Source organism: Peromyscus maniculatus, chromosome 12 (genome assembly GCF_049852395.1).
Source record: "Peromyscus maniculatus bairdii isolate BWxNUB_F1_BW_parent chromosome 12, HU_Pman_BW_mat_3.1, whole genome shotgun sequence".
Classification (NCBI taxonomy): Eukaryota; Metazoa; Chordata; class Mammalia; order Rodentia; family Cricetidae; genus Peromyscus; species Peromyscus maniculatus.
In genome coordinates, this window is record NC_134863.1 from 53,199,802 (window position 1) to 53,271,890 (window position 72,089).

General features: G+C 37.2%; 1 pseudogene; it reads left to right on the forward strand.

The window, feature by feature from the left end:
• Positions 1–2,045: 2,045 nt before the first annotated feature.
• Positions 2,046–52,397, forward strand: LOC102924134 (collagenase 3-like; annotated as a pseudogene).
• Positions 52,398–72,089: the final 19,692 nt, after the last annotated feature.

Below are 72,089 nucleotides of genomic sequence, written 5' to 3' on the forward strand. Positions count from 1 at the left end.
TGTCTGCCTGCAGGTATATATGTACACCAATTGCGTGCTCACAGTGCACAAGGAGATCAGAAGAGGGCACCAGTTCCCTTGGAACTGGAGTATGGATGCTTGTGAACCACCATGTGGGTGCTGGGAATTGAAGCCGAGTCATCTATAAGAATAATAGGACTCAACAACTGAGCCATCACACATCACATACTTTTCACTTAAAAAGTCTTAGTGATGCTTGCAATCTTCAAAGGAAACCATTCTAAATTATTAAAATGATTTCTCATATGTAGTTTCCTCCAAGGGACTCTTTGTGTACATATTATGGCTTCTAGTTTAGTATGTTTATGGGAGAATATGGGGAGTTAATAGGGAAACGTTTTAGAAGTAGATGAGTTTGGGGGAGAGCAATGGTGACATCCCTTGTAGGGTGTTACTCTTGGCTAAACAGAGCTAGGAGGCTGATTTTGCTCTAGTGAGTCTGCCAGTTGGGCCTTGAACAAAAGTCTGACTACATAGTGAGGAAAGACTTGCCCCTGAGTCACATGTCTCGAAGGGTTGCTGGGCTGGTACTAGAGTAGAACAGGCTTTCATAGGAAAAGAGTGAAGAGTCATTGAGCTGTCACAGCAATCAATTTCAAAAGAGTAGATTTGAAGAATTATATTATATATAATATAAATATACAATAACATTACATATGTATTTATTTATCATATCTTTATTACACACACACACACATATATATATACATATATATATATATATATATATATACATATATATATATATACACAAAACAAAGATATAGTAGACTTTCTTTGAGACAAGTCATCTTTTGAAGCTCATGCTGGCTCAGAACTCTAATTTTTCCTGCCTGACCAGATATATAGATGTCTAAAAAGAGATTATGTGGTAAAGTCGCCTTAGATTATCCAGACATGTAAATAGGGTCTTGCTTGGTAGTGGTGCACTTAGTTTTCTTCCTGACCAGGAGAACATGAGCTTGTGCTGTCATTGAATACTGGTGGGTAGCCCATGAGCCCAGGTATCAGAGGCCTCCTTCAGTACTGTACTCTCTGGAAATCTCATCTGTCTTCTCCACTATCTCTTAGAGCAGTGGTGTAAAAACTACTGTCCTTGGGCCAGGTATGTGACTAGCACCTGAAGACATATAGGCAATAACTAGACAATATGAATCAGAAAGGTGTGGGACATAGCATTGTTTTTCACCAAACTCTCTAAAGTGTTCTAATGCAGTCATGTTCCATAACCCTAGGCTACAATAATTTATTCCAGTGAACTATTCTCAGCTCACTAATTGCTAATATTTCATTGGGTACCTACTGGGTCTTCTCTGAATTTCTTACCTAATCTTTAATGCCAGGCATTCTTTAGTCTTGCCTGTTCATATTTCTCCCCTGAAAATCCTGACAAAATGACAGGAAACATTTTGACACTCTCTGTTGTTCTGGTAGAAAAACAAAATAATTGTGTTAGTGCAGGTTGTAAAAAAAAATAGGGTTATTTTCATCTCTTAAGTAACTGATTGAATTGAGGTTACAGAAAGCTTGCAACAAGGTCTATGGAACACTAGTTGGATTGAATCAATTCAGGAAATAGTTGAGTCTTTCATGTGTAAGCATTCCTAGACAGACATGACTTGCACCTGTTCAGCTATTTCAAAGAATAAAAATGCTTATGTACTTGAGCCAGAAAATGCTACTCGTAGCCAACTTTACTGTGAGATATCATATAATCTGAGACTCACAGACAGGGCGGTAGCCATTTCTTATCCCAAAGTGTCACGAAACAACTGGCTTTCTTTCTTTCTTTCTTTTCTTCTTTTTGAATTCTCCAAACAGCTGTATTTACAGAAAGTAGCATCCTGATTAGTTTCAATCTTGATTTCTAACTGTGCAGTTTGGTGGTCTAATGATTTTAGTTTGTGGTACTCATAAAATCTGTATGCTAAAGTAGCTTGGACGTTTTTCCCTTTCTTCTTTTTCATGTCCCCATTATTTATAATGAGTCTTCCCAGAAAGTTTTCAGTGTGTTCCTCAACGGCATGGACATGGCCAAAGCAGGCGAGATAATCAACTCCAGGCTGGAGCCGCTCAGCAGCGCCAACAAGCTACTCATGACTCCTGCAGATGTTTCTGCTTTTGCGGGGGAGGCAACAGAAATTTTATAAGCTTTTTCCTCCCTTTCAGGGAAAATTGCCAGAACAGTCAAGAAATGGGAAATATATAGGCATGCTCACATTTCCAAGTTGGGAGGGATATTATAGCCTATAAAAGGAATCCTGAAGGAAAGAATTTCTGAAGACACCATTTCATAATAACTATGTAAAATGTCCACCAGGAGGAAAGGGAACCAAGAAGAGTGTGCTTGCATCAGATTTCTCTGTGTATGGGAAACTGTGGGAGTGCTATAGTAGTTAGAAATGATATCCATTCATGGCCGAAATGCACCTGGGAGTCAGAAAGGATTCCCTCGTTCCACACATACACAAAACAGAGTGAAATTAAAACGAGAGGAAAAAGACACAGATGCAGAACTCTGAATCTCTGCCTCTTTTACTTTTGTCTCTCTTAAATTATTGTGAATTGTGAGTCTAATGAAAGACAGGACACATGCAGCGCTGTGGGTCTTTATTGTAGCTTATCTATTGACTATGTACCACACAGTATCACTTTACTCCAGAAATGAGAAAAGTAGCAAAAATTTCTTTTTGAGTAGGAAGATTTGAGATTTTCAGCTACCCTGGAATAATTTCCTTGATTTTTGTGCTCTTTGGGATCTTAGGAGATGTGCTATGTGCCATGTGCCATGGTGTCGAATATCAGACAACTATTCACATGATATTCATGTGAGGGAATCCGTGCAGCAGTACATAAACATAGTTAGATAAAGTTAGAGATGCATGGAGGGAATGAGTTCCAAATTTTTTTTGTCTGGTTTGTGCAACAGGATGTAACGAGGACTGGTTTGGAGAGCAGGGCTTTTGGGATTTCTGCTGTCTTTTCTGTGTAGAAAAGCTATCTGTATATAACGAGAACACTGAGCAAAGCCATTCCAATAACTCTTGCTACTGTGAACTCAAAATCACCAACAAACAATTAACACAGGGAATATGACTGATGAGAAAAGGTAGTCAAGCTTATCCGGTTCATCTTTCATATTTTCCCAGCTTATGCTTCAAAAGCTTGACAGAATAAAAGTGATTTGAGATGATTCTGTTAAAGAATAGTACTATTAAGGAAATACATCAGCAGTCTATTATACTTCTGACAGGAAGGTGTCCACTTTAAAATCCATTAGCTATTTTATTGTGGGAAATGGAAATGCTAATTGAAATCTTAGCAAAATGTTAGGAAGCCCTTTGTGAGCTAGGAGAAGAGACCACCTCAACCCATAAGATGCTCTATCATAATAACAGTCTATACTTTTTAATGCAGTCCAAATTACTTAGCTTATTACTGCATCTTAATTAACACTTGATGGGTGAATAGTATTTGGGTGACATTAAGGAGTAGTCTAACAAACTGAGAAAAATGTGTAGAAAAAAACCTAGAGTTCAAAAAAATGACATATTTTAAAACTAAAGTTAATACACATAAATATCACATATATTAAAAGGGAGATGTGGAAGATGAAATGAACATTTTCCAGACATGAAATTTAAAATCTGACTTCCATTCCATAACAAATGCTTTGGTAGGAAAGAAGTCAGTTTCAATGTGGTGAGATTGTTCTTAACACATGGTATGTGGGGAAGTGGTAGCATTAGAGAGAAGCTCATAGAAACAGAAGCTACTCAAGAGTTTTAGTTGACATACTTGGTCTTGGTCTTTGAGTGTGTGGAGAATGATTGGGAATGGACCTCCTGGTTTGAACAATTGGTTGGGAAAGAGCCACCCTCTCAAGGATTTGCAGGTTTGAAAAGAAATTGTGATGTACTTTTCGTAGTTTAACCATAGGCCAATTATTTCCATGTATCCCAATCATATGTATGTTCTTCAACCCAGAACATACTTTTATTTCTCTTCACAGGCTTGCCTGTAGTTCAGGCAATTAATGGTCAGCTGAGAGAGAAATAACAGGGTCTTTCTCCTTAGTACCAGTGTGACCATGGCTGTCAGAATCTTTTTGACATACCAGTTATAGCTGCTGTTCAATGGAGGCCTTGGCTTTTGTTCCAACAAGTACTGAAGAAGCTGTTCAGCCTACCTCTGCTATGCATTGTCACCAAAGGCCAAATTATCATAGATTGTAATGATGCTATTGAACTGTTAACTGCATGGCCCTTTTGTTAGCATTTCAATAGCAGCTCACGATTGCAGACTGAAATATCATCTCATTCCTCCCTTGCCAACATTACCTCTTCTTGTGTGACTTTGACTTTCCTTCTCTTCACACTAAAACACAAAACATAACACACTCATGTTTGTGTGGAAGATTACATATCCAAAGAGGTCACTGTTCTTCTGTTATACAGAAAGCTAAAACAGGGACTTTATGATGAGCTAATGTGGGCACTCTGCTCAAATATCAATCCCTTATACTGTGTTTTTACCCCCAGCACCCATGGGTAACTGACAAAGATATTTTGAAGTCAATCTACATAGTGCAAACCAATAAATACAGTGCTGTCCACTTATCAACTGAATGAGAAAATGAAGATTAAAAAAAGAAAGAAAGTGCAGTCCATATCATTCTGACTATAAACCCGAGGATCAATAATGTTTCCTTCCTTATTGGAGTCTAAACAAACACCTGTTTGTCCCATAGAAATATCTCTGCAATGAAGGTGATGATAACACAGAAAAGAAAGCCATCTATGATAGGAGGTTTGTAGTTTCTCACTAACCAAAACTAGTTAGATAACACTTTTCTAGTTGTCTATGTTACTGGATGTGATATTTATTAAACCTTTATAAATGTATACACAGCACATTTCCTTAAATGATCTTAATAGATGGTGTTTGATCTTCTGTATTAGTCATACTATTATTCAGCAATATGAGTGACTTCTTCTTTTAAGGTGTTTGCATGAAAATTACAGGATAGGGCCTGTTTTATTATGATTTTGCCATTTTCTCAGAAGAAAACTACTTGTTCAATTACAAAACACTTTACTTTCACCTCCTGCCCTGCCAAAGCGATTCTACCCAGAAGAGGTCATGGGTCTTAAACCTAAGAGGAAAAGCAAAACTAGAGAAGTGAGAACAGGGAGAACTCAGCATCATTGGATTCCAACACTGGATGGGAGTGCACTTCTCCAACCCAACCATCTGGCCGTCAATGCATACCTGGATTTCTTTACATTTCATCCTTTGCCTGACCTTTTCCCTTCTTTAGGTTGCTATCCAAGTTTAAACAAATGCTGTCAGGGAGCAGATGGACTCCACTCCAAGATGGGGAAGAGCCAGTAAGACATAATGCAAGGTGTTCCCTTTTGACCTGGAGGTGACTGTAAACCTGATCAAAAGGGATCTTTCCCTCTAGGGAGGAGAGGCAATGCAGCCTGCTGCTGGCTCAAAACTCCTTGCTAAAGGCAGCCAGTTCAGCTGTGGTTTCTAAGGAAAGTCCACCGGAGGATGTCCTGAAGCCATCAAATTCAGATCCCATGGAATGCCTCCCGGGATTCAAGCACTGGCCAGAGAACAGAAATGAAGTAGCTGTTTCCAGCAATTTACAGTTCTCTTAAATATGAGGAAGAAAATGCATGGAGACATTTTAGCTCAGCAGGCTCTTCAGCTGAAGACTTTAGAGAAGTTTCCATTGCTGCCAAATGCATCATATGACTCCACATGTAAATGGATGCTCTACCATCTGAAACATTTCAGGACTACTCAACCCAGTCTGAAAGGATAAATCCATCCTGTGTTAAACAGCAACATGTAATATTTATTGAAAATCTTAAACTGTCTTCCCAAATTAATAGCTGATTCAAAAAGGAGCCAAATGTGGAAGCAGCAGTCAGGATATATATGCATATATATTCTATCCATAAATCTCTCAAATAGAAGGGATTAAACAGCCTTCACCTCTATTAGAAAAGTTTGAGGGGCCTATAAAAACGGAAATGTATTAACTGTGTCTATGAAAATTTATATATACACATAGCCATGGGTTAAATCAAGCTCTGGACCTAATGTAGAATATAAAATACTCAATACGTACTTTTTCTTTTCTGAGCGACTTTAGTAAAGGGATCCATTCAGCATTTGGTAAATATGCTACTTTGGCTCAGATATATGAGTAGCAGAAAAGGGGGATCAACAGTGACTTTGAAAAAATGAAGACATAGCATTAGCTCATGGCAGTGGGTCCAATATGAAATTTTTTTTTACTACAGAGAATCTTAGTAATAATCTGTGGTAATAAGCCCTTGCAGAAGGGAGGGAAAATTATTCTACCTAATAATTCATATACATAAAATTGGTATAATTTTTAAATATTTTGAAATATGAAGACACTTAGAGAATATCTAGATCATGTTACTATTTGGAAATGGTTTCTGTTATGTGCAGGACCAGCCCCCACCTTTTTCAGGGTTCCTGTATGAGGAGAAGAGAGGAATAAAACACGTTAGGTAGAATGATAGGCCTAGCCGATGAGAGGAAGAAAGACAGAAACACAGGATAGCTTTGGGAGAACCTGGGTCAATACCCAATGGCCCAGAACTTTATTCAAAAGGGGTTTTCATAACAATGCCAAGGGGCGAGGCAAAAGACCTCCCCTTGCTAGATACAACCAAGTATAGACCCTCACAAACACCTGGCACCCAGGCCTATGGTCCAATCATATCCTCTTATGCAGTTCTGCTGGATAAAGCAAGCTCAGATCTCACTAGGAAACCTCTGTGGGCTCCCACACTTTTATAAAACTTAACTAGTTAGATCCATGGTGTTTTCTAAGATGTCTTCAAACCTACCATATAATTTTTAAATCTGTGTTATGGAAACTGTTGTGCAATTGTGCTGCTCTTACTAAAAATAGATAATTAAATAGGATTGCTCATTCAATTCAATTATCTTTTTTTTAGTAAGAGCAGCACAGTGCCACAGAAGTTCCTAAACACACACACACACACACACACACATACACTGCAATTGTGTTTAGGTTTAGAATTGATTTTCTAGTTAATATAAGGTTTGATCATTCCTAATATTCTTATTCAGCTGCTTCACACCTTTAAATTACTAGCTTAGTCTTTGAGGGAATGTCAACTTGCAGCATGGCTTTGCTATCTGACTTCAAATGTTGGCGTCTTTCCCTTGATATTGTACCCTCTTTGAAAGTGACATAGTACTTCCTTGATTTCCATTAGCACCAATTATCACAGTTTCTTAGGAACTGGATACTTCTTTCCCAGTTTTCGTGTGATCCACAACTGTATACTGTGCATTTGTTCTGTTTTAAACAAGATAGTACTGAATGGTCATAAGCCAACGAGATAAATCCAGTTACCACTTTCATGAACTTTAGTAGTGAAGTGAGAGAAGCTTTGTTCTTTACTGAATGAATTATAGCTGTATGAAGTCTTTTGTTATTATACCTTAGATCAGAAAAGGCATTATTATTATCATTCAATGAGTAACGATAAAAATGTATATGATGAATATTATCCCCAATATGGAGATTTTACAGCCTTCATGCACAGAAGGAGATTAAATTCAGAGACAGTCTTTAAATAAGCTAAATGAGGTCATGAGGGTAGATCCTTATCCAAAATGAATATTTTCATAAGAAGAGGAAATTAGATACAGAAGAAGGACCGTATAAAGACATTAGAAAAAAGCACCCATCTTTCAGCCAAGCATAGAGGCCTCCAGAAAAAGTGACATTTTTGAGTCCTTGGTCTTAAGAATTGTGGATTCTAGAACTGTGAAGAAATAAATTGGGTTGCATAAGCAACTAAACTCATTTTGTGGAGCTATGTTGATGATAGATTAAGCTACATCATGTCCCTGGCCCCTTAGTCTCAGGAAGCTATGTAGTAGTTGGATATAAAGCCTTATTAAAAAGAAATACAAATCTGACTTAAGCAATGGACTATAGGTTCATAGGTAAGTAGTCTGATTGCATAATTTGTGGAAGGCCTTTATTTTGTACTTATTAACTAATTTAGCAGTCCTGTATTATCCAAAATAAATAAGCAGGGCAGGAACTGATTCTCCAATAGATATAAATAAGTAGTATGTAAGGATGCAGACAGTGACATTTGAACCTTCACTTTATTTCTAATATCTTACCTTAAGGACATTGTCAGATATTCATACAAAGATTTAGCCCAATGTTTTAATTATCTACAAAAGAGAATACAATAAATCTCTAGACTCCTGTCCTTATATAACATATTATGCAACTGTAACTGTTGTATTGACAGATATTTAAAATAAAATCTTAGTGAAAATATGACATATGATATATTTCAATTGTTTTTAAAATAATGTAATATAAATATGCATAAAAGATACATACAAATTTATGTACAAAAATATGCAGTGGTTATTATCTCTAGGTTATCATGTTAAAATACTTTTATTTAGTCATTCATTTATAAGACCCAAGCATTATCCAATAAATGTGTTATTTCAAAATAAAAGTCATTTTAAAACATTGTTTTATTAAGTGGAATTATAAATGCCAAAATTCCATTCTGTGGTTATATGCTTTTACTAGATCAGCTACAAGAAAATTTTCTAATTAATACTAGTTCTCAAAATATGTGACCTGGCTTTCAATATTTAAAATGGTAACTTTGAAACTCTGATTGAAAGTCTATATATGCTTAGTCTATAGATACACAAATACTACCAGAAAACCCAAGGTGAGCTCCTAATGTGTAAAAAGCAGTGATTCCATTCTCAGTAGTTGGTTGATACTCAGAAGATTAAAATTTCACCCTAGTGCTTGCAGACAAATGCTACCTCTGTGTTGGCTTATTATTGTGTTATTTTTCAAATTCAAAATACTGTGTTGTTTTTCTTTATAAACACTTTATATGCAGTAGGCATCTGTTTAAAAATTCATTACACTTCCATATTTATTTATGTGTGTGTCTGCATTCATGCTATAGTATGCATGTGGAGACCAGAAAAAAAGTTGTGGGAATTAGTTATTTCCTTCCACCATGTGGGACCTGGAGTTCACATTCGACCTGCTAGACTTGGCAACACACATCTTTCTCCACTGAGCCACCTCACTGGCCCATATAGCAAGATATTAAATCAATTTCTTAAGCATCTTTTGGTGGTTAGATATCAATGACTTAGATATACATTTACCCAGCATCCCCACTGGCTAAAACATGAATCAAAGATGAATAAAACATAATCACTGCCCATTCCAATATGTACCTGTGTGGTGAAAAAAATAAATACATATCCAATGTTAAAATTTTATTTTCCTAAATTATATTGTAGTCAGCTAAACCATGTGTACTATCTACTTCATTCAGATATTTATGACATGCCAATTTATATCTGGCATGTCTTTCTCCAAATTGTTCATTCCATCATAACAAAAAGTCTTGTCTCCCTACTAAATTAAAAATTGATATTGAACCAAAATATACTTATGGTGATTTTTATTTGTGCTGAAATGTGATTATATTTGTATGTTAATAAATTAAAGTGCCTGGGGGTCAGAGCTAATAGCAAATCATAGCAGAAGTCTGGCAGTGGTAGCACATGCCCTTAAGCCAATCACATGGCAGGCAGAGTCTGTGTGTTCAAGGACATCACCAGCTTGGAGACACACATGTTTAATCTCAATACCAACCGTAGAGACCTAGACGTCTGTATAGACAGGCAGTGATAAGGAGGTCATGTGGTTGGGTTTACAACCAATGAGAAGGCAGAACAGAAAGTCAATAAAAAGTCAGACACACAGAAAGTAGGTCTCTTTCTTAGGGGAAGGATGACAGCGGCAGGGGGTGGTAAGAAGACAGTTTTAGTCTCAGCTTTTAGCTACTGCTCTCTGACCTCTGGGGCTTTTAACTCTGCATTTGGCTCTGTGTTTCTTATTTAATAAAACCATTCAGAATTACATCTTCATATTCTGCTATATTTGGAGGTTTTTCAACAATGCTAAATCCTAAAATGAGTTTTTAAATGATCAGATAAATCAAAGAATCTACAAATAATAGAGTAAGAAAAATCATAGTAAAAAATAATCAGTTTTTAAAAGCCAGGAGAAGACTTATTTAAAAGTTATTTTTTCAGCCTGGCAGTGATGGTGAATGCTTTTAATCCCACTACTTGGGAGGCAGAGGCAGATGAATCTCTACGAGTTCAAGACTGAGTTCCAGGATGGACAGGGTTGTTACACAGAGAAACCCTGTCCTGAAAACCAAACCAAGCCAAGCAAACAAAAAAAATGTTTTTACATTTAGTGTGTGAGGTTTGGTTTGGGACATGTGTCGTGGCATGCATATGGAGTTCAGAGGACAACTTGAGAGCCCAGTGACAAGAATTCAATCTCCAGGACACTCAGGGAAAGACTTGTGAGCTTTTGAAGGATGGATAAAGTTTCAGCTGAATAAGGAAATGATGATGTATATGGGTCAAATATCATAGGCAATGAAATAAAGGCAAGGGAATTTAGGGCAAATTATAGGCAAATTCAATGTCTTATTTTGGTAAAAGGAAGAATGAAAATGATGAAACCTTGGTAAGAAAGTGGGGAATGTAAGCAGGAGATAGGAACCTGGGCTGAAACAGCTCCCTGGAGGACACTTTGTAGAGAAGGGAGAGTCATGGAAATACTACTAATTTGGCATCATTTTAGAGCAGGCTGAGTTTGTGACATGGATACGTGAACAGTTCAGCACACACGTGATTTGATATGCAATTGAGAAAAACCATTTGTACAGATATTTTTACAACAGAATCATGTTTAATTTTAATATGTTAAGTATACTAAAGCAACTGATACAAATTTATCGGGAATCGTTTTGTCAATAAAAAAAAACCCTTTAAGGAACTTTATTTTATACAGTGTGGATTTTTCATTTTATATTTTTAACAAGTTTAATGTAATATTCAATTAATTTTGCAGATATTTAACACTAGTTTGTCCATCTTCTTTAAAGACGAGAAAATTGTGAAAATGTGAACCTTGATGTTCAGACAAGCTTTTCTCTTTTAAGTTTTAAACTTTTGAATAGTATGCAATTATTTTGTAGAATTAAATATAAGCATATATCCTAGATAGGGTTACTATTGCTGTGATGAAATACCATTGACAAAAAGCAACTTGGGAAGGAAAGGGTTTATTACATTCATATTTCCTTATGAGAGCTCAACATCAAAAGCAGTGAGGGCAGGAACTCAACCAGGACAGGGACCTGGAGGTAGGAGCTGATGCAGAGGACATGGAAGGGAGCTGCTTATTGGCTTATTGGCTTTCCCCTGGATTACTCAGCCTGTTTTATTATAGAACTCATGACCACCAACAGAGTGATGGCACCACCAACAATGACCCTGCCCCATCAAACACTAATTAAAATGTCCTTCAGGCATGCCTACAGTCTGATCTTAAAGAGGTGTCTTCTCAGATGAGTATCTCTCCTCTCTGATGAGTCTAGCTTGTTTCAAGTTGACATAGACTACTCAGCATGGCATATATTCTAATATAGAGTTATATAATAATTAACTTCCACAATATCCGGGGAATAATGATATCAAATAATAAACAACCTAAACATATTGCATTTTTACATATAAGAATATCTGTTCAATCTGTATATATGAGACTAAGCAGATGCAAATGAAATACAAATAGCTAAAACATTGTGTGTCTCATTCTCTTTTACTAGGAAAACAATAAACTTGACAGGACTTAGAAGAAGAGTAAAATAAAGTAGGTTTCACTTTCCTGATGAGAAGGTGATTATACATAAGAATCCTGTTGTCTAGCAAATGCTATTTCTAGATAATTCAGTGGTCATGTGGTAGCCATAGGGGAAAATGATTTCATAAGTAAATGATCAAAATTTAACTCTTACTTTCATTTAGTCTATGTAGAGAGCATTATCTAGCAAAAATGGAATTTTTGATACACAGGAAATGTCTAGCAAGTGTCGCTATCACTTTGTCATTTCCCTTGACCAACAACATTTGCTTCGGAACAGTATTTCACGCATGGCTCTAGAAATACTTTTCACTGTAACTTTTGGTTAAAATTATAAAATTGGATACTAAAGCACAAAATATGGCTTAATCAGTAGATGGTTTACTTTTTGAATTTTTTAACCATTTCAAAGAGAAATATTTAACAGGTCAACCTATTTTATTATTTTTATTTAGTTTTTAATTCATTGGTTTGGGCCTAATTGAAGTCTCTTTTTACTAAACTTATTTTGCTATGATAGTGTAAGTTGATTGCAGGAAAATTATGAAACTGAGAAAAACATGAAAATACACACAATAATATCTTCAAGCCTGGCAGTGGGGATGCATGCCCTTAATCCTAGCACTTAGGAGGCAGAGGCAGGTGAATCTTTATGAGTTTGAAGCCAGCCTGGTCTATAGAGTGAGTTCCAGGACAGCCAGGTCAGCACAGAGAAACCCTGTCTCGAAACACACACACACACACACACACACACACACACACAAAAAAAAAAAAAAAAAAAAAAAAAAGAAGGAAGGAAGAAAGAAAAGATAAAAAAGAAAAACAACAGTAATCCCTTCCCCCCACAAAAAAAACAAACAAAATACCACAATACTTTCAAAATATTAACCATCACTCAAAATTTAGGACGCAGTTTTCTTTTGTTTTGTTTGTTTTTGAGACAGGGTTTCCCTGTGTAGCTTTGGAGCGATCTGCTTGTTTCTGCTTCCCAAGTGCTGGGATTAAAGGTGTGCCCCACCACTGCTCAGCTAAGACACAGTTTTTATTGTGCAAAATGTTTTAAAATGACTTAATATACCCTAATCAGATTTTTAATTTTTCTTTTTTCCATATGTCCTACAAAATTTATTATAGCCGCGCAGTGTTGGCTCATGCCTTAAATCTCAGCACTCGGGAGGCAGAGGCAGGAGGATCTCTGTGAGTTCGAGGCCAGCCTGGTCTATAGCGCAAGCTCCAGAACAGGTTCCAAAGCTACACAGAGAAACTATGTTTCAAAAAAAAAGTAAAAAAAGAGAATTTATTATAAATATTAATATGTTATATATAAAGATAACTATAAAAATTGCTATTATCTAACATTTTTGTACAATGCTCTTAGTTATTAAGCAAAGTACAACTATTTAATGATGAGATAATGCCAGAATTATATACTTTGCTCTCCCTAAATTTCTAAAATTCTTATAAGTTTTCTTTGCTAAAAGTAATTTTTCTATAAATAAATTAGTACTTCCTTGCCAGTTATATTTTATAGGTTGTTGGAAATACAATTGCTGAGCCAAAGATTATAAACATATCTAGACACACTGGTAAATCTTGTCAAAGAAAATTCCAAAGAGTTGTATCAATTTACACCAGTGGAGCAGAAAGTGAAAATAAGCTCCAAGTGATGTTGCTTCAGCATGGTGTTCATTTCAGATGCAAAAATAATAATTGCCTTCACAACAGTTCCAAATGAAACTGAAAACCTGTCATACATTTATAAGCCATTTGCTTTTATTCCTCTATGAACTTTCCTCTTGATATCTTTTGCACACTTTTCTGTAAGGGCATACGTTTTCATCTTAAAGAGTCAAATGTTCTCATAAAGGATTAATAGTGTCATGTGTCTGCCTTATATGTTGAATTCCTTTTAGGTTCACCTAGGAATTTTAATGGAGCTTGAGATTATTTTGATGCTCTAAAGTTTCAATTGTATATAGTCAGTTTTTTACTTTTTCACTTCCAATTAATATCATTTGTTTATGTGCTTAAAAGAACTTTCAGATAAATATTAATTTTTGACAACAAAACTTCCATTAAACATTTATCGCATTAATTCTAGGTTCCCATTTAGTAACAAACCAAAAGAAGTAATAATAGAACAATAATTGAAATAGAGACTCCGGGAAAACCAAAAGTGCTTCCTCTTTCATGGACTCTTAAGCATTTGCTGTTCTTGTTATGAACTCATATCATATTATACCTTTAGGATGCCTTTTCCTAAAAACTGTAAGTTAGGTTCAACGACCAGAAAGTTCTAATGATTACAGGACTACTCCAGGATTCTGTATTGCACACACTGATCATATAGTGTATATGGCAACATTGAACTCAAATATTCTGCTCTTGCAAGTGTTTTGTCAGACCAGCATCTTATATATTAAGGCTGAACTGTAATCTCCTGAGCTCAGTCAGACCCATAGCCAAAAAATTTCCACTGCATTTTTACAGTCTGTGTTATCTCGGTTGCATCTTCATTGGTATTTTATTCTTCTATGAGGATGGGAGTCCTGAAACATACATGATACATGTCAATTTTAGTGGAAATACATTTTCAAACTCAGTGGCTTTTTCAAGGATCAAATTGATTATCATGTTTCTAGTAGACTCTAGAATAACAAATGTTAAAGAGAATGACCATTCAGAAAGCCATAGCCTTGATCTAGGAAGGGGATTGTTGTAGTTTAAGAGAGATCACAATACTAAACAGTAATGTAATTGGAATGTGGTTGTATTTTGGCTGTAAACCTAAAAATATCCTAAATATGATAAAAATTTCCTACCATCTCCAAGATATTTAGAGTGGAACTCTCTAAGGATAAATGTCATTATTCTTATGGGATATATTGGAATGGTCAATTTATTCCATTGGAGTGATCAATTATTGAACAAGAAATTCACTTTTGGACAGGATAAGCACAAAAAATCTCATCCTCTCTAGATACCTATGGTGACACCTAATCACCAATGTGATGATATCAGGAGGTGGATGTAGCTTTTCATCAGCACAGAAGCTGTGCTTTAATCTACTGCTGTTTCAGCCACCAATTGTGGCTCTGCAGCTATTGGCCTACTTCTCTGGCAGCAGCCCGGCCACTCTGGCCATGGCCAGGTGGGAATTCCATTCTTGCAAGCACTGGCTGCATAGCTGCTGCCAAATATAGCTTTTAATTAAATCTGTGTCATTCTATTTATCAATAAGACTCAGGAGTCAGAGGCTGGGGTGAAACCCTGCTAGCTAGAGAGGTTGAGTAGCACCTAGCTGACTTTCTCTTCGCTGGTGCCTCTGAAAGAGCACGTTCTTATGCTCTTTCATGGTGCCAAAAGAAAAAAAAAACCCATGCCACACAAGTCCCTCCCTACTACTTCCTGTATTCTCTCTCTTGTCTTACAGACACCCTCTGACTCTTTATGATTACTTTCTATCAACTGGTTGCTAACTGAGTCTCCTGACACTGAGGTTGATTTTATTTAATTAACAAACACAAACTCAGGGTTCACAGTGTGATCGAATACCCCGCAGCAGGTGGCATTTGTGAGGAGAGATTAACACATGAGGGTAGAGCCTTTATACATGGGAAAATATCTTGAGGAAAGGGACCTTAGGGGGCTGTCATGACCTACCCATCATTAGAAGAGACAGCTATAAGGAACATCTATGCCCAGAGAGCAGGCCATCCCCAGACACTGGTGCTAGCATCTTGGTTTCATTCTCTTTCAAATGCACAGCTGTGAGAAATTATCTTATTGCTCAGTCCCAGAGTTTACGGTATTGTGTTTCAACACAATAACAAAACATTTTAAATGAACTAAGAACAATAATATATTGATGTTCTGTTTTGGAAGTAAACTATTCCCTCAGGCTCATGTCTTTGATTCCTTTGCCATCAGCATCATTTGGGGAGGTCATGGGACCTTCAGTATTATGGTTACCCATGACAGAGGTTATCCAGAAGTGATAGCCAGTGGCAGAACTTGAAGGTGATATACACTTCTTGTCACCCCAGGCTCTCTGCTTCCCAATCCACTAAGATATGAGGCATGTCCCCTTCCCTGCCAGTGGACTGATAATTCTCTATAACTATGAGCCAGAAATAACAGTTTCATTCCTTATGTTGTTTTGTTTGGGTATTTTGTTCTAAAACAAGTAAACAGACTAACACAGAAAGTGGAGTCATGGCGACAAACCTGATAATGTCTTTTTTAAGTCTTGAGAGTTTGGAGATGTATACTAGAGAAGCGTTTCAATGTTGTAAGCAAAGCTTAATGGACCAGTGGGAGTTCTACAGGCTGAATGCTCATAATAAAGACTGTATTCATAAAGTTTTAGAATAATTCAGTAACCCTTTTGTGAATTCAATAGAGGCCATTCATATTACGTTGTGACAAAGAATTAGACTATGTTGTACCTGTGTCTGAATATTGGAGAAGGACTGATCTTAAAAGTCATGGGTGCCCATTACACTGTGAAAATGCTTGGGTAAAGTAGGAAGATACTTTATGCAATTAGGCGTAATATTGCCAGTTGGGCATAATAAAGGGAAAAGAGTCATGGCAGTTAAGAAACCAAGGCAAGTCTACAAAATGACAAATCACTTGTTTAAACTAAATAAAACGAAGTGAGAAAACCCTTATAGGTTCACAGCCACCATCAAGAGCTCTCTATGTCACCATGTGGGCTCAAAGTTAGTCCCTCTTCTACTACCCTGCCAACAGCAGCACAAATGGCCCCCTTTAGGCCCAGCTTCCCTTGGTGCCTGCAGCTTTCCTGGGTAACAACAACATGGGTTCTCCCCTGCAACCTAGACTTCACCTGCACAACTTCATTCATAATTCTGTTAGGAATTCTGTATAGGAACTCCAACCATAGTACACTCTGTCTAGTGCTATTATTTTTTCCTCAAACCTTGGTATAAGCCCACAACTCTTTTACCTGTAAACCCAAATCGCAGCACATCATGGATGATGCCAGGTTCTGCTTCCATTTAAGGCTTGACTGCCATAGCTGCAGGAGCCTCTGACTTTCAAAGTGACGGGCATTGTTAAAGAGAACCATGCAAGTATTCTGAATTGGATCTTTAAAAATTGTTGTAATGACGGCATACATCAAATGAAGCTTTAGTGCAATCAAAACATAGGTGGTGCCGGGCGGTGGTGGCGCACGCCTTTAATCCCAGCACTCGGGAGGCAGAGGCAGGCGGATCTCTGTGAGTTCGAGGCCAGCCTGGGCTACCAAGTGAGCTCCAGGAAAGGCGCAAAGCTACACAAGAGAAACCCTGTCTCGGAAAACCAAAAAAAAAAAAAAAAAAAAAAACCTAGGTGGTATTATTATCTGGCTTAAATAAACCCCTGTACAAAAGGATTGTCTTACATCTTTTCTCTTGGTCTCAAACAAAAACTAATTCTTCCTCAATTTCCATTTTCAGTTGTTGTCATTACATCTGATTTCCCTTAGATGTTATTAATACTATGAAAGATAGACACCAGAACCAGAAACAAAACACAAAGTTGTCACATGCTTTATCTGAGTAGATTTTCCAATTTAGCTCCCTCTGCATCTAGAGCCTGTTACATATTGTTACAACAGAACTGATGTATGTGCTGTATTTTTGTGCTAGATTCCATCCTTCTTGCTTTCCTAATATACCAGTCTTTCAATATATGATGTTCTGTGTTAGTGTTTTCACATTCAGTGATAAATTTCAGCAACAAACATAGTCATACCATGCATATTCAAGGATATTCTCATGAATATACAATTAAGCAGACATCAACTGAAACAGTTGTATAACTTTCTCTCTCAAAATTCATCTCTCCCATTCTTTCCTAAATTCATTCCAGTCAAACTCTGGAAGGAGATGTTTACCACAAAAGAGTATGTGGAGAATTCCTGAAGGGAGAGAAATGCCCTGTGTCTTATTCTTTGCTCCATGTACCTGCACAATTTGTCAAAACATTTTGCATTGAGCCCTTAAGAGCCATGGCTTTTATTATTTGAAAAGGATAACAAAGAAAACAAGAAAAAACACAAAGAGAAGGCCATGGCCTTCCATGTGCTCTTTGCCTAAAAGAGGGCACATATGGATAGAATCACTATAAAGAGGAGAAAAGCCAGAGAGAAGTGTGAGAAAGTGCAAACCTGAATAAAATTGACACGTGGCAGGGATAAAGCAACTAAGAGCAGAAACCTGTAATCTGTAGATATTCTAATTTCCAAACTATGTAATTTTGTCCTTTAGGGATTAATTATCTAAATTGGAGGATAAAGAGAGTAAAACATAACCACATTTATTCAGAGTAAAGAATTTGTGGGCATTTAGGCAGGGGATGGACCCAATGAAATCCCTGAAATGATACGGCAGTAATCAAGCAAAGGGTATTGTGTACTCATCCATGGAAAGCAGATGTACCAAGAGCACACAGCCAGAATTTTCAAAAGAGGAAACATTAGGATCAGAGGAATAGAGTGTTAGGGCCAAGCTGTCTTCTATGGACAAACAGGAAGGAATGGGCATTAGCAAAGACATCTCAGATTCAGGCCATTTGCCAGCTCAGTTACCTTGAATATCTGCCACAGCAAAGATATTTATGAACTCAAATTATGAGAGTGACCAAGAGTGGTTACACTAAAACACTAGACTATTATGTCGTGCACACATTTGGGGATTTCTGAAGGCATATTTTTTTATTATCAAAAGCTTAAGTTTACTTTTGTTTCATTTTTTTGAGATTGTAATATAATTATGTATTATGTCCCTTTCCTTTCCTCCCTCCAAATCCTCACATATAAACTCCATTGATCTTTTTTCAAATTCATGGCCTCTTTTTGTTAATTGTTCTTGCACGTATATATGTATATATTCCTAAACATAACCTGTTCCATCTGTATAATGTTACTTGTATGTATGTTTTCAGGGCTGGTCATTTGGTATTGGATAACTAATTGGTGTTCTCTTCCTTGGGGACAGTCTCCTCTCTGGTTATCCTGTTCCTCAGTTGCCTGGAGTTTGCTGTGTAGAGTTGAGGTCTCTTGGGCTTTTCTTTACCAACTTGGGCATGTCACAAGTCTTATCTTTATTTAGTCCAAAATTGGGCAATCATGATGGTGATATTGTTTGTGTACCAAAATAATTCACTGCAACTATTTTGTCAAACCTATTTTTTTCTTTTTTGGTGTATGTATACGTCTGTGGAAGTGGTTTTCACACGTGTTCACAGGTGTGTATGGCTGTGCGTATGCTCACGGAGGTAAGAGGAGCACATGGGTATCCTGCTCTGGCATTCTCCACACTAATCTTTTAGACCAGGGTCTCTCGTTGAACAGAAAACAAAGCTGCTGACCAGTAATCCACAACATCCTTCCATCTCTATCCTGCACAGAACAGTGAGCATCCAATCTCCAGCTTTCCACCTCAGTGCTGAGATCTGAACTCAAATCCTCATGTTCCCACAGCAATTGTTCTGACCTATTCTAAGTCTTCTACCCAGATTTCAAAGATCCTTTTCTCGGCTGCTTATGCCCGTCTTTTGAAATGTATTATGACACAAAGCCAATCACTTTACTCAGCCAATTGAAAACATACTTAGATTTTCATGAGAATACCTTAATTTTAAGAGATTTGCATGAAAACAAGGGAAGCCAATGGCTTTTTGTCTAAAACAGCACTTCTCTGCAGAAGTTCCTGAACAAAAGCCTCATGGCAGATGCTCACATAATCAAAATTGTGCTTATTAGAAAAAAACATTAACACACTGTATTAACTTGACGTCTTCTTTGATTAACAAGCACTCTCATAATCTAAAAATTACTCTGATGTTATTAGCACATTATATATGACATTTTTTCCCTCTGTAAATGTAAGAGGCAGGAAGTGGGAGAAAATATTAAGCTCTTGATGGAAAAGTAAGCAACCTATAGACTACGTATTTCAGCTTTATCACAATAATTTGTCTTATTATGATTTACATTATGTTAGTCCAAATGTGAATTTAGCTATTAAATTGTTAGTTTAATTATGAAAGACATGGTTTCTATTTTGATTGTGTGAAAAAGGCACACATTTGTCTTGCTTAAAATACTTTTCACAGCTGTATTTAAGATGATTTGCTTTAATTGTGTTCTTAAGAATTCTGTATACAATAACATGGTATTTTAAAAGAAGATACAGCAGATCCCTTGGCATAGATATTAATTTTTAGAGCTACTTTAACATACTACTGAAAGCTGGGTGGTTTAAAATGAAAATCTATTCACACAGTTGCAGAGGTAAGAAGTTCAAAATCTGAGTGTGCCCCAGGCCATGCTTTTCTATTGGTGCCCAGAAGGATCCTTCCTTACCCTGTCTTGGCTGTGAATGACAGATGTCACTCTCTGCTGTCTCTTAGTTTTCAGCTACATCAATCTGTTCCCTGGTCTGCCACCAGATACTATTACCCCTCTTGTCTTCATCTTCCCTCTTCTTCTCTTATGAGGTCTCCAGTCCTGTTGGGTTAGTGCCTTTTCAAACATTGTGTGGCTTCATCATAATTAGGGTATATCTGCAAAGAACCTGTTTCCAACGGAAGACACAATTACTCTTCTTCTTCTTTTCTTTCAAAGACATAGAAAGGACATAGAAGCCTGCAGTTTGATTCAAATTCTAGGTAGACTTTGAAAGTTCTCTGGGAAAGTCAGGAGGAATAATACCTGGCCTGCCACTTGGGATTCAGCTGTAACATCTACTGTACAGATGCTAAGATGGACAGGGTAATTTTTAATCTTTGTTTGACAGCAGTGATAAAACCATAGGTAGTTGAACAAATATTACAAGAAGTCTATATGCGTTTCACCTGGTTACATTATGCCTAATTATAATGTTCTATCAAAATTAGGAAGTTGATACTGCCACAGTGGGTTAAGTCCTATGTTGTTTAATCTCATATGAAGATCCCTACGACCATTAATGCAAACAAGATACAGAAATGTCATCACCTCAAAGATCGCCCTCTTCCTCTATAGTCTCACTGACGACATAGCTCATAGATGATAGGATTCTAAGACTTACAGAAAACCAGGATTTGGGGAACATCTCTGTGAACCATTGTCTTTTGAAAATTACAGGACTGCTGCACTCATGAACTCAAGACAGCTGTGTTTGACTATATGATACATACACAAGGTAAGTCCTACAAAATCCTAGACTGCATGGGGAAGCAGTTCACAAAAGCAGCTGAAGGGCTACTTGACAGTTGGTAAGTGTTGTGGGAAGAAGGGTCAGTTTTCACCAGGGCAGTGTTTCCTGGTTGTTTTCCATTCTATAATACATGGGGACATTCATATAAGCCGCATTAATTGGATTAAGTGGGTTTAATAAAGAGGGCGTGATGTTGGAAAGGAATGTATTGGTGGGGTTCTGGGAAGAGTTGCGGAAAGAATGATTTATAGATATGATCAAAATACATTTTACAAATGTATGGAACTCTCAAGGAGTAAGTTAAAATGTATTTTTAGATGAATTAAATAAACAAAAATGGTTTCTTTGAAGCACATAAAGGAAAGATGAAAAAATATTTTAAGGGCTGATGAGAGATAATACACAGCTAGTGAAATTAGCTGCTATTTCTGAAGATCAGAAATCAAACCCTGCTAGGCCCAAATCCAGGCTATTTAGTCATAGAAACTTACTTAAACCAACCCCTGTTTTGTTGAATTTTAACCAACCCACTTTTCAGAATTATTGTGACAATGAAAATGGAAGTGTCCTCAAATTTAAATCACAACCCATGAACTTATCCTTTCTAGCAGTTGGTTGCAAGGTAGCTTTCCTGTGGTCACCACTCACCTGAGATCATCCAGGTCAAACACGGAGCTTGAGCAAATCCTTCTCATAGTGCCCATTCCCAACACTTTCTGATTCTCATCCTCACTGCCATCTCCAAATGTGTATGCGCCGGTGGGATAAGAAGTGAATCTCGTGATAGTAACTTGAGAAAATGGGAAGAGTAACGGTGCTTCAAGACATCACCAGTTTGCTGTTTTATCTTGCTATGAGTCAGTATCTCTTTAAGATAATCAAATAAACAAGGCAACGTTTTATCATTTGGAAGGAAGTACATGGAGAGAGATTGAGCATGAAGGACTAAAATCACCATGTTTCAGCCTAATAATTGATGTATTTAAATTTTGTTTCTCTTAATTTTGAGATTATAATGTAATTAAATAATTTCCCCCAGTAATACATTATATAATTTCTATGTAGAACTCAATAAGTAGTTTCTTCTCTTTCCTCATTTGAAAATGCAGGAATTAAAATTTATTTTGTAGAGTATCAACTTAAAATAAATTAGGCTGATACAGCCAGTCATGCATTGTGGCAGATAGAACATTTAATTTTTGAACCAAAATTCATAGTTTCCTGTACAAACTATTTCTTTGTCTTTTATCCACTTTATGTGGATATCAGGTTTAGCAAATTTTTCTATGTTGACGTATTCTTTCCTCAGACCTCTTGAAAGATACGTAGAAAATGGTGGGAAAAAACTCCAAAACTAAATTAAGAAGTTAAAAATAGTAATGGACACACAAAAAAAGTAAATGTACACAAAAGACTCATTACTTAGCCGTTTAAGAGAATCTTTCATGTCTCCATATCATTAATGAATGGCTTTCCCCAGAGAGTCCACAGACAAACAGGTTTCCTGGGTGAGTCTGCTAAAAAATGTTCCTGCTTCCCTGGAAATACCTAGTTTTGGTCAATTTACCAGGGGAATATATAGTAAACCAGTTATATTTTATTCAATTACACATTTTTTGTGTAGTATACATACTTCCTAGTTAGGTTGTAGTGCATAATTATGCTAAAATAGTACTGTTCAACTGAAGTTAAAAGGTAAGAATGTCAAATACCATCCAGCATCACTTATAGGCTTCTTTTGGGTCCCCTGTCAACTATTGTAATGAGTTCACCTTTGTGCAGATTCAAAGCATACGGTATCCTTGAACTTGTCTCTAAGAGTGTCATGTGCCAAGATCCTGGGTGAAAAATGTTAGTGCTTCCCCAATAAAACTTCGTATCTCTTTTCTTTGTCATCTTCTTATAATATAAAAAGAGTCTTAAATCAGACAGAATGTTCTCATAACCAACCAACACATTTCTTACTATTTTGACATTTACAAGAAATGAAATAATTGTCATAATTGTCATGCTAACACAATTGTAGATTTAATTTAGTTATCCCTAGGGGCCCTTCCATTCTAACACTGGGTGTTTAGACTCCCTGAGGGTGGGCTATCATGCAATTAACCCATTTCTTAAAATAAATGTGAGAAAGAGCCTCACAATTTTGCTGCTGGTGTTGCTTTATATTTTGAAAATAACTGAATCCTATTTAATTAATATGTGTTCACTGCTTGCGACTTGAATGTATGTATACGTGTCATTACATATGTGTGTGTTTTAAGACAGGCTTTGTGTTTAGTTTCACTTGCAAGCAAACTGGAATTGGGTTATAAATGTGCCATGATGTAAAGAAAAAAAACCTGTTAATGTGACATTTCTACTAGAGAAGCTCAGAGGAATGTATTCTTATTTGAAAAATAAATGCCTCCAATATGTGAAATATCTTCGTCACTTGTCACAAGCTCCTTCTGTGGTGTTAGAATATTTTTCCAGCTAATATTAAAAATGAAGCATCCATAGTTTCTAGTTTCTTCTCTCAAGTTCTTAAGCATGAATGAAATAAAATCAAACTTTCCCAAGCCTCTGCCCCTCTGCCTTTTGTAGGACTGATCCTTATGACTCCATTGTCTGTTGCACACCCGACTCTTTCAATTTAAACATTAGTAATTGTGGTGAAGACTGAGAAAAATCATTTCCTATAATTATAGAGTGAATTTCAATGTGGTTTAAAAATTCTCTGTATGTGTGACAGACACACATGTGTGTGCATGTTAGACATCCTTATTCACACTCCATCTTACTTTTTGAGGTGGTTGTCACTGAAACTGGAGAGCCTGTTTGAGCTAGACTAGCAGCCTCAGAAACCCAGGGATCCCTCTGCCTCCACTTCTCAAGCCCTGGGATTATAAATATATGCCACAGTGCCTGATTTTTCATGTGGGTACTGGGTATCTGAATTCATGCTCTTATTCTTGCAAAGCAAACAATATACCTACTGAGACATGTCTCAAGTTCCAGTATGGCATCTTACCCTTTGAAGATGGTTTTATCCTTACTGAAACACTATTTCTCTTTGCTTTTGAATGCTTATTACATTTTTCTCTTTTTTTGTTGTTCTCTCTGAAAAAAAAAAGCACATATCACTCACATTTTGTTTTTATTTCCTCCTCCTCTTTTTCCTCCTCATTCTCATCATCATTTTGCAGGCCAATTTTGCTTAGAAGTCACTAGGTAGCCTAGATTGGCCCTAAACTTGTGATCTTTCTGCCTCATCTTTCAAATATTATGATAATAGCTTTAAGCTACTATGGCCAGGAACACTTTGCTTTTATATGTAACATAATTACATTAAGGTACATCTACTACAGAGATTGCTAAAATTGGCACATTTAATAATATATAATGTAAATATGCATGTTTAAATATGCATTATTTGAGTCTATAATCTATGATGTGCAGGATATGAATATGAATCTGCCTTAGACTTTTTCATCTGAAGCTGGGCAAATATGCCCAAAACTGCAGAATATCCATACCTAGTGATTTATAGACCTGTAGAAGTTTCTCATTTTAGAGCTAAGGGAAAATGAGCCAAACACCAACAGCACCTGTCTTACTCTGTAAGTCACCTGCTTTTATATAGCAGCTATGACGAATATGATCAAATATTCCCTAACTGGTCTTAGACATTTAATTTTTGATAATTTCATGTTAATGAACTAATAAAATTCAGTGTTAAAAACTAATGATTAGAAAATAAGAACAGGGTTACAATTTTTTTTCCCGGAGCTGAAGACCGAACCCTGCAGGGCCTAGGGAAGCGCTCTACCACTGAGCTAAATCCCCAGCCCCACAAAATTTTTTTTTATCCAAAGATGATATACAAATGACTAGGAGATACATGAAAAGGAACTAAACATTACTGATTATCAGGGAAATATAAATCATGATGATAATGAAGCTGTCACCATCAATCTATGGAGACAACTATTATTAAAATCCAAAAGAAAAAAAATGATGAAGAGGAGATGGAGATAAAGGAGACTGAATTGTGTCAGAAGGAGTGTTCATTGTGGTGGTATTGTGTTCCAATATTGTGCATCCTAACAAACTTATCTGAGGTCAGAGAACAGAACAGCCACTAGATACAGAGGCTAGAAAATGGTAGCACTCACACCTTTAATCCTAGCCTTCTGGAGGCATAGATCTCAGTGAGTTCAAGGCCACACTGGAAATAGCCAGGAATGGTGACTCATGCCTTTAATCCCAGGGAGTGATGGCAGAAAGCAAAAAGATATATAAGGTGTGAAGACCAGAAACTAGAGGCATTTGTCTGCTTAAGCTTTTAGGCTTCTAGCAGCAGTTCAGCTGAGATCCATTCGGATATGTGGACTCAGATGCTTCCACTCTGAGGAAACAGGATCAGCTGAGGAACTGGCAAAGTGAGGAAGCTGTGGCTTGTTCTGCTTCTCTGATCTTCCAGCATTCACTCCAATAACTGGCCTCAGGTTTGTTTTTATTAACAAGACCTTCTAACAATTCATGCTACAGGACATTGATAATGTTGTAGGAAAGACTGTGGAGATGCCTTTAAAAAAATTAAAAGCAAGACAACCATGCGGTCCATCAATCCCACATCAGGAAACGTATCTGCAGGAAAACACCATATCCTATTTATAAGTGAGATTTAAATTCCATTTTCAAAAGATCCTACTCTCTAATCCAGGCTACCCTGAACTCATGATGTAGTTAATACAATCTTCAAATTTATTTCATATTCCTGCCTTAGTATTTCAAGTGCTGGGCTTGTAAGCATTCATTGTCACATGGAGCTTAAAGTCTTGCTATATATGACAAGGCTGATGATCCTAAGGGTATACATGGTAATTGAAATACTTCAGACTAAAGGAGTCAACAGAAACAATGTACCTGAGTGGGAAATGGTATCAGGAAAATGTTCTCCTTAAGAGACAGAAACATTTGAAGGTTTGTAGGTTGGTAGAATGATTCAGTACTGAGAGGTCTAACAGGAAGTGGTCTGGTTAGTCACACCTTTCTCTAGGCCTCTTGCCAATATGATTTTGCCACCCCCAAGACATTGAAGTTCATTTCCTTGTCTCTTACCTACAACTTGGCATTGGATTTATTTTGGCAATCCCAGTCTTGAAGAGGTGACAGTCTATGTCTTGCAGGTGCAGGTTTTAAGAAGTCTTGAGGTGTGCTTTCACCTCCTTTGCCCACTTTCTCCTTGATCTAGGGGAGTCTTATCTGCCCTAGTGTTGGAGATGCCCTCAGTGGGGAAAAAGGCATGGAAATTCAACCGGCAGCCACACACCCATTAGAAACATGAAACAAATCTCTCCGGGACAGTCCCATGCTGTCAGACTACAAGATGACAACAGCACCATGAGTGTTCCCAGAACGGAGCTGCAATGCCGGTCTAGCTAATCTCAAATTGCTCAACCACAGATTTGTGAGATGTAAGGAATTCTTGTGTGTCTATCAGTAACTTGTGGATGATTCATTAACATGAATAGAGAGAAGAGAGGGGCCAAACACTTTAAAAAAACTTATACAGTTTTGATTTTCTTTTATTTGTTTTTATGTTCATATTAGATAAACTAAAGAATGTTTTGTGCACTAAATTCAGTTAATACTTGAGCATGTCTGTGAACTAGATATATAATTTGTATGAGATACTTAACCAGTACATTATATGTGCTATAATACAATGCCAATCACTGCCATCTATTTTACGACATTTCCCTACCTATTTACTATAGAATGAACAATTCAGGCACATATGGTCAGAGCTGAGATATTTCTCTGATAAGTCAGGTAATAAAACTGAATATAATTTTGAAATCGATATTTTATATATGAGTATTTAATAACAAAGAATACCATGTTCTAATTTAAATAAACATTTAACACTAGAGACCATGGAGTTATGATATGAAGGTTTAAAAATTAAAATTAAAATTAAGCTACTGAAAATGAGCTATTTTGTCATACAATTTCATGATTTTGGAATAGAATGTCTTGATTTCTCATGGCCATGATTTTTCAACAGCTAGATTTGGTAAATAACTTTAAAGAAGGGTCACCCTATATTAAGCAGCTTAAATGTTCTGACCAGTCACACATTTATTTTTCTTCTATGTATATTATCTGAATTCAAGTATCTTCTAAACTTGCAACCTAAGCAACAATAGGATTTATCCTCATCCATAAAATCATTATTAAATTTAATTCATTTTACCTATAAAATATAAATGGATTTGGGAAGTGCATTACAAAATGAAAGCTATGGTTATTAGTTAATAGTTGTAGAGTGTATTGTCTTCAAAATAAATGTTTCTAACAGATTCTCCAAGAAATAAATGAAGTCACCATGTAGTGCTTTAGAGAACTTCCACTAAACTCTGGGGGAAAGTGTAGGAATGCATGGTTAATGATGACTAACCAGGCCCAGAGGAATTCATGACTTCATGTTGTCCCTATGCTGAGGTTGTACCACACATGTTACTGTAAGACATCTTGTGGCTGCTGTCCTAGATTGCAATTCATACTAACAGATGTTTGGGGAGGAAATTATTTGTTCAATTTGTTTATGAGTCAGAGGATTTTTGTCTGAACATAATTACATGAGGAGACCACAATTTATGAATGAATTGTATTCCAGCAGTCCATTTGTGAGTCAGTTGTTTGGGATGAAGAATATATATTTTATGTATAAACTAGTTTAAACATTAGTGCTTCCCAAGAAGACCACAAATAGCTGCTTTACTACATTACTTGGCTGACAGAATCTTGGTCCTGAGATCCCTGAGAAAGGATTTGGAGACAAATGTCCCACTTCTTGCCTGGCCACTTTGTTTGTTTTGAATCTACACAAGAGAGACTTTTCTCTTTCTAGGTTGACTTTTGCCATCTTTTCCCCCCACAAATCACTTTGAATGACAAGTCAAGTCTGACCCATCCATCACAAACTTTAAGCTATTCTAAAATCATGGGTCTCTCCTCAGTCACCAACAGGACCCATTATCGTGAGGCAGTAAAGAATGTGTCTTAAAAAAAAAAAAAACTTAATGAAATTAATAACTATCCAAGGAGAATTTCTAACTTTACAAATATAACATTTGTTCATGTAAATTCCTGTACTTGGCGGACTTTGTGATTTAAAAAGTGAAGGAAAAAATCCCAGATGTTTGGAGAGAGGACATTACTTGGTCAAGGCTGATATTCAGGTCTTCCTATGCCCCAAATCCTGCTTAAGTCATCTCCTCTGATTAATTTTATGACTTACTATTTTTTCCTTTTTGCCCTTTATGAACTAAGACATTCTCTAAAACTTTCACCATTCTATTTCTATTTTACAATGAAATATGAATATTTGGTTAAGAAAACAATGAGCAAAAAATGATGTTATTGGTATATAAATTGCAATTTCTCTGATTGTACTTTTTTTCTTCTTACAACCCAATAGAGGCCACTATTAATTATTTTGTCTGCCTGCTTTCTAGGTAGTGTATTGCCATGATCAGTCTAGCACTCAGTATACTGGCTGAAACTAATTAATCCTTAAAACGTATTTAAGAAATGAAGTTTTTAAATTGGTCCATATTTCAAACATGTAATAATAGAGGCATGAAAATACTTGAGTTAAAATATGCTCTTTAGACTTGTCATATATTTGAGGAGATGGACAACGTGGTCCTTTGGCCATTTTACTCCAGGCAGTTTTTGTTCCCGTTGATAGACATAATAATTGACTTTAGCTTTTATTACAAATAATAGCTATGCACTGTTTCTGTGCATAAAGTCATTTTGGTTTGCTTCTGTAGCAGCAGAAAGAAGTGAAAAGTTGAGAAAGGAAACTACTATTGTTTTCTGAGCAAATCCCACATGCGTTTGAGAAAATTTGGCATGTTTGTAAAGACAACTAATTTAAATAGGGAGGAATACATGGAATGGGAGCTCCAAGCTTGATTCCCACATGTGTTCGTGAAACTGAAACACATGAAGTATGGTTACAAGAAACCTGAGTTTACAAACTTAACCTGACATGAGGGCAACTTGAAGTTCTATCTAGTGAGCTAATGCCACACAATGCGGTTGCGATGAACTTACCATTCGTACAGTCATGCTGGATCCACTTTTACAATTTAAACAACTCTGCAGTTTGCAAAGTGTTTGGGTGGCCCTTTCTGGTTTGCACGTGGACCCGACATATAAAGCACGGATGTGTGAGGTCTGGAGAGGGCAGACAGCACAAGACACATGGAGTTACTTGTGTATTAGCAGGGATCAGTTAATAACATACAGCCATGCAAAGCCTCGCTCTCCATGCAACCCTCTCAAGACTGTTTAATGCTATTAACTTCAGACTTGAAGTCTCTGGCAGATGTCAATATCTAGTAGATTCTTTTCTAATGAGATATCTGCTCTTCATTTCCAGTCATTGTTAAATTAATTCTTTAAATGCTGTTTTTGACAGAGCATGCCATCTAAAGAACTCATCAGGATTAAATTCATTGCACCAATCAATAGCTTATTTGTTTGAAATATTTGCATTAAATTTTGACCTTACACAATAAATTACTTGTAAACTAAATATTCCAAATTAAAAGCTGATCTATCCACATATTTTTATAACAAACACATCAACATTTGCTATGAAAAATTGTTATTCTGGATTGGTCCCTCTAACAAATTACAAAAACCAGAATTTCTCATTGGAAGCATTTCTACACACTAAATGTCTGCATGTGCATAGTTATGCATATACTTGTGTGTATGTGTGTGTGGGGGGGCACAAATGCATGAAAGTCAGAAGACAACTTTCAGGAGTGAGGTCTGTTTTCCACCTCGTTCGTTCATCTTCTCTCTCTTTTTTTTTTCTGTGATATTTAGCTTGCTTCAGGCTTTGGGCCCAAAAGCATATTCCCCAGTCCCACCTCCTATCTTGAAATAGGAATGCTGGAATTACAGATGTTCACCATCACATCTGGCTTCTCATATGGGCTCTGGGGAGCAAACTCAGATTATGGAGTTCTGTGGCTAGCATGTTTACCCACTGAACCATTCATTCTCCAGACCATGGAGGGCCAATTTTAAATGAAAGTCTGAGACAATTCCTTTGGGTTTTAGAATGTGTGATTCTTTATGCATTTTGCAAATCAAGAACTATTCAAAGTTGTTGATCTGGGATATCAATAAGAGCAGATAAGAAATATTTATCTAAATCTATCCTATTCTTTTTCTATCTGTAAATGTGTTTCACGGGAAAATTAGAACATGCACACATTAATTACCTACTAGTAGTATCTGAAGGTTTGTGCAAAATGACATAACATCCATGTGCTGCTCATGCTACCCCAGATTCTGGCAGTAGGCCTGACTGTCCCATCTGTTTGATGGGTGGTAACATAGAGGAGTTAGTGAATAACAGAGCTAACCCAAAGTCACTATCAGGCATCACAACAATGAATCTGTATGGAATGAAATGAGGCTCCTTTATCCATCATAGTTGCCACTCTATAAATATCTGTGGTTTGATTTTCAGTCCCGACAATATAAAATTTATCTTAGAGTCTGATCTGTAATTCTAAGTTGACCTGGCATTGAACTCTGACCTCTCACCAAGTTCTATGCTCCCTACATTCTGTTACATTCAAGCCATCTATGGAGCTCACTCCTGCTTTTGTACAGTTACACTGTTTCTACCACTTCTGGGACCTTACTTCTGCAACTTATTTTAATATCAGAAAATAGGATTTTCTCAAGCACTGACATTGAATTAACTATGTGGTTTCATAAAATATTCAATTCCTTTGACAGTGGTATAATCTTGTGAGGCAAACCTGATCAATAGAAGGTAAGGTGAGCCAGGCAGTGGTGGCACACGCCTTTAATCCAAGCACTGGGGAGGCAGAGGCAAGTGGATCTCTGTGAGTTTGAGGCCAGTCTGGTCTACAGAGTGAGTTCCAGGACAGCCAGGGCTGTTACTCAGAGAGACCCTGTCTCAAAAAAACAGAAAAAGGAAGGTGATGTCTGAGACCTGAATTCCTTGAATCCCTTAGCAGTCTTAAAAAGGAATGCAAACAGGGAGTCTCTTAATTTTTATACTTTTTTGAGTATTGTGAGTATAATAATGGTTACTAAAATGAAGCCACCATATGTTAGTAAACAAAATCACACAAAATTGTTACTTGGTCAGTCTGAAGGCATAGTCTAGAATCCCTTTGTGTGAACTGATAAATCATAGATTAAAATCTGGTTCTTCAGGCTTTATTTGGATGGGTCTATGCAAAATGCAGACAAACTGCTTAACAAATGGTCAGTGGACACTCTGTGATTGGAAAATATATTGGTGCTATGGCTTTTGTATATCTAGTAAAGTATTGCCACTTGGGGGAGTTTGTATATATCATTCTTTCCTCGGTTCACAAAAGTGAATAATTCCTGAAAAAGTAAAATAAATTGTTAGCATGAAAGAAATTAACAAAGGAAATGTCAAATGAGTAACTAAAGAGAAGTTTACATCAGTTGTTTATTACAGAATGCTGTGAGTCATTATGGGATCTACATAATAAAAGATGCATGTTTGCCTGAGATTTTGTTCAAATTGTAACATATGTTTCCATACAGAATGTTGAAAATTTATGATTGAACAAAGCATTTACGGTGATCACCAAACACGTTTACAGGGGAAAAATAGAAAAATGCTCTTGAGGACTAATCAAAGCAAGATGGCATTGATCTTGCTGCATTTGCTTCCTTCCAAATACCAACTGGAGCTCCCTTGTTCTAGTAAATGTGTGGACTCTGAGGGCGAAGATGAACAAAGCACCCCAGATTTGTGGATCTAGCGAATCTTGACAGGTTGCTGTGCACAGCATGATTGATTAGCAGGATGAGCATAGAATTGAAAAGCAAGATGAAATCTTGCCAACCTGTGGGAAATGAAGGCTCTATTAATGTTTTAATTAAATTTTGAATACAATGAGCTGATTTTTGCTTTTTAGAGTTTGTTCATCACTTTGATAAATTTAAACTATTCAGCAAAAAAGACATAAAATTTGTTTTGTGTATAATCATCAAGTCTACCCCATGGCTTATAGGACAAAGACATTGCATTGTTCTTTGAGTTAGCTAAGCAATTTGATTATGTTCCTTCCTTTATTGTAGAAAAGGAGGCCTTTTTTTTCTTGCCTAATATTTTTAAATTTTTATTATTTTTTCACTGATGGTGACATGACCTTGAATAAGTTAAGTCCTTGAGTTCCATTTAACTCATTTGCAAAATGGGATAATGTTACTTACACGTGAGCATTTATAAACTGCTGCAGACCCGAGTTACCTCCTCACAGCAGGCCTGAAATCTGGTCAGAGTCCTGGCCAACCCACGTGACTAGGGAAGTCAGAGGCCCAAGAGGAAACCATATTCCTGTTGTTTTGCTAAGTGAAAATTTTGTTAACTGCCTTCTGGATATTTATGTTTGTACATGTCAATGAGTGTTGCTTTCAACCTTGGTCATTTGCAGTGAGATGCAGTTAGTGCAGAGACTCAGACCTGGCCAAAGCGCTTACACTAAACAATTGCTGATGGTCAAGCCCTAAACGGGACCTTGTGTAGCAGCTCCCATCCCCAAAGCTCGAAGAACTTCACAGAAAAGTTGTAGAAAGAATGTAATAGCCAGGGTACAGGCAGCAGTGTGGTGAAGCTCTATCGTCTGGACATGACATAGCATTCAACTTTTACATTTATGAATTCCCTTACTGTGGGGAGGGGAATGAAGCTGTGAGTGAGGGTATATTATTCACATGAACATGGCCATGTCAAGGACCTGATTGCCATGGACCTATGGAAATGGCATATCCTTCCCTAGGTGAGGCTCAGAGCAATGGTAAAGCCTTCCCCTAGACCATGTCCACAAACAATGGACATTTAGCTGAAACTAGTGTTTGCAGAAGCTATCACAAAAGCTTCCTCTCCCTTATATCCATAGTCCGGAGATTGCTCCCTTACAGAGACCTTTACTGAGATCAGCTAACTGCCTCTTCTTTTTGCTCCATACAATGTTAGTGCGTTTCCAGGTGGGTGCTGGTACAGCTCCATCAGAGGGCACGGCTCATCTTGTTCCCAGCTTGTCTGGACATGTGTCTGTCTTTTATTTAGTCTCTCATCACCCCAGTGAAGTCAGTTCCTAAGTAGTACAGGTCAGGCCAACACATCGAGCCTGTGAGTACTTATAACAAAACCTGTACAAGTTTGGGCCTGTCGATCTTCTGTCATGCATGGGAGAGTGGTTCATGAGGCCCCATTCCTTTCTGAGGGTCTGTAGGCAGTTAATGGTTTCTGAGGGAGGGCCTGCCATTTTCTTCAGTGTTATAGTCACTGATATATTGCCTGTGCTCTGGTAAATGTCCTCAGTTTGTCCAGTTCGTGCAAACAATCATAATATAAATCAGCGAGTCAATACTATTCTAGTTTACTGTCCATTGCTGAGGTAAAATGTTGACAAAAATAAACTTGGGAAAAGAACATGCTTATTTCCTTTTACAGCCAACAACTCATCATCAAGGGAAGACAGAGTGGAAGCGCAAGACAGGAACTTGGAGGCAGAACCCGAAGCAGAGACCACGGAGGACTACTGCTTTCTGACTGACCCACTCCCTCCGGCTTACTCCAATAACTCTGTTTTATACAGCATAAGTTCACTGATACCACCCACAGTGGGACTGGCCCTCTTTCATCAATTAGCAATCAATGAAATGTCCAGAGACAGATCCACAGGCCCATCTGGGAGTGGAAGCAATTCCTCAGTTGAGACTCCCTCGTCCCAGATGTATCCAGTAGACAAACAAGGCTAGTTATTACTCTGTCTGTCTGTCTGTCTGTCTGTCTGTTTCTCTCTCTCTCTCTCTCTCTCTCTCTCTCTCTCTCTCTCTCTCTCTCTCTCTCTCTCACACACACACACACACACACACACACAGAGAGAGAGAGAGAGAGAGAGAGAGAGAGAGAGAGAGAGAGAGAGAGAGAGAGAGATGCTTCAAGACATTGATTCAAGTAGAAGGGGGACTTGGAAAGAAGGCTTTTACTGAGAAAGGTAATGAGGAGAAGCATAATGAAGAGTATGGGAGGGGCACATTAAGTATATGAATGTACAAAATTGCTACATTCTAATTAAAAAGAAAAGCTGTATTTTGTTGTGTTTGGAAAAATGTGAAATTGACTATGCAAGATTTTTTTAATCTGATAAATTGGTTATATGCTCTATCGTATTGATGCACTTCATGGAAGCCAGAAGAAATACACCTTACATGGCTGAGGTACGAAGAAGACTTCCAGAAGTGAATGTTATAAACATGAAGAAAACTGTCACAAATAAGAATGAACATGTATGAAGTGAAAGAGCTGATGACATGAAGAGTGTATGAAAAATGAAAGATATTTATATTGTTGGAGCTAAGTTTCTAAGATATTTTTGTAGCAGATTATAGTCCAACACCCTCTTTTTAAAAATAAATATCAGCATGTAGCTCCTGGTGGTTCAGAGGAATTACAGACAATGACTTAAGGACATTATGATCAATGAAAATCATGAAGCAACACCATACAAACAGATACCTACTCAACCCAAGAATGATACTAAATGACAATTGAAATTCAATTCTCTTGTGTAGAGTAGATCAAGTGATCTTAAAAATGGTGTGAGTGGCTATCATATCTCTGTGAGTTCAAAGCCAGCCTGGTCTACAGAGTGAGTTCCAGGACAGCCAAAGCAATACAGAAAAACCCTGTCTTGAAAAACAAAACAAAACAAAAACAAAAAAAATAATTTAAAAATAGTGAAGTTCTTTTAAAAATAATAGTAAATTTCTTTTTAGTTGTAACATACAATGTTAATTTCTATGGCAAATTATATGATAATGAGAAGCAAGGTGGGTGGGTGGTACATTCTTGCAGTCCCACTATGCGGGACACTAAGGACAGAGGATGGTAAATTTGAGATCAGCCTTGTAGACATAGTGCAGCTGTGTCTGAGAGGAAAGAGAGAGGGAGGCGCTCAACTTCGACTCTCAGAGAATGTGAAAAACCTGTAGCAAAACTGGAGTCAATGAAATTATCCTTTAATTATATAAACTGGTGCAAGGAATGCTAGCCCTCACGTAAGCACGGCATTGAGCTGTACCATGTACTGGAGTCCAGGAAGGACAGAGATACACTGTGAGGATACACTGCTGTGCAAAATGGGATCGCTGAGAGCATTCTGTCCCTCCTGTGCAGGAGGCTGCATCGGATCACGATGGGGACTAAGGACAGGGGCAAACTCAGGCCCTATGAGTGTCACTTCCGCGTTTATACAACAGGTGAAATGAAAACGTAGTCAAGGAACAAGAGCGCAATCACATTCCCTGTACTGTGTTCATGGGAAGCCAACATTTCTAGACAGGCTTTGTGTCTTCTAAGAACAACCTATTATGAAATAAAAAAGTGCTCATTTAAATTTTGCCAAGCTTGTTTGGTTATATATGATAAACTGTTATGGGATTTGGGATTTTATTCCCATGACTCATTAGTGAAAAAGAAAACAGTAAGATATTGTTCCAATAGAGAAAAAAATGCTGGGGAAGTATTGTGTAAAATCATGGTGCTCTCACATGATTTTTAAATGAAGGAATCAAAAATGATTGAATTTGACTTTTAAACAAAAGAGAAAGGACAAAGGAAAAGAAAGAATCATTATTGATATATAAAATGCTTATCTGTTTCTTTGCTTTGCAGGAAGGGCTTCCCGCTGATGCTTGTCTCTTTATCATCTAATGATGATTTCTGAACTGTAGGTATGTATACATACATACATGCACACACACACACACATATATATATATATATATACTTATGTATGTGTGTGTGTGTCTGTGTGTGTGCATGCTCATGCTCATGTGCTTATCTGTGCTGACTGAACTACTAATTTGGATAACTATACATGCAAACCAATTCTTTTCTTGAGAAACTTGTTGTTGATTTGAATAAAAACAATTTTAATTAAATGTTTGGCAAACTGATAGTGATTATATCATATATTGCTGAAATATAAATAAATGTTAGATTTAGCACGTGCTGTTAACATTAAAGATAATTTTTTCAATGATTTTTAAGTTATTGTACTAAGTTATAATAACAAAAGCCCCCCCATTGCCTATTTAACAAAACTCTATACAAAGAGAAATAATCTAATTATTTTTATTCCTATGGCCAAAACTATGACTAATTTGTCAAAGTGATACTATGGTTAAAAATAATTAACGCTTCATTCAACTTAATAATCAAATAGACTCCATTGTTGGATATTATCTCAATAGCTCCCATCCTAAATAATTTATTAAGTGACAATGATAGACGAGGAGGGAAACCCGATGCAATGTTCAAGACTTGTGTGCTGCGAAGAATCCAGAGAGCTTGTTCTCTATGCTTCCCCTGTAGTTACTGTGAACATCCTTTGCCATAAATCACACTTTACCTGCAGTATATCATCATCATTGTCATCCAAAGACAGTTAGAATCTACCAAACTATAAATTACTACTCAAGAGAAAGTTAGCCACACTGAAAACTATCTTCATATTTCTGAGGTTCTAATGAAAAATTAACCAGATTGTACATGGTTTGAATATTTATTAGGCATTGGAGTGAATGGGTATCAGTCTTCTGTCTTCATTTCTAAAGTGTAGATAAATAATTACTTGATAGGTGCTTCCTACACTTAAGGGACTTTATTGAGAACAGATTTAATTTCTTTATGCCCTCAATATGAATTGTGGGAATGATAGGTAATACAATTTTTCTTTAAAGGGCATTCAAGAACAAAACAAACCAACAATCATGTAAATCCTTAATTCATTCAATTAATTAAAATCTATTGATTCATTAGGGAAAATATGTTACTTGATCTTCAAAATTTAACATTTCTCCCTGAAAGCATTTTTGAGTTCAATGCATAAATTATGTCTTCACTGTACTTACCGGAGAGTACTGTGAATATATGTTTTGCTCATTTAATTCATGAAAATCCTTAAGACAGTGGGAAAAGATCTTTAGATTTTGCTTTTCAGACTCAAGGCAACTGCTATCTGGATTTCAGCCAGTATTTAAGGAAGGAATACAACAAAACAAAGAAAAACAATATGCCCATTTTGATTCACTCTGAACAAGTTTGTGATTAATAATGGGATTCATTTAATGGAAACTCTTAATCTTGACAAATTTTAAATATCTAATAGAACTTGTTATAGAATTTTAATTTTAAAATATGCAGCAGGTGTGAATGTACCTGTGGCTTTTATTGAAACCTATCCTTGTTTTGAATTCATTGGATAGCTCATAAGAAGTGAGCTAATGGAAAAACACAGCTTCAAGATAAAACACTGTATCTTCTTATTACTATTCTTACCTTGATACCAACTTTACAATTACTTAAAAGTTATGTGGATAAAAAGCCAATAATCAGGACATATATGGTGGTTTCTGCCTGCAATCCTATCACTAGGAAGGTTGTAGGATGAATGTGAGTTCAAGGCCTGCCTTGGTTATAAACAACAAGAGATAATAACATTAGTCAAAGGTCAAGACATGAGGCTATATATATAAGCTTATAAAATTGGGTTCTAATAGAACCATAATAAATTTTGCAAAAACCTTATTAATGCAGTGTGGGAAAACTAGTTGTTTCAATAAATAGCCATGAGAATGTTAGGTATTAACACATGAAAAGTTGATATTAAGTTGAAATTAATCATAGGCTTAGATAGAAGAGTTGAACTATAAAGCATGAGAAGTTAAAAGAAAGAGGAAATAAAAAGTGACTCTGAAGCCCGGTGATGGTGGCACATACCTTTAATCCCAGCACTTGCGAGGTTGAGGCAGGTGAATCTCTGTGAGTTCGAGGCCAGCCTGGGCTACAGATGAAGTTCCAGGACAGAGTCCAAAGCCACAGAGCAAAATCTTGTCTCAAAAAACAAAAACAAAACCCAAAACAAAAATAAGTGACTGCTATGGGATGGTCTGTATGTCAAATTGCTCTGATTGGTCAATAAATAAAACAATGATTGGCCAGTGGCTAGGCAGGAAGTATAGGCAGGACTAACAGAGAGGAGAAAAGAAAGAACAAGAAGGCAGAAGGAGTCACTGCCAGGTGCCGCCAGGACAAGCAGCATGTGAAGACACTGGTAAGCCACAAGCCATGTGGCAAGGTATAGATTTATGGAAACAGATTAATTTAAGCTATAAGAACAGTTAGCAAGAGGTCTGCCACGGCCATACAGTTTGTAAGCGATATAAGTCTCTGTGTTTATTTGGTTGGGTCTGAGCGGCTGTGGGACTGGCAGGTGACAGAGATTTGTCCTTACTGTGGGCAAAGCAGGAAAACTCTAGCTACAAGTGATTCTGCATTAGGTAAATATTTTTAAATAGAAATCCCCCAAAGCTATAAATTACATGAGAAAATATGCTATTCTTTACCGGTGCAAAAACAGCACTGATTTGTAAAGTGATGGAGAGTGAAGGAACAAGACAAGTCACAGATCAGAAGAAATACTCGTGAGACATACACCTGATATTAGATTTGCATATGAAGTATATGAAAAATTATTACAGCTTAAAAGGAAAGCATGGCTGAGCCAGGTGGCTCACATCTTTAATACCAGTACTCAAAAGGCAGAGGAAGGCAGATCTTTGTGAGTTAAAGGCCAGCCTGGTCTATCGAGTAAGCTCTACATCAACTAGGACTATACAGTGAATCCATTTCTAGAAAACAAACAAACAAGCAAAGCCCTAAAACATAAAGAACAAAAAATAAAAGAAAAAAATATTTGAACAACCACTTTTTTTTTTTAACCAGAGAAACAAGCAAATGACAAAAATCATTTAAGAATATGCTTTCTCAATATATCTCTTATAGCTGGGCAGTAGTGACTGACTCCTATAATCCCAACACTTGGGAGGCAGAGGAAGGTGGATCTCTGTGAGTTCATGGCAAGCCTGGTCTACAGAGCAAGTTCCAGGACAAGTTTTAAAGCTGTGTAGCAAAACCCTGTCTTGAAAAAAGCAAACAAACAATATATATAACAAGATTCATTGCTCTCCCTCTCCATTCCTCCCCCAAATCATCCTTCTGGAACCCTCATGTTCCTACCTCCCATCCCCTCCCCTTTACTCATCCCTCCCTGTTTACCCAGGAGGTAAACTTTCAACTTTCTGGGGTGACCCATGTGTGTCCCTCTTAGGGTCCTCCTCTTTACCTAGCTTCTCTGGAGTTGTGGATTGTAGCCTGGTTATCCTTTGATAAGATACAGGGTGTTACTCCAATTTTTTTGTGTGTCTATTGAGATTTGTTTTGTTACTGAGTGTGTTGTCCATTTTGGAGAAGGTTCTGTGAGCTGCTGAGAAGAATGTATATTCTTTTGTATTTGGGTAAAATGTTCTATAGATGTCTGGTAAGTCCATTTGTGTCATAACATCTGTTAGTTCCCTTATTTCTTTGTTAATCTTCTGCCTGGTAGACCTGTCCAGTGGTGGGAGAGAGGTGTTGAAGTCTCCCACTATTAGTGTGTGGGGTTTGATGTGTGATTTAAGCTTTAGTAATGTTTCTTTTACAAATGTAAGTGCCCTTGTATTTAGGGCATGAATGTTCAGAATTGAAACTTCATCTTGATGGATTTTTCTTGTGATGAATATGAAATGACCTTATCTATCTCTTTTGGTTAATTTTAGTTTGAAGTCTATTTTGTTAGACATTAGGATAGTTATAGCAGCTTGTTTCTTATCCCAGTAACTCACAAGGCAGTCCCCAACTAAGACCCATAACATTGTTGGAGAGGGTACTTGAACTAGCTTTCCCCTGAACTCAGATTGGTGTCTACCCTGATTGTCATCATAGAACCTACATTCAGTGACTCATGGAAGCAGATGCAGAGACCCACAGCCGAGCATATGTCCAAGCTCCTGGAATTCAGTTGAAGAGAAGGAGGAAGGATTATAGGATCAAGGGGATTCAGGATCATGATGGGAAAAACCACAGAGATAACTGATCCAAGCTAGTAGGAGCTCAAGGACTCTGGACTGACAGCTGTGGAGCCTGCATGGGACCATACTAGGCCCTCTGAATGTGGTTGACAGTTGCGTGGAGTTAGGTGTTTGTGGGTCCCCTGGCAGTGGGACCAGGATTTATCCTGGGTACAGGAACTGGCTTTTTAGCACCCATTCCCTATGGTGCGATGCCTTACTCAACTGTGATGCAGGGGTATGGGGCTTGGTCTGGCCCCAACTTGATATGCCAGCCTGTGTTGGTTACCCAAGGGAGGCCTTACTCCCATTGAGGAGGAGGTGGGGTTGGATCTGGGGGAGAAGCAGGGAGCAGAAGAAAGAGAGGGAGAGGAAACTGGTTTGTATGTAAAATGAAAAAAAAATATAATAAAAAGGTAAAAAAAACTACAAGTGAAAAGGGTATTAAGGTAGAAGAAAGAAAAAAAGAATACAATTAACAAATGTAAGTAAAAGTCTTGTGTGATCTTACTGGGCAGGTATTAGGAAGGCTAATATTTTTAAAGGGCAATGCCCAATGCCCCTTACAATTAGGAGCAATTAAAAATATTTGATATTCAGAATGCTGCAAGCAGGAGAAATGGCCTTCTCCAGGGAAGAACATACCAAGTCCAATACCAAATGACCAGCCCTAAAAATAAACATAGAAGTGGCAATGTACAGACTTAGCAAGTTGTACTTAATCATGATTATAATATACATATATGCATATAACATATTTTATGAAAAAATAGGATATAAATATGAATAGAACATGGAGGGGTATATAAGAAGGTTTCAGGGGAAGGAAAGGGAAGGAAAATATGATGTAATTATGTTATAACCTCAAAGTTAAAAGAAATAATTAGAAGAGTAGTTTATAACCCTTCCATACTACTCTTAGTTCTTTCTTAGAGAAATGGAAATATGTGTTGACACAGAGGCCTGCATGGAAACAATCTTACCATATTTATTATTAGTAGTAAAAAAAACATGCAAATGATCTTTAGACAAATTTTAGTATATTCATTTAATAGAATATTATTCAGCTGAAACAAAGATCATTTTCATATTAAAGAGGGATTGTTGTCCTAGCTTGTCCTCTTGGTATTTGAGAGCTGATATCAGGAGTATCGAAAGTTCAAGATCATCCTCAGCTACCCAGTGAATTATGGGCCAACTTGGGCTACTGGGTAGGCCATCTCAAGAAAATAAACACCTTATTAATTTCTTAATATATCTAACAGCACAAATAAATCAGCCAAAAATTGTTAAGTAGAGGAAAGCAAAATACTGCATATTACATGATAATGGATATTCATCCTAGCAAAGTCAAACTTTATAGGGACAGAATATAGAAGAATGGTTTGTCAAGAATTTTAGGATGGGAGCAGAGAATTGACTGAGAAAATACACAAAAAATGATTTGTGTAAGATAGTATGTTCTATATCCTATATAACTGTGTTTTAGAACCGAATACATCTGTCAAAACTTGAAACTATATAAATAAAATATCAGACACACCATATCATCATTAGCAGCATATCCTTAGCTGGCATAATGAACTTTGTCCAGCTACCCTATAGTAGTGAAATATATCCCCACCCTGATCCTCCTTATATGGCTTAACTTTTAATTAATTTCAGAGCACTTACAAGTTTATGCTATTAATTTATTCATTTATTTAATTTATACACCACATCTTCTGCTAGAATCGATCTTTTAACACAAATACAAGTAGATGTGACCTAGCTTCTCCATATATAGTAGACTGACTATTGTAAAATCAGTCTTTCTTTATGATTTTACCCCAAACCCAAGAGAAAATTCTAGCTCCTTGTCACAGCTTACTTTTGAGGGAAATAAACATTTATTCATTTCTTTCAGATGAATAAAATTTGGCTCATAGAACAAATCTGGTCTGAACACCCTGTGTATAGGACACTAAAGGTAAAAATGCCTCTGCTACATTTTTAATTATCATAATAAATAAAGAAAGATGACACAGAGGAGGAGAAGAAAGAATATATGACAGATAATGGATGAGATAAAAAAAAATCCTGAAATACTTATATTTCTTATAGGAAAAACAGTATGTTAACTCCTGACCAAATGATTTCCAAGGGATAATGGACCTAGCCCCTCACAGATACACAAATAATATATTTATTTGTATCTTATTTACTCCACTTATATATTATACTCCACTTATAGCAAGTGCACAGAATACTCAGAATCATACAGAGAAAGCAGTATGGTGCTTACTCCAAACTGAAGAGAGAGAAAAATTGTTGTATTGTTAAAGTTTCAACTTAGTAATTTGAGAAGGATTCTGAAGGTGGGTGGTGGAGATAGTTGACCAGCAATAGGAGTTTCTTTGGGTCCAGGAATAGTATAGTAACAATGGTTAAGGAAATAAATTTTATGGATGTATATTTAGCTACAAAAGCTTTTGAAAAATTATTCCAAAGTAGCCTGGCTACCATGACAATAAAGAGAAAGGGGGAAAAAAGGAGATCTTAAATGTCCACATGTATTAAATCTCTACAAAGAAACATCCGGTAGCATGATATCTGATAATGGCCTTTAGAGGAAATTGCTTATTAGTGACTTAAAGGGAGCCATGACATCTCTTGAATTACTTGCATTGTATCCTCTTGCACCTGGGTTTTCTTTGGAGGTCACCCTCCCCAACATTATCTAGAGTTGACCCTGTTGAGCTCCAGAGCTCTGATGAGCTCATTGCCTAAGGTGGTGTAGGTTTTAAGACTACATTGCAAAGGAGTCGAGCTGTCACAGAAGAAAGTGCAGGAGTGTATTTATGTCTTCATGTAATCCATACATTTCTACTTTATGAACTTAAATTTCTCCAGGGAGTGACACAAATTCACATAATGTTCCTATGTGTTACAGTTTGTATTTTGATCTCTGCTTTAGCTGACAGAGGTTTTAATAATAACCAGAATACTCCCCAGTGAATGTACACATATATACATTGAAAAAAATTACCATAGTAATTCAAGTTAAAGTATGCAATTTCTTACTCAAAATTATTTTGTATTTCATTTGCTCTTATTATCACTAAAATATGAGTTTTCAATTTTTAAGTGTACTAGCTCTGGCCTTCCTGTGGCTTGTTTTTTGATGAGTCACCAATGAGTTGCCACCTTGAATATTCTTGATTAATTCTCCACAGGCATGAGCAATACAAAGGGTTTTCTTTTAATACACTCATATACACAATATGCAATAATAATTTATGTAATAATGGAATAACTTTCAATATCATTCTAATAGAGAGGTAAATGACTTAGTGCAAATCAGATTGATAGGGGAGTTTGTAAGTAGAGCACCACACTGAGAGCAGCAAGAGTTGTTCCAAGTATGCCCAATGAGCCCAGCAGATTATATGGAATAAACATGGGTGGGCGCATTGTATGAGTTGAATTCTTTGGCTCTGGGAACCAAAGCTCTCATGGAGCAGGTGGTGAAGGCTATTCTCAAGCTCTCATCACCATCAGAAGTTCCTGCAGGATCTACACCAACATTTGCTGGTTCCTCCAGGCTTTGCATCACTGTCATAGGTGGACACGGCCACATAGTGTGTTGATAAAACAGGGGGTAGTAAGGTCAGCTATATGATCACTGTAGGTGGTAATAGTTTAGAATTCTTGAAAAGTAAAGTCTTTCCTGGGGTCAATGCTCACATTAATGTTTAGTTCCTATGCTTAATAACAAAGTCAACTTAGTGTTTCCACATCTCCTCTTGCTGTTAGCTGGAGATTCAGCTAGTGACTGAGGTGACCAGATACTCTTAGACATTTTTATAGCAACTCTGCACATTTTCTTCCAGGGATTTGTCTACTACATTCCTCAAGATTACATTTATATTGCCTAGTGACTAAATCATAGGGCATTTGAGGGTACATCTGTTTATATGTTGCTTGTTTTAAGAAAGTGAGTTGATTTAGTTTATTTTTATTTTTATTTTTTTATTTTGGTTTTTTGAGACAGGGTTTCTCTGGGCAGCTTTGTGCCTTTCCTGGAACTCACTCTGTAGCCCAGGCTGGCCTCGAACTCACAAAGATCTGCCTGCCTCTGCCGCCCGAGTGCTGGGATTAAAGGCGTGCACCAACACCGCCCGGCTTAGTTTAGTTTTCTTTTTGAAGTTAGCTTAGTCTGGCTAGCTTTGTCACTGTTCATGACTAAGTATAGAAATAAGATGCACTTCTGCTGCTAGGTAGAAGATGATCAATCTATTGAAATAAACCTTACCTTAAAATAGTCCATTGAAACTGAAAAATAAAACTTTCCAGACACTAAAATATGTTAATATAAATATTTAATTCCTACAAAGGCAAGATGGAAATATTCTTCATTGTTAATGAAGAACTGGTTCCTAAGCATCTCTGTGAATACTGAAACTTTGAGCAGACAGTAGAACAATATTCACAGATAAATCGGAAATGTGTCTGACATCAAAGAAATTACAAAATGGAACAATGACCATGTTGAAGGAAAAGAAATTAACCATGTGATATGAGAACACAGATGACTTTTAAAATGTAGATTCATGGCAAGACTGTTTAGGATAGTGTAAGATTTTATAGATTTTATTTAGTGGAGAGTTATTAAATTTTTAGAAAATTGGAAAAAGTTGACTTGATATCTTAAATATTTAAACCTCAGTGATGTGTGGTTCAATGTTTAACAACATGCTACCAGGGAGATAAGGGACAGGGTCAGTGGAGAATAATCAATGTGAAAGTGTACTCAGCATAGCCAAATACAAGCTACCAGTGTAGGACTAGGGATTTTGATGTTGTGAAGAGATGCTCCATTTGGCTGTCTGTAACTGTAAGAAAAAATGCAATGTCTCCTTGGGTGTTTTTACTTCCTTAGAATTTGCAAGGTTCTTTACCTTATTCTGACACTTACTCAGCATAGTACCACTGTTCTTCCTTGGCCCTTGTTCTAAGTCCTATTTTCCTGATTTGTGCTTTTCAATACAGCAGGCCACCAACAATTTTTGCTTCTTGACCACCATGGAAGTGATCTGAATATTTAATTTTCCTTAACTTTAATTCATTGAGTTTTAAATTGTTTTATTTATTTATTTATTTATTTATTTATTTATTTATTTATTTATTCTCTGTGTGTGTACATGTCCATGTAACACAGGCACATGTATAGCACAGTACATGTGCAGAGATCAGAAGAAAACTCTATGGAGTCACTGTTTCCTGCCTCCTTGTGGGATCTAAGGGCTGAACTCCAGTCACTGGGCATAGGCAGCACTGTTACCCCCTGAGTTACCTGGGTGGTACTTAGTGAATTTTTAAAACATGAAATATGACCATTGTAAAAAGTTGGAGTTAGTAGCAATCAACTCAGCTAGGCAACTGCTTTCTTTTCAACTATAAGTTTCATGAACTCTGAAGATCAATTATTTCCAGTAGAAATGTAGAGTTGAAATTGAAATACGTTGTGTGTAGAAAAGCCACATTGGACATGTAAGACTTAGCATGAACAAAAGAAGGCATAACATCTGGAAATGAGTGTTTCAAAAAATTGATGAATTGTTGAAATGTTTGTAGCTGGAGCATTTCTATGTCCACCCAGCTCCCACAGCCACTCAGACCCAATTAAACACACAGAGACTTATATTACTTATAACCTCTATGGCCGTGGCAGGCTTCTTGTTATCTAGTTCTTACATCTTAAATTAACCCATTTCTATAAATCTATACCTTGCCATGTGGCTCATGGTTTAACAATATCCTTACATCTTGTTTCTCATGGCAGCAGCAGCTGGCAGCATCTCCTGCCTCAGTCTTCTACTCCCAGAATTCTCCTCTCTTTGCCCCATCTATACTTTCTGCCTGGCTACTGGCCAATCAGCACTTTATTTATTAACCAATCAGAGCAACACATTCACAGCATAGATAACATCCCACAGCAAATGTTGAATCAAATATTAATTTTAAATAGAATCAGATATTAGAGTAATATGTATGTCAGTAATTTACTCTTTGAAAATACAGCTGCTGAATAAAGATATTTATATAAATGGATTGGATCTATTTTATTTTATATTTTCACGAATGTGTAAATTTTTCCTACATGTGTACCTATACACCAGGTATGTGCCTGGTGCCCACCAGAGGCCAGAAGATGTCCTGGAACTGGAGTTACAGATGGCTGTGAACTGCTATGTGAGTGCTACAAATTGAACTGGGGTCCCCTGCAAAAGTAAGCAGTGATCTAATTGCTGAGCCATCTCTCCTTCTCTGGATTGTATTTCTATCAGTGATGATCTTGACTCTGACCCTCAATCCATGATCCACTCACCCCAGCATTGACATTAAAAAATGCAATGTCATAGGGCCATCTGTTAGCCTATAAATATAAGCTTAGCTTTAATAGGTTCCCTGTGAGCACATTAAATCTTGGAAACATTAATTTTGACAAAGGTCAGATTGCAGTTTGACACATTCCCCTTCCAGCTATCTTTCCCATTACTGCTCTACCTAAAACACATGGAGCCTTGCTTGGGAGTTGTAAGTGATACAAGTCCTTCCTTATCAGACATATACATGGCCTCGCTGTGGTTTCTGCACAGGCCCCTTCATCTACTACTTTAGATAGTTATCACTCAGGTCTTTGCTGTTCTCTACAAACACTTTTCTGTTTCTGCCATGTCTTTTCCTAGTCTACATGGGAACATATTCTTGTTCAGAACCATTATCCATACTTTTAAATAGTGTAAAAGGAAAACTGCAAGTCCTTTCATATTGAGGAGCCCTTTATTAGAGCCACTGAATGATTGCTTAGAATTTTGTGGAGTTTTTGTTTGTTTGTTTGTTTATTTTCTAAGACTTATCCTGTTGTTTGGCTGAACCATTATTTAGCAATTAATGACTCAGACCCGCTGAAACTACATGGTAATTTACATGTTTGTGACTAGTCACTGTGACAATGATTTTTTTATCTAATGAAAAGATGACTGTAAAGTTTGTACATACCTACATGGAGAAGATTAACGTTTTGCCCTTTGATTTTGTCTGTCTAGTGTGATATCACTGTCATATCTTCTTTCTTTAATTAAATAAGCTTCTTTTCATTTTTCATTCTTTGAACATCTTTACTAAGGATTTTCTGAAGTTGTGAATGCTGGTCCACCACGTGGGCATTCTCACTGCCCCCAGCCATTGAATGTCTGTTACTCTCCTGTTTCCTTACATCTTTCTTTGTTTTGTTTTGTTTGTTTTCTTTTCTAGAACCTGGGAACTTTAGTTCTTACATTGTAACAACTGTGGGCACTAATTCCATCCCATATCGGAAATGTATTTCTAATTTGTTTGGCTAATAATTTAATGAGACCTATTTTCCTCACAGTGTGACACTAGAGTCACTTCCGAGGATGGGCTTGTGGCCAGGACATGGTAGTAGTAGACCTTCCTTGGATTGTCTCCTTACTGGATCTCGGCTCACCCCTCTGCCTCCTTTGACATCCCACTGGTTTCTAGGTTCAGGTTTATCCCCATCAAGTACTTGAACCAGGAGGTGCTCTGTGCTTTGATTTAAATATGGGCCCTCGTGTAGGAAAAGATTTTGAGGTTTGTTCTGAGCTACAAGGTCCTTCTGAGCTGTCTATTCTCTGGTAAATATCTGACTTACACTTCTGCTTATTCACATGGAGCTCTGATCCCTCTTTTTTATTTTATAATTTAATTTAATTTTACATATCAGCCGCGGATTTCCCTGTCCTCCCTCCTCCCGTGGCCCCCCTTCCCCCAGCCCACCCCCCATTCCTATCTCCTCCAGGGGAAGGACTCCCCTGGGGATTCAGCTCAGCCTGGTAGATTCAGTCCAGACAGTTCCAGTCCCCTCCTCCCTTCACCCAGGCTGAGCAAAGTGTCCCTGCATAGGCCCCAGGTTCCAAACAGCCAGCTCATGCACTAAGGACAGGTCTGGGTCCCACTGCCTGGGGGCCTCCCAAACAGCTCAAGCTAATCCTTCTACTTGCATACTGCCAGAAAGACTATGGACTTCAAGAGTGACTTCCGGGGTGAACTTGATTGTACTCTGTTGTATGGTAATTTCTTTTTGCGGAAGAGGGTACTCCTTTGCTGCTTCAGACTCCTTTTCCTATTGGTAAAAATCTCAGAGCCATGTTTTGACAGAGGATATCAAGGACACTGGAGTGACCTTCTCTTGGAAAGATGTTCTGATTATGAGAAGAGACAGGCAAGTATAGTGACACACACTCTCATATTCCTTATTTACACACGGTCACTGCAACTGGAAGGGGCTGGAATATGACTCCACCTTAGACAGGGGCCACCCATACCTTGTGGGTAATGACCTAAGCCCCAATTCAGGAAATTCCCCCAGTCAAGTTTGACCAATCAGCCAAACAGTTTTAGAACCTGACCCTCTTGGGCAGAAGGTCTCAGAGTTACAGGATACAGCTGTTACTGACCATCCTTAACCAAAGCTAGTCCTGGGGCCAACCCAGCCCAATTAACACACGCCTCGTGTAACTGTGCCCCGACTGCCCAATAGAAACTGAGATACTTTGAATTTCCCAAGGCCTCCTTTAAAAGGCCAGCACCTTTGTCCCTGGTTGTCATCGCCATTTTGGGTGAATGATTGACCCCTGCAAGCTGGCTGTTGCTGCAGAATAAACTCTTCCTGCTTGTACACTGAGTCTGAAGTCTTCCTTCAGCAATCCCCCGACGCTTAGGAAACTTAGAAGATTTTCTTCAGAGCTGTGTTCCTCTGTGCTCTTAGAACAGTTTCAGAGACTTTAAAAACTGATGAATTTTTTTTACTTTTTAATCTATTTTATTTATTATTCTTTTGTGTGGGGACATGTACATGTATACGATGGACAGCGAGTTTGTACATGCCACAGTGCAGTATGAATGTCAGGGGATAACTTTCTGGAGTCGGTTCTCTCTTTTCACCTTCATGTAGGTTTCAGTATCAAACTTAGTTTCGTGGTCCCATGAGGCCAACACTTTATCCACTGTTCTGTCTCATTATCCCTTAAATAATTTAATCTTTTTTTTTTCAAAAGCCATTTTTGTTTGTTTGTTTCCTTGCTTTATAAATCTCATCCTAGCATTCTGGAAACAGATTGCTAACCCTGATTCTGAACTCATCATACTGAATGATGTACTTTAAAAGTAAAGATATCCTTTCTGTTGGTTTCCATAAAACTTTATTTTTTTTCCAATGGCTATGGAAAATATTGGCTATTAGAAAGGTTCTCTTATTCACAATTTAAAAAAATATTTGATGCATTTGTTCTTCATGTTTAAAAACCTAGTAGCAGGATTATGCTTTGGCATTATGATAAAGCATGCACAAGTTCCATTATGTTCTGTGTTCTTTTTTGTTTATTATTTAATCTTTGGTGTTGCTATGTCAATGCTTATTAAGCCACCTGAACTTTTCTTGTGAAGAGGATATCCTGATTCTTCCTGCAGAATACAACAATCTTGCTATCTGCTAACTTAACCTTGTTCAAAGTGTAATTGCTTTTATCGCACACTGTGGTAACCGTACACCTACTTCTGTTTATGCTGATGGCATGCGATGTTAGAGATTATAACACACTGAAGTAACAGTACACCTATGTCTATTTGTGCTGATGCAATGTGATGTTAGAGATAATATTATGGTCATACTGCTTTGGTTACCTTTTAATCCAAGTTCCCAACTTTTGTTGTATTTCATCTATATTGCTATATTTGCCCTTTCTGTGAACTGTCTAAAATAATATTTGGAGGAGTTATAAACACAGGGTTATAAATTCAATTGGATCAGTGATACCCTCTCTGGGACCTAATTTCCTCATTTATAAAATGATGGAGGTGAACAAGGCCAGAGACCACAGTCTGCTCATCTCTTCCTTAACAAAGTTTTGATATATTACCTTGGCTAAAAAAAAAAAAAATCTTTCTTTAAATTGCTTGAACAGATATCTTCTTTTCTTCAAGAATGACAAATAAAAGAAAAGAAGGAGTTGAAGAGGAAATCATTTCGGTTCTGAGATACACACATATAAAAACCAGCTGAGTCACAAGACTAAAAATGCACATAATAGCAATACTGAACTCTGAATTTTAATTGTATAGCTATCCAGCACCAAACTGTGTGCAGCTGATTGACTATTTTGCCGCTTACTCTGAGTTTAGAATGATGCTTTCAAACACTTCTATGCAATTGTTTCAAATATTCAATTAGTAAATCCACACCTAGAAGAAAGCAGTGAAGTAAGGGTAGGTCAACCCTACTGTCGGTGTCTGTGGAGGTCATTGTGGAAGCCCGAGTGTCTGCAAAAGGCTGAAGGACTCATTCCCTATTATTAAGAGAATAAAACTTCTTTATAAACTTAGACATTTTAAAAAATTTCTTAGTGAGGTGAATATTCTTCCCACAGGTAGCTAGCTGGGAAGACACATTTAAAAACTTTAATACATAGATCATATGCTATTTACTGTAAAAGATGGAACACTTAATCCCTTTAATAACCATTATCTTTCTCCAACAATATCGGGGCCAACTACATATGGTGGGCTGTGCTCATCATCAGAAGCTCATCATGTTTACGGTGTCCACCCGAAGGAAATCAGGATTTTACAGGATGAATCTGGATCTTTGTAACACTAAGAGTTCTGTTTCCATTTTAACACTGTTTTATTTAACTAGTATGGCATAGTAGCTGGACCTCCATTTGAAGCATCTTTTGAAAAAGACCCCCTTAGTTAAGTTTTCTAGTTCAAACTTTATGTTCAGGATTTTATTCATTTGCTTTAACTTTGTAATAATTTGAGTTTTCATTAAAATTAAGCATTATATTTGATGGATAATTCTTTAAGACTATGTGTAAATCTAATATGTATACTATAGCTATCGTGTATATATATATATATATATATATATATATATATATATATATATATATATAATTTAGATAAAGAGATGGAAAGATATTGGAATTCTGAAAAAGTATGCAGTGACCTCCACAGTTGATAGGTCCCGAGAAATGCAAGTCTTTCTTCAGCCTAGAAGTGACTGGCAAACTTGATGATCCCACCTTATACATCATGAGAAAACCAAGATGTGGAGTCCCTGATGTGAGTGAATACAGTGTTTTCCCTCAAATGCTCAAATGGTCCCAGATGAACTTAACTTACAGAATTGTGAACTATACTCCTGATATGCCCCATTCTGAAGTGGAGAAGGCCTTCAAAAAGGCCTTCAAAGTCTGTTCTGATGTGACACCTCTGAATTTCATCAGAATCCGTGATGGAACTGCTGATATCATGATATCTTTTGGAACCAAAGAACTTGGTGACTTCTACCCATTTGATGGACCTTCTGGTCTTCTGGCACATGCCTTTCCTCCTGGACCAAAGTATGGAGGGGATGCCCATTTTGATGATGATGAAACCTGGACGAGCAGCTCCAAAGGCTACAACTTGTTTATTGTTGGTGCCCATGAGCTTGACCACTCCCTAGGACTGGACCACTCCAAAGACCCAGGAGCCCTGATGTTTCCCATCTATACCTACACTGGAAAAAGCCATTTCATGCTTCCTGATGATGATGTTCAAGGAATCCAGTCTCTCTACGGTCCAGAAGATGAAGACCCCAATCCTAAACATCCCCAAACCCCAGAAAAATGTGACCCAACCTTATCCTTTGATGCCATTACCAGCCTCCGAGGAGAAACCATGATCTTTAAAGACAGATTCTTCTGTCATCTTCACCCTCAGCAGGTTGAGGCAGAGCTATTTTTGACAAAATCATTTTAGCCAGAACTTCCCAACCATGTGGATGCTGCATATGATACATCCCATGACCTTATGTTCATCTTTAGCGGTAGAAAATTCTGGGCTCTCAATTGTTATGACATTCTTGAAGGTTATCCCAAGAAGATATCTGACCTGGGATTTCCAAAAGAGATAAGAGGATAAGTGCTGCTGTGCACCTTGAGGACATGGGCAAGACCTTCTTCTTCTCCGGGAGCCAGGTGTGGAGATATGATGATGCTAACCAGACTATGGATGAAGTCTATCCCCGACTCATAGTAGAAGAATTCCCTGGAATTGGTGATAAAGTAGATGCTGTCTATGAGAAAAATGGCTATATCTACTTTTTCAATGGGTCCATACAGTTTGAATACAGTATATGGAGTAACCGCATTGTGTGAGTCATGCCAACACATTCTTTATTGTGGTGTTAAGCATCTTTTCAAAGCTGTTACTTAACTCCTGGAGAGCATTTGGGATGACAATTTCAGATGTGTGTGTGGGGTTGGGAGACAACGGAAAGCTTAGTTCTGGGAACAGGCTTCAGTAAGCTATCTTTGAGCATGCAGTAACTATATGACTATTCGTGGCTGGAACCACATTGAAGAATTTTAAAGTAATGAAATTGAGAACCCCAAGGATCACCTGATTCTTGGGTGCTATGAAAAACAAGATTGATATTTTCCACAGCAAACATGGGATCCATCTGTTGATGAGAGTGAACATAATTATTAATATATTTATAAAAATTCCTAAAAGTAATAAGATAAATCATATTTATATAACTGTAAATTGTCTTTACAAAAAGATATAAACTTACACAAACATGGAAATTTGGGGGAGTGCATGGTAGCCACAGGGGAACACAGATAGAGGGAAGTGCCTGTAAAATACACAAGCAGACAACTTTTCAAAGGAGTGATTTGGGCTTTGCACTGTGAATATTCAGATTTAAACCCATTTTCACATAAACACTAAGAAAATATCAAAGTCACTACAGGAAGGGGATAACAGCCACTTTAAGTATAGATGGCTTTGCATTAGGCTTAATTTTCATTTTGGGTCATCACTCAAGGACTGTGCACATTGATAGAAGAGAAAACACAAGGGTATTCTCTTTTTATTAAAGGATTTCAGGTCTTTAAAAGGCCATAGAGTAATTAAAATTAAAATTGTTATAAAACACCTAAGCAATAGCATAGCTTTTTCATAAATTATTTGATTATTTGAGAATAAAACAAGTGTTTCAACCCTATTTATCTACCTAATTGTTTTCATTACCCCATTTTGATGCATGGACTCTTTCTAATGACTTACATGACAGGGAGCAAGGCAGACATAGTGAGTAGCAGTAGATCTGCTAGGATGGCCAGAATAAAGGCCGTGTCAGCTGGCCGGTGAGCTTCTGCCTTGTTTGTTAATTCCTCATTGCTTATTTAGTGTCTGACACTGGGCAACTACTGATATGTGGCGGTCACCAAGAAAACAATGATTTTGCTGAGGGATGGTGTTTATCACACTGGGGCAGTGGAATAGAAGTGTGTATTTGCACAATGTGTTAGACTGTGTTTATGTTGTTTCTAATTAAAAAATGTGTTTTCAGCTGAAAGAAAAAAGAGATGGAGAGAGAGAAGGGTCTGATAAACTGTAGCATGAAAAGACTATATGCAGAACTAATGATTTTTTTTCTTGTTTTTTTTGAGACAGGGTTTCTCCGTGTAGTTTTGCTGCCTGTCCTGGGTCTCCCTCTGTAACCTAGGCTGGTCTAGAACTCACAGACATCCACCTGGCTCTGCTTCCTGAGTGCTGGGATTAAAGGCGTGTGCCACTGCCAATGGCCTCAGAACTAATGATTTAACATTTGTGTTTCTTGATTCAAATAATATATAAAATATTCTGGTCAGTCGTTAGTGGAATAAAACTTTTGAGGTGTCATCTGTGTCCTTTGGCTCCGCATGAGCCTCCATTTCCGAAATTCCCTCAGGGGCAGACAACTGGTTAGGTTTCAGAGAGAGAGTAACAAGACAGAAAACAACAAACAAATGAGAACAACATGAAGCCCTCCTCAATCTCTGGCTTTACTTGCAAAACCTTGAACCCTTTGTTCTATAAGAAATTCAAATGCATGGAAGGAGCAAGGGAGGTCGTGTGAGGTGCTTTGGATGACTGATTGATAAATAAAACACTGATTGGCCAGTAGCCAGGCAGGAAGTATAGGCGGGACTAACAGAGAGGATAATTGAGAGAACAGGAAGGCAGAGAAGGAGATGCTGCCAACCGCCGCCATGGCAAGCAAGATGTAAGGTACCAGAAGGCCATAGACTAATAGACATGGGTTAATTTAAGATAGAAGAATTAGATAGCAAGAAGCCTGCCACGGCCATACAGTTTGTAAGCAATATAAGTCTCTGTGTGTTTACTTGGTTGGGTTTGAACAGCTGTGGGTCTGGAGGGTGAGAGAGATTTGTTCTGACTGTGGGCCAAGCAGGACTGGAAAAAACTCTAGCAACAGTGAGGAGAAAAGCATTTCTATATATGATAAATAAGAGTGGAAGGTTACTAGAGAATGGCACATAACTGTCTCAGGTTTTTTTTTTTTTTTTTGGTTTTTCGAGACAGGGTTTCTCTGTGTAGCTTTGTACCTTTCCTGGATCTCACTCTGTAGGCTGGCCTCAAACTCACAAAGATCCACCTGCTTCTGCCTCCTGAGTGCTGGGATTAAAGGTGTGCACCACCACCACTCAGCCCTGTGTCAGTTTTAAGAGGTATTAAGAACAAAACAGAAGAAATAGGTATGATGCTTAGGTAAGAAGTGCTACTTTGGCACTTCTTGGGTTTTGTTTTATTGTTAGACATGTAGGCAGAAAGGGATTTTAAAATCCAGATTTTTTTAAAAAAGAAATGGAAATTTTAGCACTGGAGATGTAGGTCATTGCATGTGCAAAACTCTGGGTTAAATCCCCAACATTCCATAAAGCTAGGCATGGCAGTGCACACAAGTAATCCCAGAAGAATGAAGGTAGAGGCAGGAGGATCAGAAGTTCCTAGTAATGGGTGCAGCTCCCCCTCATATATAGAGGATACCATCTCACCATAGAACTTGTAGTGTCCCAGCTTTCCATGCACACCCACTTCCAACATGTTCCCTGCCCTTAGGAGTAGTGGTTGTATGTATATAAATTGGGTTGGGCTCACCCTGATCAGTTTTCACTGCATTTAGACCAGTTTGTGGATTCCTGAAATACTGTCCATCTGTTTCAAAACAGAGCTTCTTTGATGAAGAGTGAGAGCTATACTTAATCTGAATGTATATGGATAAGTATTTAGAATGCAGTTAGGAATTACAATGGCTTAGGAAAATGCCAATAGTAGGTTCTCCTTTAGGGTCCACAATCTCACCAGGCATGGATAGTTAGGTTTACAGTGCCAGGCATGATTTCCCCCATGTTGAGTGAGTCTTAAGTCCAATTAGACAGCTCTTGGTTATGCAAAGATTGATGTATCTATATTGTATCCTTGGGTATATCTTGCTGTACTCATCGCTGCTTTGATTTTTAGGTTTTCAGATGGATAGGACTAGTAATTGCTTTTCTCCCTGGACAGCTGGCATAGCAGCTTCAGATACTGTGGAAGCTAGTCTTGATGAAGGAAGCTTTTTGGTCAATTTGAGCTCAAGTAGTCCACATCATGTATGAGAAGTGCATAGCATCTTCAGCAATAGCGTCTTACCTCCAAGTTATGGAAGCAATCAAGAGGAACGGCAGCAGCCCACATTATTTGTTTTATACATATTCACTATGAATTTTAATAAGACGACTAAAGCTTTGTACAAGTTAAGTGAGATTAGGTCTTGATAAAATATAATTAGTGAGAGCAAAACAAGTTTATCTGAATTTTAAAATGCTGTATCTAAGATATTTATAACTTGTTGCTTATATATACTGTTCTTATTTTTCTCTTCCTACATAAGGAATGACTCTGGGTAATGTAGTAGCTGGAAGTTTTCCTATGTCCCAGCTGGTGGTCGGTCAGGACAAATTTCTCCCACTTGAGTCCCTCAAGTAAACACACAGAGGCTTATATTATTTATAACTGTCTGTCCATTAGCTCAGGCTTATTACTGACTAGCTCTTACACTTAAATTAAACCATAATTCTTATCTATGTTTAGCCACATGGCTTGGTCCCTTTTTTTCAGTTCTGCCTTGTCATCTTGCTTCCTCTGTGTCTGGCTGGCGACTCCTGACTCAACTTTCCTCTTTCTAGAATTCTCTTTGTCTGCTTATCCCACCTATACTTCCTGCCTGGCTACTGGCAAATCAGCTTTTTATTTATTAACCAATCAGAGCAACACACATTCACAGTGTACCGAAAGACATCCCCCATCACAGGGTAATGTGTTCAATCTAAGAATATATTTTTGTTTTAAGGTAATTTGAAGTTTCATGTATTGAAAGGACAAAATAAGCCTATAATGGCATAATGATAAATCTTTTAAAAGTGCCCATTCAAAAGTAAAAATGCTGATATAAGACATGAACAAAGTTACAGAAATTAATGTAAGGACTATTTCTGACAAAAAGCCACATGCCACATGATACATGGGAGAAAATGTACCTGGAAGAAAAAAGAAAAAACAAATCATGAAATAAAAACAAAAATACAAATGCAAAATATTGATGACAATTATTTTCTTTCTATTATACACACACACACACACACACACACACACACACACACATACACACACGCACACACTGTTTGATGCTTCTTTGAGAGCTATTGGATTCCTAGAATAATTTTCCAGTTAGTATACAGAACTTATTAACTATTTAAATTTTTTTCTCTAATTCTCCTACCTAAGTTTTAAGAATGTTTTGTCTGAAATAGTACTTGAACTTTTCTTGTAAGGCTAATGTTAATGAATAAAAAATGTGTTATGCAGATATTAAAAACCCCTAATCTATGAGCTAAGCAGTTTACTGGTTGTGTTGGCTGTATTGATTATCATGCATGGGATCTTCCCAGAAGACATGAATGTTCAAGGGTTTGGGAGGAGTTGAGTGGTCGAATACCTGCAGAGCACATATGAGACCATGGGTTCCCTTCACAGCACCATGAGAAAAGTAACAAAATAAAATGGACTTGTAGCTTTAAGGTTGTAATTAATATATATATATATATATGTGTGTGTGTGTGTGTGTGTGTGTGTGTGTGTGTGTGTGTGTGTGTGTGTATGTACTCAGCCATAAACTAACAAATACTGCTGTGGAATGATGTAAACTAACTGAATTGTGTGATACTTAAGAAGGACGAGTAATGGTTTGACCAGTCAAATTTATCATGATTCACAGGTGGTAGTCATCATTCAATTACTCTTTTCCCTTCACCAATTTTTGTAGTATAATGTCTTGTTATTCTTTCATTTCAGATTGGTTTTTTACATTGGTTCTTTCTCTGTTATAAATTACTTATATGCACATGCATTCCTTCTATATCAAAGTAAAATCTTTTCTATTTCATTGTCATTTTTATTTGTATGAACTCCTATTTCAATTGTTGATTTTTTAAAAAATCTGTTCCTATTCTTTATAGTTTAATTTATTAGTTTACATTTTTAACAATTTTACACACCTTTATATTACTGCATATAGTAAACTTAAATATTTTGTGTTATTCTGCATTTTACACACCTGAAGCCTAACTTTGATCAAATTATATCACCAGCAACAGTGACACAATGGATAGAAGGGATATAAGACATGGACATGCAGAGTGGGATGCCCATCTGTGTGAAACATGTGCACACCAGTAACTGTGGACGTGTGTGGTCAACCAAGTGGCATTTAATAACATGTGTTTACAGGATACTAAATTTTAGTGCATCCACAGGGTTACTAAAACTTTCTTCTTACCAAGAATTGCTATTAGGGTCTCCAAGTCCTCAAGTTTACTGTTACAACTGCAGGAAACGCGTCCAGCTGGAGCCTGAGGCCAACTGGAAATGAATGTTCAACATAGTGGCAAGGCCAAGTCTGGAGCCTGGGCTTCCTGCTTGTTACTGATGAGCTTGCAGCCAAGAAGCAGTTTGGCATGATTCATAGAAAACTAAGCTTCTAAACAATGCCTGAAAGAGAGGGGCCATCTTGCTAAAATTAACTTCAGATGGGTGTTTCAAAGATTAGATTGATGATAGATATATGCTTTCATGAAGTAGAAATGTGTTCATTTTCTGACTAAATGCAAGGTCCAGAGAATGGAGTCATTTTTTTGTTTTGTTTGTTTTTTGTTTTTAACAAACACTTTAATGTTTAGAACCAGTCTGGCAAGACCTGAAAACTCTCTGAGTAATAGTGGACCAAACCAAGGCAAGGTGAGTGGTTGCTTCCCTCTGAGGTAATGTAACTGATTGAGAGATTGATTTGCACTCAAAATGATTGACTTAACACATATATCATCTGCTACCAGTCATTAATCTCCAGAATTTTGAAAAAGGAAGATGGTCATTCGGTTCAGGAAATAAAATTCCACAATCTTTCCCCAAAGTAACAAAATTCTCGGTCTCCTGGCCACGTTGCTTAAAAATTCTTCTTCCCTTTATAGTGAACTTCGAATTCCAGCCTTTTGAATAGGATCACAAGTATTTAACCCAGTGGTATAATTATTTAATGTAGTTAAACTTAAGGTAAATTTAAATGTAAATCACTTAAACACATTGTTTTATAAAAAACGTTCAACTACTGAGTTTAATTGTGAGGACATCTGATGAGTAGCAAAAAAAGATAGCTACAGACACAACATCACCATAGCTCTTTTTTTTCCTTTTATTTTATTTTATAATACCATTCAGTTCTACATATCAGCCACGGATTACCTTGTTCTCCCCACTCCTGCCCCCCTCCCCTTTCCCCCAGCCCACCCCTCATTCCCACCTCCTCCAGGGCAAAGCCTTCCCTGAGGACTGAGATCAACCTGGCTCTTGAACTCACTGTAGCTCCTTATTGACACAAGACTTGCACACCATTGTGCTTATCAGCATTTCAACATAGGTGGGGGAGGGCTCATTTTGTTCAGTAATGTAGACTCTGCTGTTACCTTTGCTCCAGTAAATAAACTCTTACCCATACTCAGACAAGATACTGAACCAGTGGTTACACACATACACATAAAGACATAAAAGTAAGAAGAGGATTTGTTAGGATACATAGGACAGGGAGAAAGATATCAGAGAGGAGTGGGGATGAACATGATGGACACTTGTTATATAAATATATGGCACTATCAAACAATACCATACAACTTAAAATAAATGGCAACATTTATGAAACTTCTTCAGGAAAAGGAAGTTATTGTTTGGATTATTCCAGAAGTTATCATTTTAAAATATTTTAGAATTTTTTTTATCCCACAAAGTGAACTTGGTTCTTTTATTTCTGCTTTATCTCCTGCATTATTTCAGATGTAAAAGAAAAAATTAAAATGTACAGTTTGTGTAATTTTCCTAGTTTTCTGAGTAGATATAGAGAGACATTAGCTAGACACAGGGATATTGGCAAGCAATTCCTGAGGGATTCACTTTTTGTTATTTTATTTTTACATAATTATTTCAAATGCTCTTTCTTTAGTCATCTATGAAATACTTGTATTAATAAGAAATAGTATATTTAATAATTATTAGTTTTGATATCTTTCTCTTTTTTCTGTTTGTCTTTTTATTGGCTTTTCACAACTTTTCAAATGTGATTTTTGATGAAATTTCATTATAAAAATAATTATAAAGATAATAAAAAGATTATTTTCTCCAATTACTCTAAATAGCTATTTATTAACATTATTTTGTGAAGAAAAGGAATATTACAAATTTAAATTACATCAGGAAAAGAGTTTTTCAACATATAAGCATTAGGAAAATAAAATGCTATAGAACTTATAAATAATGAAAGCTTAGTTGTTGCATTCACTAATAGTATTAAATGTCTTTACTTAGAATAACATCATTGAACCCAGAAAATTATATGACTACATTAGTGTATATGCGTTAACTTTTAAGAAGGGTGATTTCATTAAATAATTTATGTAGTATGAGTTTTACACATTAAAACACATTGCCTTATTATGGTTTGGGTATGATGTTACCAAAAGGTCATGTGTTGGATACTTGATTCTCAATGTAATATATGTAGAGATGCTGGAACCTTCCATAGGTGAGCATAATGTGTGATATCTGATAATAGAATGCCACTCTTAGGGACTATATCAAGGGACTAGTTAGAGCCAGGAGAGGGTAGAGTAGACACCATTGCAACATGCTGCTCTAAAACAAGAGTGTCACATTGTGACTTCTCTCATATTGTGATACAGCCTAAGGCCATTCCCTAGATATGGCAATACAAACTTGGTCTTCTGTCTCAAAAACTAAATAAGTTTACTTCTTTTATAAAATCCTCAGTCTAATTACTTTGTTATCATAATACAAAATGGACAAAGACATGTTGTCAACTGTCTTATAATTTTTAAGTTTGTAGGTTCATGTAAAGGATATAGTGCATAGCAATTGGTAACAACAAATGATTAAGCATTATATTACTGTTTTTTCATGTTAGTTACTTTTTCTACCATTGTTACAAAGTATCTGATCCAAACAACATAATTGAGGAAGGACTTCTTTGCTTTATGGCTGCAGGGTACATAATTTCATTATGGCAAGGACAGTAGGCACAGTGATCAGCCTGGTCTTTGGCAGGAGAATTTCTATGTTGTTCATATCAAGGCTAACCAGGGAGCAGAGGGATTGAGCAGCATTCTGGCCAGGCTAATATCTTCAAAGGCCAACCTCAGTGCCCCACTTTCCAAGCCTCTGCAAACAGTGCCATCTGCTAAGAAAGAAGTATTCAAACACATGAGCTGTGGAGGGAGAATTTCACATTTAAACCACAGTATTTTCATACAGCTGTGTTAAGAATATACAATCCAAGGTTTCTAGACTGTCCAGCCTCTGGGTCCTGGCCCTCCAGAAAGTGTCAGGGGTGGTCTCCTTCTCATGGTTTGAGTTTCAAGCTGGACAAGTCATTGGTTGGCCACTCCCATAATTTCTGATCCACATTTAGCCCAGCATATCTTGAAGGCAGAGCAAACTGTAGGTGAAAGGTTATGTGGTTGGGTTGTGGTCCCTATCCCACCACTGGAAGTCTGGCCTGGTTATAGGAGAAGGTCGGTTCAGGCTCCATATCCCCCACTGATGGGAGTTTTGGCTAGGGTCACCCTCATAGATTCCTGGGAGATTCCATTGCACTAGGTTTCTCGCTCATCCCAGAGATGAGCTTGATTCTAGGTGTCTTTTCCATTGCTCTGTCCCTTCATCCATCCCCCAGCCTGATCTCTCCTGTTCCCATGTTCACCCCTCCATACAGATCTCCACCACCTGTCCACCTAGGATGTCTGTTCAATTTCCCCTTCACAGTGAGATTCATGTGTTCCTCTTCGATCCTTCCATGTTACTTAGCTTCTTTGGGTCTGTGGATTGTATCATAGTTATCCTTCAGTTTATGGCTAATATCCACCTATAAGTGGGTATACACCATGTTTGTTTCTGGGTCTGGGTTACCTCACTTAGGATGATTTTTTTTTGGTAGATCCATTCATTTGCCTGCAAGAACCAAACATGATTGGAAAAAAAAGCCAATGAAATGGTTCCTAGTGATATTCTGCTATACTCAAAGATTGTTGCCTAGCCCAATTGTCATCAGACAGGTTTCACCCAGCAACAGATGGGAGCAGGTGCAGAGACCTGCAGCCAAATATTAGGTGGAACTCTGGGAATCCTGTCGAAGAAGAGGAGGAAAAATGGTAAAAGCCAAGGACACCACAAGAAAACCACAGAATCAATTAAGCTGGGCTCATAGGGAGCTCACAGAGATTGAACTGCCAACCAGAGAGCTTGCATGGAACTGACCTAGGCCTTCTGCACATAAGTTACAGTGGTGTAGCTTGGTCTTCTTGTAGGGCTCCTAACAGTGGGAGCAGGGGTTGTCTCTGGCTCTGTTACCTGCTTTTGGGACCCTTTCCTCCCACTGGGTTGCATCATCCAGCCTCAATAGAAGAGGAGATACCTAGTCTTACTACAAGTTGATGTACCATGCCTGGCTGCTATGCATAGGAGGCCTGCCCTTTTCTGAAGAGAAAGGAGGAAGAGTGCATGGGAGGGGAGAGGAGAGGCTGAGGGAAGGGACTGTGAGGAGAGGAGTACAGGGGGGAAACTGTGATAGGACTAGAAAAAATAATTAATTAGTTAATTAAAATTAATTGTAAAAAGAATATACAATCCAAATTCTAAGCAGAACTGGCCTATACCAATAACTAGAATTGTTAAGAAATACATGCCATACTATAATGAATAAAAATACATCTGAAAAATATATTAGGACAAATTTCAAAGCATCAAATAAGCCTAGGGAAAATCAAAAGTTCCTAATTTGTTTTGTCTGGACAAACTATTTTCTGCTATATGAATAATTTAAAGGATGAACACAGTGATTTAAAAAATAAACTTACAATAAATCTTTTCCTACTTAAGACATAGCTAGTGACAGTTTTTTTTGTAATAAAACTATTCTAGGGAAATTAAAGATTTCTTATAAGAATCAATATAAGAACTATCAAGTTGATGTACTTGATCCAGAATCCAAAGCCATAGTTATGATGATAAAAAAAAACCTGTAAATCTAGTAATTACGTGCATTTCTTAGTTTAAAAAAGTATGTTTATGCATGTTATGTCTGCATGTATGTGTACCATGTGCATGCCTGGTGCCTGTAAATGCCAGAAGAGGGCATCATATCCCTTGGAACTGGAATTATAGATTATTGTGAGCCACAGAGTGGGTCCTGTGGAAGAGCAGCCAGTGCTCTTAACTGCTGAGCCCCAATTCCAGCCCCAATTGCCTGTGCTTTTAAACAAAGTAGTCCTTCTCCATGTTTTCATTTTCTGTGGCCAATAGCAGTTTGAAAATATTAAGTAGAAAACTTCAGTAAAAAATAATTCATCAGTTTTCAATAGTTTTACTACACCAAATGGGTACTGTCATCCTGTGTTATTATTAGTTTGAATTGGTAATTTCTTATTGAATACTTTTAAATTAACTTTTTCAGAGGTATGTCTGCACCTAAGAAACTACAGTGTAGGCTTTGATGCAATCATGAGTTCATACCTTCACTAGTGCCTTAGACCAAATCCTCCTTGAATAACGAGGTCTGGTGTCACTCACAGTGATTCCCAAAGTATGTGGCCTTGGAAATACTGACCACCTATCACATGAAGTGGGGATGTTTTCTTTCCAATTGTTTTTAGGCCTTCTGTGTGAAAACATCAGTATCTACTTTGGAGAAACAGTTCAAAGTTTTCAGGGTTATTTTGATTTCTCACGTGTCTTAGCAGGAGATATATCAAGATCCTTCCCTTCCTGCCTGACAGTTTACATTAATTCTATCTTATTTGAAATTAAAAAAACATGATTTTTACAAGAGAGGCAATCCCCAAAATGTCAGCAACATGGCTTGGGAAAAATATTTTTAGTGAATACAGCATTTATGTTTCCTTTTCTTTAGATATATTTGGTGTTAATCACATTCTGCTTGGGAAGCTACTGTGGTATTTTCCTCTTCCATTGAACTTGATTAAAATTCTTGGTAAGAGGATGAATTTGTGGCAGTTTGATTGGTTGTGAAATTATATTATGCAATATCCAGTTAAGATTTGTCAGTTGAATTATCGTTACTTAGATTTGTATAGGTATGTATTCATGTAGCCAGTCTGTAAACTCAGATATTTTCTGAACCACAGATTGTTTTAAAATAATGATAATTTCTTTCATCCCTAAATGGAACACCCAGATTTGATAAGATTTTCCTGATAGTGTACGTGTTTACTATACCAGCACCCAAGAGAAATAACTGTATGCGTATCTCTTAAAAACTTCCATTTAAGTGCTTTCTCATTGGTTCCATGAGACCAGCAAACTCTCTAATTCAAAACGCTATATTTTCTGGGTAGTGGTGGTACACACCTTTAATCCCAGCACTTGGGAGGCAGAGCCAGGCAGATCTCTGTGAGTTCGAGGTCAGCCTGTCTACAGAGCGAGATCCAGGGTAGGCACCAAAACTACACAGAGAAACCCTGTCTTGAAAAGCCAAAACAAAACAAAACAAAAAACCCAAGCAAACAAATAAACAAACAAAAATCAAAACCGCTATGTTCCCCTGTGACAGCCATTATTAAATGTTTACCAGCACACTTCTCAGTTTTTGAGTCCCAGTCTATTTGATCACTGTATGATGCTCTGCAATGTGGAGATTCAGAACTGCATCCTGATAAAAGAGTCAAGAAAATACCATGATGACTCTGGGTAGCTGGTTACTTGTCATTACTCCAAATCAGGAGGTCCTCTGTGAGGGTAAATCATCTTACTTACCCTGCTGAAACATTCTCATATATACTCAGACACAATGCTTTGCCAGTGAGCAAATGGCTATGCCCTAGTCTAGTTTTTCAGTTATTATTTACCACAACAATTCCTATTCAGTGCTGCAGTAAACAAACAAAACAAAACAAAACCCCCAGATTCTGAATGTTATTTTACCTAGGACAGAGAAAAAGTACTTTTCAAATGACTAAATATGACAGAATCATCTTCAAAGAATGATGTCACAGGGCAGAAGATCATGTTACCCTGAGCGTGAGTGGAGACAAGAGTCCCTCTGCTTACTGATATGGTGTGTTATCAGTAACAGTCTAGTGCCTTGCCTGACCTGAGCCCTGCTCAGTGAAATGTGATGTGTTACAGGTTTCTCTTCTAGAAAGAAGTGGTGAGTTCTGAAATTCAGTATGGATTTCTTCCACGCTGGAAAACCGCTGATTCTGAATGTTTCCTGAAAGAATACGAGTGACATTTGCAGTCGGCGTTGAAATGAATACAATTTCACCTGACTGTGAGGATGCCAGCTCCATAGAGCTCCTTTCGTGCCTGCAGGATTCAAGGCTAATGTTTGTGAGCATGGATGGTGCACAGCTATTCATTAACATATAATTGATTTTGGAGAGGAGGGAGAGAGGAGGCATTAGATATTTTAAATCACATGTGGAATTATTCTCCCCCAGAGCCACTTAATGGAGGAGGTACACAGAAGGAGAGCTGAACGAGAAGAATGCAAGCATAAAGACAGCTACAACTTTACGAACGCTATTATGGACAAATGGCAATTAAGATTCTCTTAATTAGCCTGTCATTTTGTATTTGTCATCATAATGTTTGTTTTACAATGCTTTATTAAATCTGGCTTTGTGACAAACAGTCTGTTGGCAAGGCACCCTGCTGCGCAGCATATGGGGTTGCACCTAATGAATATTAATGCTGTGAAGTGGGAACGGTCCTTGGGGACAGGGCTGATGGCTGGGAAACTCCCGCATATGATATTATTATTCAGAAAGTTTAACTTTGTATGTTTCTCATCAGCCCTTTTCTCTCGTTGAGGCCTACTCTTTTGCCTAAGAAACCTCAAACATGCATTCAAAAGCTGAAGATGCTTGCCTTTTGGCAGTATGAGTCCCGTTCTTCCAGGTCCTAATACTGTGCTGTTTCTTCCCACCAACTGATTTCTCCTGAGGATTCGCTTCATCGGCATGCTTCCTACCCAGGTGTGTCTGTTGTCCCAAGTAATCCACTCTCAATTAGACCAGATGTTTCACTTTTATACCTATACAGTGTCTGTATTTTCAAATTCAGCAACAGGTTATTATGGATTCAATCTGTGTTCCGCCCACCTCCAAAGTAATGGTATTAGGAGGTGAAGCCTTTGGGAGAAGTTAGATCATGGGAACAGAGCCCTTGTGTATGGGATTTGTGTCCTTATAAAAGGGCCCCAGATATCTATCTCTCTCTCTCTCTCTCTCTCTCTCTCTCTCTCTCTCTCTCTCTCTCTCTCTCTCTCTCTCTCTCTCTCTCTCTCTGCCATGTGAAAACAGCTATCTTAAAATGAGATAGCTCATCTTCACCTGAAGCAAGATTTGCTGATGACTTCATCTTGGATTTCCTATTATCCAAAATGCCAGCTATTTCTGCTTTTCTAAGTTACTGAGTCTGTAACAACTTAATGTAGCAGTCCAATCTGCATAAGTAAGTGGTCACTTATAAAATGACCTCAAGCATTATATACTCTAGTTATACCATTTCTTTCCTCACACTACCCAAACATTGAAATTTTCAACAATTTTTAAATATGTTGATATTTCCTAATTAGAAAAGAGGAAAGGAGGAAATGAACTGAAGTCAGAAACGTCACAGTATAAGGAATATTTTGTTCCACATCATTATCTCAAACCACACTTTGGAAATCAATTTGTGTTTTCGTAAACAAACCGTGTTCAATTCAGGGACCGCAAAGCATTTCCAAAACACACTGAGTTTTTTTCCTCTAAGAGAACAGAAACATTTGGATAAGCAGTTGAAAAAAAAAAAACAGTTTTCTTTCTTTCTTTCTTTCTTTCTTTCTTTCTTTCTTTCTTTCTTTCTTTCTTTCTTTCTTTCAATAATATAGACAGTAGTTATCAAAGACTCAATCATGAATTTTTGTGATAATTTTTAGATGTAATTGTCTCAGAAATATTGAAAATGTGCAGGCTAACATGGGATATGCCATCTTTCAAATAAATCTTTTTGTGTAGTACAGCTTTAAAAGTGCTCTCATGTGCATCATGAAAATGGATGCAAATTGTGTGTATAGATCAGCTTCGAAATAATGGGGATACCATTTAACAGCCTATCAGTATTCCAAAGATCTCTTGCCCCAAAGATAATCACAGACCTCCCCCCTTCACTGAAATGCCAGTTAATTTACTTCAGATACTCTAGAGGTGGGAGGGGATGGCATGCATTCCAAAACTTGATTTCAGCATCATCTAGAACTGAAAGTCATGTCTCAATTCAATATAATGTAGAAAGAGATTTTATGTAATGATGAATAATGATGCTTTTACTACTTGTTGGCCATTTTCTGTTTACTATCTTCTGTACACTAATTTAATTTTAATAATCATGAGAAGTAAATGTTTAAAAGCATTTCAAAATGGAGTTCTCTTATAGAAGACAGTCACCATGATGTTGTGTTATGGTTAAAGGACAGAGGTATGCTTCCAGAAAGCTTTGCTATATAGAGCTAAAATGAAATCTCATGGTGTCTTCCACATTTCCACCCTTCTTTCATATTGGTTCTTTATTTGAGAGCTACTATTTCTAGTTCAAGAACTCTTTGTGCATAAATTTTATGAATTGTGCAGTGTGTCCTACTGGTGGGCAATGCCCAAGAGACAGAAACTCAAAGTCATGAAACAGATGGAGAGGAGATATTCCTTAATTCAAACAGGGAAAACAAAGATATCAAACTGTGGATATGGGGAACTGCCTTTTAAACAAATCAAATTATATTCTGCAAAGTGCAGTAGTGGGGAGGTGAATCAGGCAAGAGTGGTTGCCTATAATAAATTGTAGAACAGCATCAGGATCAATAGATTTCAGAAAATGCCAGAAACTGTTCTCTGAGTCATACATGATTGTTTTTTTCCCAACAGGATACTCAGTGTGAAGCATTTAGTAATTTTATATATAACAATAGAGTAGATGCTGCAATTATGCAATGTTATCTATTAAGCTCAAATCGTTTCAATTGAATGTAATTTTTGTTACCTCGAGGACAGTTTAATTTGGATTTTTAAGCCTAAAATATTCTACAAAACTTATAGTAAAATGTGTACTAACCTTTCTTACAGTGTGGATTTAGTTACTTTAAGTAAATTTACTTGTTGCTTTTTACTTCTTTTATGAATACACCTCAACGATCATGGTGTCATAGGTATGTGTCTAGACAGGTGAATCACAACCAGGGACTGTGTTCTGATGCCTAAAATGGCAAAAACTGGCTACATTACACTGATCTTTAATTGGACTTAGATTTTCACTAGATACTTTATTATAAATCCTTTAGTGATTTTTCCCACATTAAAACATCAGTTACTTCCATCTCACCCCCAGAATGTTACTTGGAGTATAAAAGAGACATAATTTATCTTCTGAGTCTGATCATGGAGAATAATGCACAATAGGGCAGCATACAGCTGAGGACTGAATTATGAAAGAGTGTGAATGTTCAGCAGAGAGAGGGTGAGCACACAGTCATAGAGCATGCAGGATTAGGAACAGCAATGTTACCAAAAATGAGTGTTCCAGTGGTCCATGTTTGCCGCTCAATGTGCATATGTGGTCTGGATTTCATAAGCATACTGCCAGGAGCTTCTGGATCCTTGCCTAGGAGAGAAGTAAGGTTGGTCCAGCTTTAATGTGTTTCAGAGAGAATGTGCAAAAGAAAAAAATTGTACCTTTTATTGTGTTTTTGATGTGGTGCTGAGTAAGGACTGACTAACCTTCTGGAGCTCCATTCCAATAAATACAGAAATTAAGCATTTATTTAATATTTCCCTTAGAAAAACTTCCCTTTAATGTCTCTTGATTAACAGAATAACTAGAGAATAGCAGTAAATTATGCTCAAACACCAAGTACAGAATGGGAGGTACTAGTGTTTTCAACTTGTACATTGATTTGATGACAGTGTTTTAATTTTAATAGTTATATTATGGATTCTTCTCACATTTTCCAGTGAGTTGAAATACCACTGAAGAATGACTAAAAGTCGCATACTCCATATAAATCATTGAATTCTTTAGATTCAGTTTCCAGCAAATAACATTTGGGGGGTAATAATCAGCAATCCTATTAATCTAAATGGATTTACACACTTTGAGAAAATTTTCATTCCTCCCAAGTGTGGCCCAGTACAACACACACATACACAGACACACACAGAGATACACAGACACAGACACAGACACAGACACAGACACACACACACACACACACACACACACACACACACACACACACACCATATGTCGCCTGTCTTTTGCATGGATTCCGAGATCTCACGCCAGTCCCCACGTATGCATAGCAATTGTATTATCCCATTTTCTAATATTTCTATCTTTGGAAACAACAACATAATAAAAATATATTCAACTATCTCAAGAAATTAATATCTCACTAATTTTTTTTTGTGGTTTTTTGAGACAGGGTTTCTCTGTGTAGCTTTGCACCTTTCCTGGATCTCATTCTATAGACCAGGCTGGCCTAGAACTCACAGAGATCTGCCTGCCTCTGTCTCCCAAGTGCTGGGATTAAAGGCATGTGCCACTCACTATTTACTCAAGTTAGTCTTATAACAAAAAAAAAAAAAACTTTTTTGTTTGTTTGTTTGATTTTTTGAGACAGGATCTCACTATGTGTCCTTGACTGGTTGAAACTTACTATGTAGACCAGATCTCTGGTTCACAGAGATCCATCAGCTTTTGCCTCCAGAGTGCTAGGATGAAAGGCATGCACCACCATGCTGACCCAAGAAACTCTTAATATAAATATAGTATGAAGATAGTTTTGTTGTGTTTTGCTTTGCTTTTCAAATGAGTTAATTTTTGCTCAATATGTTTGACAAATAATTATCAGAACATTGGTTTAAATTAAGTAAAGCTGACTAAAGTAAGTTTAGATCAAAATGAGATATACTATTCATAAAAACAAAGCACCCAAAGTGACAGGCATAAAGAAATTCAATCAGAAATGAGAAGAGGAATACTTCAGGTTTTCCTTGCATCCCTCATTGCCAAGTTCAGTCCTTCATTGCACTGATGAAAGTCCACCCTGTGGCTATCAGAGATGGAGCTGTCTGTATCAAACAAAAATGTGCACTCACTCTCCAAGAAGGACTGCTTTTCTTCCTGTAGTCCCATTTTAAAATTCTTCCAGGTGATATACAAATGCACATCCCCAAAGGCACATGCAACCCTCTCTAATGAGAGCTGATGGATGGATTTGTAATTTGTGAGCTCTTATTGAAGCCACAATGTTGAAGTAGTGAGTGATGGCCAACAGAAGGGTAATATTTGCCTAAATAGCAGAAGTAACAGATTCTACTATAACATACCATGGGGTCTATTTTAAGACTTTTCTGATTTTATGAAGTTAACAATATTAATTCTCATGATTTTAAGGGAATACACATTTTTCTATGTAACTGTTGCCTACAGCCATAGAAAAATGGTAGATAAAGAGAGTCTAGGTTGACACATATTTTGAGAACTGCATTTTTCATCTATTAGGAGCCATGATAATATCTTTCAATATGTAAATTATTGACTTTTCAAATTAATAAAAGTTTCTGCACATTGAACATTGCCTTGAGAGACTAGGTAATATTTCAATAACTTTAGATATATCACTCATTTGTATGTAAAATTACAAATTATTTGCATATGAAATTTAGCCTTAAGGAGAATTTATAGGTTTTTCCAAAGCCAGAGTTAGCATTTATTTTTAAATCCTAATAGGTCTAAATTGACTTTAATTATTCCACCATAAAGTTGTACTTTGGTGAAATCATAAAATCCTTTGTGTGTTTCTAAACCACAATGCAGAAAACACTATTAACACGTATTTATTTTTATTTTAAAGTATAAAATTTGTCCTGAGACTATGTCAATTTCAAAACACAGGAAAACAGTGCTTAACATAAAGTGATCATTTTCTTCAATAAAACTTCTTTTTTTTCCTAACAATTTTTTGATTTCTTTGAATAGGTTGAGATGGGTTGTGGGCAGGAAAACTTTAGCCATGTGTTGAAGGAAAATGCTTTGTTTATCTTTGCTCCCGCCCTCCCAATAAACACACCATGATATCCCACAATGATTCATTATGTGACTTGCTAGACATGCATTTAAAATGTCCCGCCAGTCATTAATCAAGTATTTATCAAATGCTTACTATGTGACATGAACAATTCAACATGCCGAGAATGATATTGAACATCATATACAAGAAACTTATAGTTTGGAAGAAGAATGACTGGAAAGTAATTTCAGCTTGGACCCTTAGAGAAAATCTTAAGAATTAAGACTGAGACCTAAATGATGGAAAGGGCTAAGTAACAAAGTATCCGATGGGAGCATGTTCAAGGAAAAACAAAATTAAGTAATGGAACTATAAAAACTAATCTCTTATGAAGAAAGATACACACTGAGTATTTTCACAATGGTAGTCTATAAGCTTGTACAAATACTCTAGGGCATTTTGAATTGGGCCAGGATTTTAAGCCAGGCACCAATGCAAACGTACTATAAAAAACAATTTTATTTTGAATCCAAATTGTACAGAATTATTTTATTTGGATAAATTGTATTGGTGGAAAGAAAAAGAAAATTGGAGGGTTATTAAGTAGGGGAAGGTATGATAGAGACTTGCAGTCTAATAATATTAGAATTGGGTTAGCATGTCTAATCCCTACAAACTGAAAAGGGAAACACTTTAGTTGGAAGCTGGCCAAGCAGGTAGCATATCAACACTTCAGTGAAATGTACTGCTTTCACCAGAAGACACAACCTAATTCCATACAAGAAGTGAAGCTGAACTCAGTAGTAAAGTAGGAAAGTAAACTCAATGGGGGCATAGTTGGGGAGAAAGAAGAAAGTCTTGTTTGGCCAAAGTGAACAAGGAGTGTGTTAGAATTCCAAGTGGAAAAAACCAATTTGGAGTTTTAGAGAGACAGATCACATGGTGATTGTACTTGAAGTTGCAGGATTTCAGTCAGATCACATAGAAATGGTAAGAGACTTGTGCATGAGGAAAACTGGGAGCTCGGGAGAAGCATTGTAGTGCCATTTAGAGATTGAACAGGGCAGGACCAGAGGTGGACAGAGACTGAGTGTCAGAGTGAGAGGAACACCAAAGGTTCAGATGAACTGGTGTTACAAGTAATGTTTTATCGTGGGTTTAACAACATGTGTGTCTGTGATCATTGGTGGTAAAACTGGAGCCCTATCATAATGCATGAGGAAAGAATGTCAATAGATAACGGGCAGTAGTGGCCACCAAATGAGACAGTTATAAAGATCTGACTCTTCCTGTAACCATCTGTCCAGAAGTAGAACATTACTAAGCAGTGACAAGAGTGTGAAGGCTGATGATAAATCATTATTGC